This window comes from Lampetra planeri, chromosome 12 (genome assembly GCF_965212315.1).
Source record: "Lampetra planeri chromosome 12, kcLamPlan1.2.h2, whole genome shotgun sequence".
NCBI lineage: Eukaryota > Metazoa > Chordata > Hyperoartia > Petromyzontiformes > Petromyzontidae > Lampetra > Lampetra planeri.
This window is the reverse complement of record NC_136118.1, coordinates 10,616,246-10,688,334: the sequence shown is the minus strand read 5'-3', so window position 1 is coordinate 10,688,334 and position 72,089 is coordinate 10,616,246. Positions and strand designations below refer to the sequence as shown.

At 43.2% G+C, this 72,089-nt stretch overlaps 1 protein-coding gene and 1 long non-coding RNA gene across 5 annotated transcripts; one reads left to right on the top strand and one right to left on the bottom strand.

The window, feature by feature from the left end:
- The first annotated feature begins 31,118 nt into the window (after positions 1-31,118).
- On the top strand, positions 31,119-46,606 carry LOC144721677 (uncharacterized). 3 transcript variants are annotated; one of them, XR_013585949.1, is made up of 4 exons: positions 31,119-31,235; positions 33,470-33,567; positions 39,874-40,034; positions 41,322-46,606. It is a non-coding gene; the product is annotated as an uncharacterized LOC144721677 (long non-coding RNA). The 3 variants fall into 3 exon arrangements; XR_013585948.1 differs by lacking the exon at positions 31,119-31,235 and adding an exon at positions 31,452-33,020; XR_013585947.1 differs by lacking the exon at positions 31,119-31,235 and having other exon boundaries at positions 33,027-33,567.
- Positions 46,607-48,131: 1,525 nt separating this feature from the next.
- Positions 48,132-71,319, bottom strand: MAN2B2 (mannosidase alpha class 2B member 2). 2 transcript variants are annotated; one of them, XM_078599510.1, is made up of 19 exons: positions 70,939-71,319; positions 68,845-68,991; positions 67,037-67,142; positions 65,441-65,620; positions 64,532-64,647; positions 64,258-64,435; positions 62,786-62,984; positions 61,606-61,796; positions 60,878-61,064; positions 60,272-60,405; positions 57,236-57,546; positions 56,129-56,320; positions 55,313-55,577; positions 54,427-54,546; positions 53,844-54,030; positions 53,321-53,497; positions 52,830-52,918; positions 49,655-49,772; positions 48,132-48,435 (listed from the first exon to the last, which is right to left on the bottom strand). In XM_078599510.1, the coding sequence occupies exons 4-19, from the start codon at positions 65,474-65,476 to the stop codon at positions 48,335-48,337; spliced, it is 2,601 nt and encodes an 866-aa protein (XP_078455636.1). In that variant the 5' UTR covers positions 65,477-65,620; positions 67,037-67,142; positions 68,845-68,991; positions 70,939-71,319; the 3' UTR covers positions 48,132-48,334. The 2 variants fall into 2 exon arrangements, with proteins under 2 accessions (XP_078455636.1, XP_078455635.1); XM_078599509.1 differs by having other exon boundaries at positions 65,448-65,620.
- Positions 71,320-72,089: the final 770 nt, after the last annotated feature.

The following is a 72,089-nucleotide window of genomic DNA, read 5'->3' as shown; positions in this document are numbered from 1 at the left end:
AGGGAGCACACTGCCATAAGCTGATATACGAGAAGATTGAGAAATAAGAATAGGTTTTTACCCTTCCTGGCAAGAAAATAGGTGTTAAGATGTTATTGGGTCTTTCGGTAAAGTCACGTAGATAGGTTCAAAGAAAATAACTAAAATAACAAATCAAATTTTCTCTTGAACCTATCTACGTGACTTAACCGAAAGACCCAATAATATGAATTCTTGCAAGCTTTAAGTCAAGGTGTTGGGATGTTCAAACACCAAATGGATACCTTTTGGAAGGAATCTGGCTAGATAATCAGTTACTCCCGTGGGTTGTCAACACATCTACGCCTCTATATAAGGAACGAAACGGTTAAACTTCTCCACAATTCTGGTTGTCACCTGATGAAGCTAGTTGTAATTACTGGCGAAACGTCGTACTCAGTTTGTAAATGTTGTGGCTTGGCTCTCCAACACACCGGTGTGGTGTACTCGTGACGAATTGGCCACGTTCTGTTTACGTGACAACCCTTACTAGTTGGCTGTGACGGGTGGTGGTGGGTTTCAACCCCACATTTATATATTTACGCGATCTAACTCAAAAAAACCTCTTATGGATGAAATGTTTTGTTTAACTTACAAATAAGAATGATGATGGTCATGATGATGGTGATGTTAGTGGGGGTGATGGAGGGCGCCTACGTGTGGAGTGAGACCGCATGAGCGTTTTGGGGAGAAGATTGCGACGAGATATTCATACGCAGTACAACTATTTTGTTATACTCTTTGTTTTTTTCGGTAAAGTCACGTAGGCAAAAAAATAAAATAAAACAAATGAAAACAACTAAATTAAATCACGACGTTTCGGGCGCAACACAAGCGTCCTTCTTCAGGTGGGGAGAACGTAGCGAAAGCACACCTGCACCTAAGCACACCTGCATAAGCGGTGTGCTTTCGCTACGTTGTCCCCACCTGAAGAAGGACGCTTGTGTTGCGCCCGAAACGTCGATTTAATTGAGTTTTCATCTATTTAATTTAATTTTCTACCAACTTGACTTTACCGAAAAAACCAAAGAGTATGAATCCTTGCAAGTCACGAAAGCTTCAAATCTAGAACTATTTTGTTATATATTTGTTTTTAAAAGGTAAGGCCCACTGAGCTATATCGCTCTTTTCAGAAGCGACCTGGCCGCACATGACAGCTCAACGAGTTGGCTTCTGACGTGGAAATTTACAGCAGCCAAATTGCTCTAAACGCACGTTTCTAAATGTAGAGGGAAAAACCGGAGGACCCGGAGAAAAATCCACGAGACCACGAGGAGAGAGACGCGCAAACTCCAAATATACAGCAGCAGCAGGCGTCAGGGTCGTGATCGAACCCACGACTTCTTGTGTACCAGGCGAGGGAGTTAACATCTCTTAGCCACCGCGGCGCCCCACCAGAAGCAAACCGCACACTCCTTGTCGACGCGAAGGTTAGAATCTTAGCAGCGTCAAACCACGTACAGCCGAAACATCACCCCCGTGATCCGGAAAACGTACCTCTAAGTCAATTGTGTCTAGCCGAAACACGCGTTCTATAAAACAGCGTTGGGCAAGGTATGATCAGATTATACATTGCCAGCAGTTTTGTCAATTCGTGTCTAGATAAATGTCTCCCCCATGCGGTGTCAGCCATGGGGGTTGTTTTGGCCAAACTTCACCACGCTAGTTCGTGGGTGAAGGGTATACTCGGGGATGGTTCAGATATCAATTTTCGCTGGTGTTATTTGAATCAAATATAGGTAATTGAGTTCGTAGCGCCGCGTTATAACCGGTGTAATACTGTATCCAATGTAAGGTTTTGTTCAATTAAAAAAATATGCCTGCCATTGTAGCTTACACATTCAAGATTGATTTAGCAACGCAATTGAACTTCAACTGAAGACAAATCAAAGTGTCATCGTGTTAGATCGAGAGTTCGGTGTAATATATATTGTAGGTTTGGCATTAATTTGTAATCATCACACAATCTACCGAAATATAACCTCTGGCTACGGCTGTGTGATTTGCACGGCTGAACAAGATTGCGACTCCCCTGGGACACGCCGAAGGAGATGGGTACACTTCCTGCATTGCAATTATAATCTAGAGCAGTGCCAGATTAAGCTAGTGCGGGGCCTGTAGCATATGTTAAAAAGGGGCCCTAAATAAAATAAAAAAAAACATAAATATTAAAACACAAAATTTTAACTTGCAAATTAAAGTTATTGTATTTTTTCATTCGCTATTCAGCCAGATAATACGACAAATCGCTAACCTTAAACACCCAGTCGTTCCTAAAAGTTGAAGGCAGTACTATAGTAATAGAGTAAGTGCAGTTTCATTGAGCTGGAATTGATAGCTTGAAAGCATTTAGCGCGGGGCCCTTGAATGTGTGGGCGCGTAGCATTTGTAGCTACTTTTGCTACTCGGATAATCCGGCACTGATCTAGAGGCATTATTACAGTTCACATTGCTTAGATTTGTCCTCATTCTTTAAATCACAAAGTATTATTAATGTCAAATGAGGGCGGTGAGGCGGTGGGGGTGTTTCAATTGAAATAATCATATGTCTAGAAGTTAGTCCTTAAACATGTTTACATATTATTATTGCATAATTTCGTGTTGTCCATGCACAGATTTTCTATGAGGTAGCGCATTTGTACATGCATATATGTAACGGCCAGTTTGTCAATCCACTGCTGGATGAGTGGCTTGCCATGCCACGTGAGCCGTGTGGGTTGTTGGACCACACATCACCAGGCTGATCAGTGCAGGTTGGCTGAAGGACAGATTTGTACCCTGTTGTAATGTTTGCTTTTGCCAAAGATGCAACTTGTGTTTTTGAAAATATGGGCATTGGCAGAAAGTAACAGAAATTTGGCCAATTTTCATGGGAAATATAACGCCTTTGCGTCAACGTGTAAAAGTCGGTGTCTCAGTGAACCCTCGCCTGGATGTACAGTGAGAGATGGTAGTGTAGTGACCAGCAGAGGTGGGACAAAGTCATTGTTATGCAAGTCCAAGTCGAGTCGCAAGTCATCAAATTCATGACTCGAGTCTGACTCGAGTCCAAGTCACATGACTCGAGTCCACACCTCTGGTGACCAGCGCCCTGCACTCCAAATCCGGCAATTCAAGTGTGATTCCCACTCATGGCCAACATCATTGGCGAATATCTAAACTTGTCCTTGACTTCCCCGACGTTCTCTTAGGTTTTTTCGGTCACCTACGTGACTTTACCGATTCATACTCTTGGTTTTTTTTTACCGAAAAAACCTAAGAGTATGAATCCTTGCAGTCACGAAAGCTTCAAATCTAGAATTCCCTACGTTGGCTCAGCTTTTCAACGAATAGCTGCTGCGGTGTGAACATGTCAGCTCCTGGGGAGACATCAGACGGTTGGGCGTAGTTCTGGCCACGCCACCGCCTCGTGCTCGCTAACGATACTTTTCCCCAACAGCCACGATAAGGGGCCATCCATTGAGTAGGCACGCAAAGATCTGTCAACTTGACCACTACCCGCCTCCCTGTATGCACGCGGACTTTTTACACCCCCCCCCCCCACCTGCGTACGTACGCCTGACGCACCGCCCCCCCCCCCCCCGAATCATATAGAACGTCCGATATTTAATCCACGCAGAAACGATCAAGGATTAACAATATTCACGTGTTTAAGCAAACAGATAGTTCACCGCCGGCTGCATTAAACAATTAAGTTGGGTACCTTGGCCACTTATTTTGCTGGGCTGCGTGATAGCTGCACACAAGTGACACCTCTCCCACAGTCCCACTTCTCCCGGCAGGACTTGTTGTCTGACAGCTGAAGACACTGAACTGTGGCTCATTTGAAGGCCAATGTAGACAAATTATTATCGAGGCTTCACCCCCCTCCCCCCGTTTCCTATGCTTACATACATTGCCAGTAGACCCCCCCCCATACGCAAGCTACGCATTTGGGTTACCCCCCCCATCCCCCCTCCATGCGCACGTACTAAATATATGGCCCCTTGAGGCTATTAAAATTGAGAGGGGGGGATCTTTGTCTGTCACGTGGCTATCAACGATGGGGGGGGGGGGGGACCACGCGCGCATGAGTGCTGGGTTGAATGGCTGTCAGTGCGGCACGCGTATAGTGTTCATCTTTCTCTTGGTTCTTTCGGTAAAGTCACGTAGAAGGGAAGTAATAAAATAATAAAAATAAAACGTAATAAAATAATTCTCACGACGTTTCGGCCACAACGCAAGCAGCCGTCCTCAGGTGAAAAAACCAGGTCTGTCGAGGCGACAGCGTCTGAATGAAACAGCAGATGAATCCCTGCAGTCACGAAAAGCTTTAAATCGAAATTTAGCGTATAGTGTTGTTACTCGTGCCCCGCCAGCAGAGCCGCGGGACGCTTGCCGTGTTGCGGCTGGAGCTGCAGGCCGGACTCGAGGCGTCCGCGGGGTTTGGTGCACAGGAAGAGGTAGCCCAGCACGCAGACGCTCACGACGAACGCCAGGAAGACGAGCGCCGCGAAGCCAAGTCCGACCAGCGCTCCCACGCTGCACAAGGGACAAGGGCATTCATAGGTTCAAGTTTCATTGATTAGGTATAGCCCTGTGAGCCATTCGGCTCTTGAATCGGGTGCGACCGCAACAAACAAAAGACATGAACAAAAAACATCTTAAAGTGAATATGTGACCAAGTGCAAACAGAAAATCCAAGAAAAGACGGCAAAATATTGCAGAAAAAAATCACCGTACACCAACGCTGTCTGCAACAATCCCAGTGGGATGCAAGTCAAACAACCAACAACAACCACAAGACAACTTAGACTAAGGCCATCAGTCTAACTCTGTACTACAACAAACAAACATGGCTAAACCAATACACTTTTCGAAATCACCAAAATAAAGCCATGAAAGCAATGAAACAGTGATCATATGAACTGTGACGGAATTGCACGCACACACACACAGGGCAACAGCATTCAAGCGCCTGGCCAGGATTACCATCCGTTTTAAAGCTTTCGTGACTGCAGGGATTCATCTTCTTGGTTCTTTCGGTAAAGTCACGTAGAAGGAAAATAATAAAATAATAAAAATAAAACATAATAAAATCATTCTCACGACGTTTCGGCCACAACGCAAGCAGCCGTCTTCAGGTGGAGAACATATCTGTCAAGTAGACAGAGTCTGGGGCGTGCCATTCAGACTCTGTCTACTTGACAGACCTGTTCTCCACCTGAAGACGGCTGCTTGCGTTGTGGCCGAAACGTCGTGAGAATGATTTTATTATGTTTTATTTTTATTATTTTATTATTTTCCTTCTACGTGACTTTACCGAAAGAACCAAGAAGATGACCATCCGTGTTATAGTTTGTCATGGTGCAACCCAGTGCTGGATGAAGTACTCCCCAAGCTGCCGACATCTAACATAATGCAGTCACATAATCATCTACCCCCAGCGATGCCTGCACACAAAGCTGAGTTGATCGCTCCATCTCCCTGGTGAATGGCCTCGCGTGCGTTTCATTGCTCGGCTACCACTTCGTCACTATTTGTGGCCATTAACTTAATGTGTTCAAAATATTGAGATACTTAAGTGAAAGCTAAATATGCCTACACACAGGTCTATAAAGTCATTGATGTCAATATATTAAGAGATATGTGTGCGTTCTAAAACCTGTTATATTTAACGCGAGGGCATTTGAACGCAAGCTCACACACTTTTCCAGAGACAGTCGAGTATATACTCGATATGTTTACTGTTATTGACATATCGGTGGAAATTATCACATTTCCAGTGCAGGGGATAAAATAGAAAGGCTAACACCAATCCGCACTGACCAGCGTAGTGAAGTATGGTAGAAAAAAATCCCCATGATGGACGAGGTATGAGGAGGTCCATTTGTAAATAATCGATTGACAAATAACTGAAAATAACGATTAAACAGAAATCAGGTGATATTGCCTCAATGCGATACTTTTAAAATGTCAATAATGAATTTTACCTTAGGAGACCTCTCTGATTTTCAAGGCTCATAAGGGTCTTGCTACATTGGGATATTTGGGGAAATACCAAGAATGAGTGATTGACTTCTTCTGGGAGGAGACCGGAAAACCCGGAGAAAACCCACCATGCACAGCAAGGGGTGCCGCCCAAAGCTCCACACACAGCGGTTTAAGAATCCATTGGTGCACTTTCATCCCGTGGTCACCTCACAGCCAGCCCCAACCCTACAACTCCCAATATTCCCAAGAGGTCACCCGTTCAAGGACCAACCAGGCTCAACCCTGGCAGCTTAAAATCAAAATCTCTATCTGGGAGTGGTGGAAAAATGTATCCCCCCCACCCACCCACAGGAATGATAATTGAAAATGCAGTGCAGGCAATAGAAAAGCAGAGCCAGTGATCGGTCCACCCACCACCCCGCTGCAAATTACAACCTAATTGACATTTCATATAAATTATACATTAAGAAAGATATGAGAGATTAAATCTCTGTTAGAGAAGAACAAAACTGGATATATAAATGGCATTGAACACGACTTTAATACATTTCTTCCATAGAGAGAATGAGCTATTACTAATAGAACTAATCGAATTGCCACTTTTTTACACTTACAAAACATAAGCTCTATAGAGTCCTTTATTTATAATGGTTTTTAAAGTCAGATATTCACACTACAGATGTATCAATACACTGTCATATTTAAACAAATACAGTACAATTATTTTCAATGTAGATAGAATATTTTTAAAGATGTTTTAAATACAATTAATTGGTGGAACTCCTCATATCTCAATGCCCATTCTAATAAAAATTCGTGAATAAGATATTTTCTGATATCTGTGTGAGGGGTAGGGTTGGTGGTTTGGGTGCTATCATCTTTCAATCAAGCCAAGATGTGTAACACGTGCCATATTGAGCAAGCGTCAGAGACAGAAGCATGCATTGCACTGATACAAATTAAACTAAACTTCAGGAGCAGAAGAGAATACAAGTGTTTTACGTCTGATCTCAAAAGCACCGATTATATATAATCAATTCTGACCGGACTTCAGTTGGCAGAGACTAACTTCGATACCATGGCAGCACCGTTCATTTATCGCCAAGACCCTCCTACATGTCCCAGTTTAGACTGCAATGGCAAGTGCTGCTCGTCACCACCCATTATCCTGGAAGCATAATTACACTGGTAATGTTACAAAAGAATGAGTTCCAGGTCATCATGTCTTTCAAGAGCTGGAGTTGAATGCACCGCATCAGGCACTAGTGCTGGATTGCATTCTTAAAGCACACAGGCATGCATCAGGATAATGAGGTTTTGTTCTTTACGAAACTCAGCCACCAATACATGAGCATAATATTCCCTTTTCTCAACAACAAATAACACAAGTATGTAGGCAACATCACAAAAAAAAACCAATGAAACAAAACAATCCTTACTCTTTGGTTCTTTCGGTAAAGTCACGTATAATTTTTTTTTAAATAATATAATACGACGTTTCGATTGCAACACAAGCAGTCGTCATCAGGTAGAACTAAATTTGAGAGAGACAAAACACAGACACGGAGACACACAGACAGACACACCAGCAGAGAGAGACAACACAGAGAGACACAACAGACACACACAACATAGACACACTATGTGTTGCAATCAAAACGTCGTATTCTATTTAATTTATTTTATTTCTACGTGACTTTACCGAAAGAACCAAGAAGATGAATCCCTGCAGTCACGAAAGCTTCAAATCAAAACAATCCTTGCCTCATAGACGCAATTAGAGAAATTCAATTACAAATTACATTTCCAGGCCCAAAGCCAAAACCGCTTTCCAAATGTGTATTTGAAGGGTCACATGTAGATGGCAAAGGTCCATTTGAAATCGCTGCCACCAATTTTGCAAGGGCTGTTAGGCGCCACTTGATTGAGGTCCGTTTTTCTGTAAGCCATCGAGTGCTAAATAGCCTGCCAGGTGCTCATTTTAAGATGTGTCAGTGTCAGCATGACGCTACACACTGAGTCTCTAGAAATGGATGGATGCAGCAGCTTCTTTACATGAATCGAAATGTTCTTTTCGCCATGCCATGAACACGAAAACAAACTCATGACTGCGTTTGCAGTGAATCCGGTGAAATTTCCTGTTGCTGAAATGTGCTCATTTAAGCCACCGTTTACATGCAGTGCACTTTATTTCACTGTGAGCACTTGTATTCACGTGCAAAATAAATATAGTACAGCAAAAGAGATTGATACATCGGTTTGGTTGGGTAGTTTTATTTATTGGCCTCTAAGGGCAACATTTATAAAGTTGAAGGCGACTCAGTTTCAGTTATTAAGTGTTGCAGAAGCACCATTTATAACAATTGGAGAGAAACACGAACCTTTTTCACTCTGATTGTGGGGTAAATCACGGGTAAGAAATGCTGCAGCCTTAGGAACCTGAAAATTCGGAGCACTTATGGAGCCAGGTTTGTGATTTATAATCAATAAGCTTGAAAAGCAAATCAACATTAGTTTCTGTTCATGACAAAACAGCAAAAACTACCGCGTCATTTTTCGATTTAAAGCTTTCGTGACTGCAGGGATTTATCTTCTTGGTTCTTTCGGTAAAGTCACGTAGAAGGCAAATAAAAAAAAAACATAATAATTAATCTATTATTTAATTATTGTATTATGTTTTATTTTTATTATTTTATTACTTCCCTTCTACGTGACTTTATCGAAAGAACCAAGAAGATGTACCGCGTCATTCCCTACATTTACTGGGGTTTCAATTCATGTTTAATCAAAGAAGTGCTCGTGATTAAATGTTGTCATTTGTTTGGAAAATGAATAGAAGAAATAAAAATGAATACGTCCCTTCAAAAAGTTCGCAAACAATAACAAAAAATGTATATATCCTTCATACTGTGATGAATACATGTTATGAATTCCATTCAGTTACACACTTCTAATAGGACACTACGGTAAGAGGAAACATAAATCAATGACATCATTAGACGCCAGTAGTTTCTGCAAAAATAGAAAACACGTGTTTTTCAAAATGGTCAAGTTACTGGACTTGAACACGGTTTTCCTGTAATTTCTCTCACTTGATACAGCTATCGTGCTGTGACTGTTCCACCTGAAGATGGAAGCTTGTGTTGCTTCCGAAACGTCGTGATTTTTATTTTATTTTTTATTTTACTTTTATTAATTTAAATGTTTTACCTACGTGACTTTACCAAAACAACCTAATAATGTATATCAATGTAATCAATGTAACCAGGTGTCTGGACACGCCCACCGAGTTGAGACGGCTAAGAGGCACCCACAAAGTTAGGGAGGGGGGAAAATCACAATCTTGTTGAGCCTGTATTTTGCTTCTTTCAACAAGGTGATAAATAAATGTTCATTACGCTGATGACGGAAACCCATGAATGCACAGTAGGCACTGTACTGAGTCACAAATTATATCTGGAACTGAACCAATGACCACCAGTCGAGCACCCCAAACTAAAATGCGCCTAAAGCAATGCTGGACATGACTGAGGGCTCCATGGAATGCCCCACGACGCCACGTGGCATCATTGGAGAAACTGAAAGCACTCTACATGCCCTCTGTTGGCATGTCAGTGCACAGCAACCCGGCTCTCAGCCAATGCCACAAGAGGCTGGGAGAGTGTAACTATCATTTGATGCAAAAAGCTACGTGGAATTGAACCCATATGTTACATGGTTCCTGGTCCAGTATTCAAACATGACACTGCAGTGTTTTATATGCCACTGTAAATAATGCACAAATAGCAAGAGTACTACAATGCAATACCATGTGCAATATTTTTGTCAAAAGTTATATAGTGGTTTGATATAGACATAAAAACTGTATGTAGTAGCTGAAACAAATTCCATGTTAACAGGGCTGATGATTAATTTGACGGCCAAGTACATGTATTCAGAAAAATAAATCTCGTTGCTGGTGTATATAATACACTTTAGAATGTTCCTGTTATTACAGGCAGCTCAACCAACATAACTATTTGTCAAAGCAATGCCCTTATTTTATTCATGCTCCATTCAATACAACATAAAAAAAAATCAGCTTGTCTGTGCATTTGGCCCAGACCTACTGTTTAATGTATTTCCAAAAAGTGTTTTTTTTTTGTTTCCGTTAAAATCGAACGAAAGAGCTGCTGTACGAAGCCCCATCTGGTGAATGTAGGGGCATTTTTCGATTTCCTTGCATGATTTATAATGCGAAGTAAATATTTAGCGGGGAGCAAAAGAACCATTTGATGTACTTATTGTACAGACTGTGCAACTTGAAACATATAAAGAAGTAAAAAAATTTCCCCCGTTATTACCCCATTTAACCACAGTCCTGTATCAACAGTACAATGAATTAAATGATTGTAAATATTTGTCCTCCAAGTTCCATGTGCCCTGACATTTGTCAAAAGCTTAACCAGTCATAAAAAATGGATGTACCTGAAGCCTGTCATGCATACCAATAATTTAACACGCTGCTCATTCCCTTCTTAGAGCACTGACTTTATGTCTAGGACCTTTAATGGGAGATACTAGTTATACGTATTGAATATCGAGGCGATGTTAGGAATATGTTCTACGCAGCGTAATATCAAGAAAGACTGGAGCCTCGATCATACCATCATTTAAAGATAACAAGGTACTGTTGCAACACTGAAATAGTATATTCTACTGCGTCTTGCTTCTTTCAACAATTAACGTAAATAAATGTTCATTACACTGATGATGGAAGCCTTGAAAGCACAGTAGGCACTGCACCACGGTGGTGAGATGTTAACTACCTTGCCTGGTATACAGGAGGTCGTGGAGTTCGATCCCGACCCTGACGCCTATATATTTGGAGTTTGCATGTTCTCCCCGTGGTCGTGTGGCTTTCTCTCTGGGTCCTCCGGATTTCCCCTCCACATTTCCAATCGTGCGTCTGTTGAGCAATCATTTGTGGCCGGGTCGCTTCTGAAAAAGAGCTATGTTGCTCAGTGGGCCATATCTGGTAAAAACATTTTTTAAATATAGTTTAGTATATACTTCTCTGTATTTGATTGCTATATTTTGTTCCTGAAAGGCTCAAGCTCAGCTCCTCTCGGATGGAGGCTAGAGGCAGTGGATCTTTTGTTTTGGGGAGGCCACCAACAGCAGTGATTCACACAGCTAAGGAGAGTGAATTTAGGTTGGCCCAAGGGACATTTGGTGGTGCAGGCCACCACCACAGCACTCGCCTAGCACCGGCCCTGAATAGGCTCCTAATACTGCGCTGAGATTTTGTTTCTGTAAGGAAACCTTTCATTCAGGCTGCTGGCTATCCTGAATAAAATTAACCCGTAAAAACAAAGTTTTTCACTATAAATCCTTTATATGCGTGGCATCGGTTTTATTTTATTATTCATTTCAGTTTTTCTTGAGTAAGAGTTTCATTTTTATCACATTGGTATTTTAAATTAAATATGAAATTGTTTTTTTCATAAAAAGTGGAACATTTTGGAAAACATTTTCACGAAAATAAATTGTCACGCACAACGAGTCTGTGTGCAGAATGTCAGCTCGATTGGATCACGGGAAGTGGGTTAAAAAACGATCGAAATATTTGCACGGTCGTAAGCACGCAAGCAAGCAAGAAAGTGAACTTAATATAAAGGATTTAAAAAATAACCCTTAAAAAGTTTTTCACTATAAATCCTTTATATGCGTAGCATCGGTTTTGACCCGTTTTACCACTTTCAAGAACCTGGCGGCTTCAATTTAAATGCTCTATAAATAGTCTCCATTGTACAGCGTGGGGGCAGGGATTTCATGCCATGTGGTTAGTCAACATTTGCGTCATCATGAAACGGGCGGCTAGAGTCCTCTCGTCCTCTGGCTTGAGATGGTTGCCACCTATGGGTCAGATGATTGTCTGGCACCATTAAGCAATTGGTAATTAAATATTTAAAAAAATTTCCCTAAACAGTGTAAAATTTTCGAATTTTTTTTTCACGAAAATTAATTGTCACGCACAACGAGTCTGTGTGCAACATGTCAGCTCGATTGGATCACGGGAAGTGGGTTAAAAAACGACCGAAAAGATTTGCACGGTCGTAAGCAAGCAAGCAAGCAACCAAGTGAACTTAATATAAAGAATTTAAAAAAGGCAAACGAGCCTAACATTTCCCGACAAGGATTGCGGCCTGCAGAAAGGTAGACGGTAGCTTGTGATGTAAGTAGCTTAAATCAATCAAGATTGATCTATTTCTCTTTGTAAGTTAATTTACACAAATGTGTTTCCCTTGCAAATTTCTTTACATCATTCCACCCCCAGGACAATGGCATCGCAGTGCTGTGAAAGGGCACAAGCTGTGAAGAAGAAAATAAACTCTCCCACCGCCTTTTCGTCTTTTATAGCCTTGCTTTTCTGTTGTCAAAAGATGCCAAATAATTTAATAATGCTATGACTTTATGTCAGCGAGACCTGCAAATCACAGGGCAGTGCTAGATGTCACTACACGGCTACTGAGTATTGAGCTACAAGATGACATTTTCCCAGGAAAGCATGCCCTTTTGACAACAATAATTTCGCCAATGTTTATTCACGATTCTTGTTATTGGCACCTCATCTGGTATTTTTTGTGGGAAATAAAAGGTATTTTTGGTTTTCTATCTCATTCGATAATAGAGGGTTTTTTTGGGTTATATCGCGTAAATATAAATGTGTTGTTAAACCCGCCATCACCCGACAGCCTACGTGTTAAACAATCTATCTAAATGATTACCAGGTGTACCATTATGTTTTATTTTTATATATTCAATAAACGAGCATTGTAAATCTTGTTATAGACAATACAGTACAATACATGCACCAAGACTAACCCCCTTTACTGACATTTGCTCCATTTAAATTGTGCACTAGACTTAATAGATAAAGATTGGTTCAGCCTTTGCCCTTTTCAATATATGCTCACTGTGCTCTTTATATAACCGAGTCACAACCTGACATTTATTTAAAGCCTCCATATCGAGCTGCACAGCATAATGCAGCCCAAATGCTTGCTTGAAATAGGTAAAAGAGATAAATTATAATTCCCATTTTATTTGAGCATTTTGAATAAAAATAAACATTTTTAGCAACAACAAAAAACAAGGACTTGCCGCACAGTTAGTAAACTCCGCGCTTGCCAGTGGCATGACAGGGATCTATCAAACGTACCTTTCACCTGCTAACACTGATATTGATACTTATTCTTCGGTTTTTTCGGTAAAGTCACGTAGGTGAAAGCATTAAAAAAGTAAAATAAAATAAAATAAAAATCACGACGTTTCGGAGGCAACACAAGCTTCCGTCTTCAGGTGGTGTGTTGCCTCCGAAACGTCGTGATTTTTATTTTATTTTACTTTTTTTAATGTTTTTACCTACGTGACTTTACCGAAAAAACCTACGAATATGAATCATTGCAGTCACGAAAGCTTCAAATCTAGAAAGATATTGATACTGTTAATAATTAATAATTTGTTATTCACGCCGTTCTTCGCGCGTTAAGGCTATTACGAAGGTGCCATACATCTTGTAAGGTCTACCACTAGGGGGCTACGTTGCTTAAGCGGTTTTACCAAGTGAAGCAATTTGTGGGGTAATTTTTTTTATTTGTTGATTTTTTTGTATTCATGTTCACCACAAGTATATGTGATTTAATGCAGACGTGATTCCTTGCAAAATGTTTCAGTTTGGTGTTTTAACATCTTAACACCTGTTTTAATCACCAAAAAGGGTTAAACCTTTTCTAATATTCTTTCACACACCTCTCTTTTTTAATCTGGCAAAACTCTTCATCCTTTTGTTGCTGGCGGCTTAAAATTACAGGCAAAAAGGGCCTTGAGTTATTAAAATGTGAATGTTTAAATGTCCACATTGAATTTCAGGGGGTGCGTGCACTCCATGTTAAGAACCGCTGTCCTAAAGAGTTCATAACGGAAGTCTGAAACTACATATGGCCCTGAGAAAGGTTATGAGCAATGCCCCATTTAGACGTTGATCATGGTATGTTTGAGAGGGTGCGTGGTGGCACAGCGGTTCCCACTCTGTGCTACGAACCCGGCGACACAGGTTCGATTCCGGCTCACGGCCAACACCAGTGTCAATTAATTTTCAGAACCATTTTTCGGCCTCCCCTAGTTTACCTCAAATGGGTATCTGGTGCGGTGTTTAGGTATCGCTACTGGGGAGACAAAGACGGTCGGACGTGGTGCTGGCCACCCACCCCACCGTGTACCTTTCCGGCCTTAATAGGTGCTCGCTAACAGCACTTGCCTGAAGAGTCTGTTAAAGGCGATATGGGTGATCCTTGTCTTTGATGGCTCAACATTCTGGAAATGATGAATGATGTAGAAGACCATACGATATACCATATGTATATATGCGGTATAGACGATATATATACAGAGCCCATACCATGGAGAAATGGTTAGAACACTGGACTTAAATAGGCAGAGGTCACGGGTTCGATTTGATCTCGAAAGCAGCAGTTGACGCAACGGGGCAAGTTCTTAAATCCCCCAAACTCCATTCGCCGAGTAGTGCAAAGGGGTTCAACAGAGTCAGTCTATCGGCAGGTCTCGTGTGGTGGGATGAAGTGTGGAGTCCTCTGACCTCTACCAAGACACCCAAATCAGCATAGGCGAGTAAGGCAAATAACGAGTTAGAGGCACATTCTCTCTCGAGCTTTTATCGAGTGGAGGAGGCCTTTCTTGCTGTCAGCAGTGGCGAGAACAAGACCATCGCATGACCGCGCCTCTGTTCTTCATCACGAGGGCGTAAACACGTGTTTGAATGCAAAGCGTTGCGGGATGCAGCAGCAGCAGCAGTCTATGCTACAGACCTACCTCAGGGCCCACATGTAGCTGTGTGAGTAAGGGAAGAAGTGATCAGGTTCTTCACAGCAGTATTTGAGGTCAGCAAAGCCGCAGCAGTAGGTCGCTGAGCTCGAGTCGTCTGGCCCCGGGCACATGAACGCCAGCACGGACACATGCTCAGCATTCGTGTAGCCACTGCACAGGGCAGTTGAATCTATAACACACGGCAAATCATTGCAGGGATACAAACGTATGCTAAAAATACACTATGTAAATGCAACTTATCTTCTTCAACGCGCTTGTATTTAAGTCCATTTTTTTTCCGCCATTTATAATCACCCTGATGTCACAGGGCCACGTTTAAATGGATTCCCAGTAACAAAGTAAATTGCCTTCTTTGCACAGTCACTAATATACGAAACTGAGTTTCTCAACGAGAGAATTACGCCGCTAACAGGAGGCCAGCGAAGATTAACACTGGTAAAGAAGCATCGACAGAAGTATGTTCTTTTTAATCATAGCTTCGTGCATGTCCATGTCAAAATGTTTAAGGCACTGCTGTGCATCACATTCTGCTCATGTTTATTACGTCAATTTCAGATCATAAGTACGATCAACGTTATTTAATGTATGACTCGGTCATGCATAAAATATTTTTTTGCATTTTGGGTTCGTATTGCATGAAGGTTATTTGAACGCATTTTGCGTAATGTACATTCTCGTGAATGTAACATCGACTTCAACATTCCATGAACACATTTCTGCAGCGAAATATTAAATTAAGTTTTCATGTGATGAATGCACAATGAATATATAATGCACGAACATGAATATGTAGATACGCGTGCGCATTCCAAACTCTATTTTTGCTGACAAGTGCAAATAGAGTCCTGCAGTTGCTCCGATCTCCTTCCTGGGAGCTTTGCCTCCCGCCTCTGTGTATAATTGTTAGCAGGCACACGTGTCGATAAAGCACATTTAGATGTTTCTGTTAATCCTCGATGATGATTTCAGCAACCGAACGTGTCTTGCGATGCGATGCAGGTGAAGGTCTCAGCTCATTGTTGCTGCTGCAGTTTGACGTGCTTGTAACGAGCACCCTGTAGGAACATCCAGTGCCAAACACGAGAAAACTTTCTGCCCTACAGTCACTTGCTGTAGGGCACTGGTCGATGTTGAGTGTCAATGCCACTTTGAAGATCGTCCTCGGCAAAAAGTTGTACTTCCAGTCATAATTCATTCTATTGTCCTGATACATATTGACAAAAATCATGGTTCTTTCTCCTGGAGGACAAGTGCCGTTTTCTATGTACCTCGTGTCAAGGGATCACTGATGAGGGACATTAATCTCCAATCGCCAGCCTCGACCCTGTTTCTCAAGAGCATACTTTTGGTTCCTTTCATTTTTCACTGCTATAGCTATAGCAGCACCAGACGGGGAAGTTATTCGATGTACAACGGCCAATCTGTTGATACAATTAATACAAATTCTTACAAATTAAGATCGATTTATAACACACACATCAAATGTAATAATAATGTATTATCTATGGTATATGTAAATAATTTTCAAATTATATTCTACTGTTACATTGAGGCTGAAGCAGGGAGCAACGTGTTAAACAACAATACTAATTACTGAATTCTAAAAACAACAAAATAAGAGAATATGGCCCCTAATTATGACAATTTATTTTAACCTCTGGATGTATTGTTGCATGCCGAGTTGCTATGTGAGCCGGGTGGTATAGAGGTAGGGTTCGTTTTTTAGTTCATTGCTCGCTGGTTGTTGAAATGCCTGGTAAATATAAATGTGTCGTTAAACCCACCACCACCCGACACAGCCAATTAGTAAGGTTTATCACGTAAACAAAACATGCCAATGAACGTGACAGACCTTACTAAATGGCTGTTGGGTGGTGGCGATTTTAACAACACATTTATATTCACGCGATCTCACCCAAAAACCTATTGTGAATAATATTGGCCGTGAATGCCTACGTGTGAGACTGAATGCCTCTGGGGTGTTGGCCAAGTCAGTGTATTGGTCTCATTCCATTGCAGTCTCTTCTCGGGAGAGTTGACTGAGACGCAATTGGCCTACACCTTGGAGTAAGGCCTAGTACAGAATTACATTTTTGACCTCAGATATTTTCAGAATGTGTGTGCACACGGACCCTACACAATTCCTTAATCCGCTGATGCACTGAATAACACTTATGATCCCACTCAACTTCAGCCTCCTCATACATACGGTGTAGTATCTGTATTATTCATGGACGCCTCAACTTTAGAGATTTCGACAATAACACGGACTGCTCCTTCCAAAGTGTGGGAAAGTTGTACTATTGCAAGACCCATAGAGTGGGAATCCACCATGTGTGGCCACTACAGTACACGGACAACATTCTTGAGATCTCATCAAAATAAGTTTCAGGAAAGTTCTCATTATGCGTGCTGTCCTCAGATATAAAAAATGGCATTGCCTCGATTTCATAGTCAACAGCTTTACGATGACCATTAAGAGCAATTGCTAAATATACATTGCGACACCATAATGAGCACTTGTTAAAATGTCTCCATCATATATTTTCTGAATAAAAATGGTAAACATGCCTTATTTAACTAAGTAAATTAGTATGCAAAACGCAAGTGCATATTTATAGGACGTTTTCACTGACCAAGCACTGCAGCTATAAACAATTATTTAGCTCTTTTAACAACAAAATAAACAAACAGAATTGATTATTACGGATTCTTAGTTTTTGGCACGTAATAGATTGCTTGTATGTCTGGATAATGAGGCAATTTAAATATGGAAGTATTGACATCTGCCATGTTTTATGAAGATGCTGCAGACCCATAACTGAGCACTTGAACATTTAAATGTACACCATATTTGGTTTGGTTCGGCCTAATACAATAACAATCAACGCCTACATGAATACTTGATTATTCTGCTATGTTTCTACAATATGTGTCAGTCATTATCACAACGTATTTTTCTCAAGGATAAATAACAGAAAGTAATTCAGTAGGTGTACAAAGAAAGACGGTTGTGGAACATTGCAGAATGGTTGCATCTCTTACAAGGCCAAGTGGCAACAGCATGCAGTTGGAGATTCCTGGCACACGGAGTCGTTTTGTTTTTTAAGCCCGAACAAATGACGATGCATGCATCACATGTACACCACGTTCATATTGTGTATGCGCATGTAAAAATATGTAGTCTAAACAAATAGCTTGAGCAATCTACGTATGCAATATATATTGTATGTAGACATCATTTTGTGGATTGGATTCAGGTGACCTCATCTATTATTAATACATTTTATCCCAACGCTACGGAATTGCAAGATATTTATCCATGATTTTCACCCAGTCCATGATATCCAGAAGGTGGTGGAAAGCCATTCGGAAACCCACAATCTAGTGCAAGCATGGTGTATACTTTGGTTTTCTTGTTAGGGTGAACCTCGTGTGAATAATCGCATTCAACCCAGACACATTTATAGCGGGCGCATCAATGAGTTTTAAGTACAATTAAGGCAAAGAGATGCATTGTACTGGCAACCACAACTTTTAAACTGCATATTGGTTTTTAGGGAGCAGCTATTATTGCACACAATGTATCGGATGTAAAATACCCTGTGTCTCAGTGCAATGTCTTGCACTCATAATGAGTGAGTTTTCAATAATTGCAGCAACATGAATATAACGTTCAAGGTACCTCTTCGTTTAAATTGGTTTTCAAACGTTCAAGCGGCGACCAGTTTACTTGCTCAAGGTGCATTACTGAAGCCTATTGTAGGTTTTTAACTTTTTAAGTCGCAAGACCTTGCCGCTCAACAAAGGGGGTAATTGTATAATTCACAAGGTGGAACCTTCCTATGCGTGAATAAACAACAGTGTCACTTAAAGAAAGCTCTTGCTGTAATCGACAACAACTCCTCACATGTCACATGCATCATTAGTAATCATTAACACGGCGCTTGACGTCCCTACCGTTCTTTTATTTCGTCATCCTAAACGTGTTGGTATATATAATGGGGGTGGAACGGTGCAACCACTTTTCAATTAAACATTGTAACTGATTCAAGAGAGGTTTTTTTGGGGGGGGGTTAAATCGCGTAAACCCCAAAAAACCCTCTATTATGGATGATATTGGTCGCGAAAGCCTACGTGTTAAACATTGTAACTGATTATACGTGCACGGAATAAATGATAGCCAACCAGAATATATATGTTGTGCTCGTCTCCCGCTTCCTGCTTGCGTACATCACGAAAACCCTTCTCGCGTGCTTAGGAAGAAGTGTCAACAAAATGCATGGCCGCTAAAGTGCATGTGGCCTATACTATTTGGTTCTTTCGGTAAAGTCACGTAGGTAGAAAACAATAAAAAAGAAATATCACGACGTTTCGATCACAACGCAAGCGGTCGTCCTCAGCGGAAACGTGATATGTGATTTTTTTGTTTAAGCATGTTTTTTTCTACCCACGTGACTTCACCGAAAGAACCAAAGAGTATGGATTCCTGCAGTCACGAAAGCTTCAAATCAAGATTTTTGTTATTTCTTGTTATTTTCTTTGAACCTATCTACGTGACTTTACCGAAAGACCCAAAGAATATGTACGTGATTCGTTTGTTCAATATAAAACTTTTGGAAACAATATATAATGTGATTATTGCTTTTCACGTTTTTAAGAATGTACTGTTATTCTAAGTTTGATTCGTTTAGTTGAATATTTTCAGTCTCCAATGCTTACATGTGCTGCCTCTGATATTGCTCCTGTGTCTCTTGCTGTTTTATATTGTAGTCTCGTTAAACTTGTCACTTGTTCTTTTTGTTATTCACAATAATTTTCTCATTAATTTACAGTTTGGATATTTATTTAATTTACTCTAAATTCAAATTATATTCATTGTATTATCTTCCTCTCCCAGGTATATTCTGCACTGACGACGTTTGCTCTTATTGCTCACTGCTCTCTGTTAAAAGTTCTGTCTTTAATAATAATAATTAAATTTTATAGAGCGTCATTCATGCAATTCCATCCTACAACGCTGCACATCAATTAGCAATTCCCTTACTCAGGTGATACAAAAACAAAACCCTACTACTTAGCAAATATTTTTTTTTAAAGATGAATACATGCACATAACAAGAAAATGTTCATCACAGACTAAATAAATCAATCCGTTTGGTCTCCATACCCCAGACCATAATACCAACATTTCGCCGGATTTAGGAAAACCTTCACAGGAGTGTTTGTGGAGTGGCCAAAAAATTATTTATTTTAACTCGATTTAAATGTTCTGAATGTTTTTTTAAATTATGCATTCATTATTTAAAATCGAATTACCATGTAATTGCATTTTAACTGTTATGTTAGTTTGATTACTTTAGTCTGAGAAATCACGCGGCAGCCTGCTAACATTGCTGTGCTGGGCTTGCAAGTAGTGGTTGCCTGGGTCAGTCAGTGCTCTTGCGTGCTTGGTGACCTGCCAGCATGTGACGTTAACACGGCATCGCTCTGCCTACATGGTGCTGCTGATTGCGTCTGGGTGCTAGCGGTGCTGACGTCATCAACTTTTCCTCCACTATCTCTGGGGTGTCCACCCTGCCTCTGGCTTCACCGACTTTGCTGTTCATCAGCAACGCTGTTTGTCACCGACTGCCAGAGTTGCCATCAATTTGGCTCTGCCATTGTTCGCCTTCACTGCCACTGCTGTTGAGCGCCGGGTGCCTGCAGTGACCTACCAACATCATCTACAAAATTTCGATTTAAAGCTTTCGTGACTGCAGGGATTCATATTCTTGGTTCTTTCGGTAAAGTCACGTAGAAGGGAAATAATAAAATGATAAAAATGAAACAATAAAATTATCACGACGTTTCGATTGCAACACAAGCAATCACTATCAGGTGTGAAAACCACAGCAAGAAAATTTGAAAAAAGTGGCGGTTAAGAAAAAAACGCCACTTTTTTCAAATTTTCTCGTGATAATGAATTTTTTAATTTTTATTATTTTATTATTTCCCTTCTACGTGACTTTACCGAAAAAAACAAGAATATCATCTACAAACAGGAGTCATCCTGTGCAGCCTGTCCACTACAGTTAGATACATTACTCAGTGGCTAATGCTGCCTTTTCTACTCATACTGTGTCCCTTGCTTTAAAATTATCCACCGTCACCACCATACTTAGGAAATGTCACCTCGACCCTGACATTCTTTAACACTTTCACCCCATCTAAAGAATCTCCAATTTCTCGGGAAGGCTCTGAAAAATAAAATAAAAAATATCGCGATATATCTAATGAGCTTGCAATCTATGGTTTCTAAGATCCAGTGCAGTCTGGTTTTGGACAAGGCCATTTTACAGAGACGGTTCTTTTATGTATGGCCAATGACCTCCTAGTCTCTGCCCACTGTGCATCTCTTATGCTTCTGGTTCTCCTTGATGTCACGTCTCTGTTCCACAACTTAAAGACCACCACATTATTCTCCAGTGCCTTGCGAAATACATAGGCACATCAAGAACTTTCATCTCTTTGTTTTGTTCTTATCTATCAATTTGTGCTTCTAATGTCACATTCCAGGGTAAATCTTCCTCTCTAAAAGCATAATATTATGGGGTGCCTTAGGGATCCTCACTCCACTGCTTTTTCAATTTACCTGCTTCCACTGAGTAGAATAATATAATTTAAAGGTAGAATATAATACGTGTTTATGTTTTCCTGTCAACCACCCGCAGTGTTCACTCTTGAAGTCTACCTTGAAGAAATTTCCGACTGATTTAGCTCTTTTTTTCATTTCAATATCCTAATATGAGAGGTCCTAAAGTTTTGAAGTCAAATATGCATCTCCTAGACCCGAATATTAAGTTGGCAAAAATTGGTGCACAACGTTTGGGATCCTGAGCTTTGATTCACACACCACATATCCCACGTCTGTGAGACCTCCTCCCTGCAAATGCAACATTTTTTACCTACGTGACTTTACCGAAAAAACCCAAGAATATGAATCCTTGCAGTCACGAAAACTTCAGATCTAGAATTAATATCCTCTACGGGGAGTAATTCCACCTATCTGTTAGAGTTTTTAACAGACAACGAGACAAGAAGTCACAGCTTCTCGAGACGCTGGCCTTCACTTGATACAGCAAGCGTGCTGTGACGGTTCCACCTGAAGACGGAAGCTTGTGTTGCCTCCGAATCGTTGTTATTTTTTTATTTTATTTTTATTTTACTTTTATTAATTTTTATTTTTTACCTACGTGACTTTACCGAAAAACCCAAGAATATGCAAAGCATTGCCCACACATAAAATGTTATGGATCCACCGCCTGGACTGCTGCAACTCGCTCTGCCATGGTCTCCCAAATGCCCTTATTTTAAAGCTACAGATGAGGATCCTCACCTGTACAAGAAAACAAGATCGTATCAGCCCAGTACTACATTATCTCCACTGACTTCCTGCCAAGTCTCAGATTCATTTTAAGATTGTAGTGATTGTTGTTTTTTTGTTTCGTCTTCATGGTCCTGCCCCTGTCCACCTCTACTCTCTCGTCTCACTTCACTCTCCTCCTGACAAAGTCCACAGTGATCCTTTGTTCCATAACGTCGCTCCTTCTCAGCTTCTGCTCCTGCTGCCTGGAATTCTCTTTCACTTTGAATTTCGTGCAGTTGAGAGTCTACCCTTGTTCAAGTCAAGACTTGAGACCCATTTGTTCATGTTGAAGAGGTAAAATGTACCCCCCCTCCCACTCCTCCTCTGGAAGCGTCTGGAGATGTGGTTTCATTTTGATGTGATATAGCTGTATATTGTATTGTATTTTTTACGAGTGGAGGAAAATAATAAGTGTAGTCCCATTGTGTTAGGCAATGTAAACTAGCTTTAAAAGAGAAAACAAATCAGAACAACTCAAAAGTCCATCATTAAAACTGCCTTACAACAGAAAACGATATACTGTTGTAGGCTAACGTTTCAGGTAATGGCCCTTCCAAGAGTGCAGGTATTGAATGACATAGTTGGAGATCACAACTGTTAGGCAGTCGCCCCGTCCCTTTTCTACCTTGATTAAGGGTCACTGGCCAGAATCGCTCGCCAATGTCTGCTTCTATTGTAAGGTAGCATAAATAACGTGGTCAGTCTATGTGTTTATAAATTGCTGCTACAACCAACGCAGTTCCTTAATTAATATATAAATACACACACTTTTTTTTCGATAACGACAAACATCAAAAAAGTCAAAGACGCACATAAACCCAACAGGTTCCGAACCCAGACAAATACATTCCCGATTTCGCGCGGTGCATAAAGTAGCGCATTACGAGCAAACAGACCCACGCACGCAATTCTCGCGGACGGCCGTTAAATCACGACAAGTACAGCGCCAAGCCGCGAACGTTCATTTCTCTTTGGTGGCGACGTTTCTCTCAAAGCCACGTACCCACGGTTTCGTTGCTGGGCGCCTGCTCTGGACTGCACGGGATCATCTTGACTCTGCTCTGCGTTCGCTTCGATGGTGAAGCGGCGAGCGCGCGCGCTCGTTCAGCAACCATGGACAGCTCCCACCCCCGCCGGCACGGAGGTGGGGGCCACCACCGCCATACTCCACGCCGACTCAACACATCACCATTAGACCCACCTCGTCACCCCCCCCCCGCCCCCCCAACACAATAAAAGGCTTGCGGTGATGTGCGATTTTAACTCTGACATATACGTGGTTCTGCTGCTGCCGGCGTAGTGTTTTACCCAAAGCATATTTACGACGACTATCTAGTGACATCGATGGTCATGCCAGCGCATTCGCGATCTTCTCTAATGAAGAGCTCCGTTCAACTTCTCACGTTGTCCCACCAACGGATAAATGTTCTTCCTCTTTCACTCTTCCCTTTCTGTATCATCGAAGTAATATTTCCAGCTGGCCCTCTTGGGATGTGCCCTGCATTACACAATCTTCATTCTTATCAGACGTCTCTAAATCCATGCTTATAGCCACGGCCGTATTATTCAATAGGCACAGTAGGCACTGTGCCTAGGGCCTACGAAAGAAAATGTTGACCATGTTTTTGTTTATTTGTATGATAACAAAAAAATGTCACCAAGATCTCTTCTCGAATACATATATTTACATAGGAAGGATGGGCACAGTGTTTAAAATTGAATCTGCGTATCTGCGGCACACAGCGTGCTCCCATCGAATTAGGGCACAGACTAAATAATGAACGTATCAGTTAACACAAATCTGTCCGGCGTGAAAATAAGTGAGTGACAGCGGCGGCTGAAGTAAGAACATGGGGCAGCAGCAGCAGCAGTTTCAACTGTGTAAAGTTATCACTAAATGCATACAAAACAGAAGTGCCTCCAAGAATCTTAATCTGGTCCTGCTTACTGCTGTTCTCTCTCCGTACAGCTTCATTCTTTTATTAAACCCACCAGCCCACTCTTATCCGAGCTGCAACAGGAAGCTATCCATATTGCCTGATGTATTGATCTGCCTCTGCCTTATAAGCCAGAAACAAACCCAACAAAAAAAACACTCAGCACGTTCATCAATATAATTGTGGGCTGATACGGAGACAGATATATTAGGTGACATTTCAGGCAATGGTCCTTCTGTACAGCACACCTAAATAGTGGATAAGAGTTGCATGGCATCTGCACTACTGTATACACCGTGGGGCCTGATAAGAATAACATTTTCAAGGGTTTTTTTCATCCTGATTACGTTTATAAATGTGCATATGCAGAGCTGCCTAACATGCGAACATTGTTGCTTATCATTAACCCATCCAAAATGGAATCCTTGAAAAAAGAACGTTCACCTTCATAAATGTATCCCAAAACTTCAAGAATTTCATACCAACCTGTTCATAACGCCTTAACAATCCCACCTGCGACGCAATGGTTCAATGAACCTCAAGAAGAGCCAGATCCGTAATTTTGTGTATTTGTTTGTGGGGGCGCAGAAGGCTAAGTACCCCCCCCCCCCATCCATATAAATTATTCACAACATATGTTTAAAACCATTCAACGGTTTCTTCAGCCTCTCCACTCGTATAATGCGGCGTGAAAGCTGGAGACGAACTCACGCCAGACCAAAGCGCGTGGCGTTTTCAGTGAAGCATTCGAGGGCCCGCCAAGAGTAATGCTTTTAGTGCAAACTGTTATAATTGAACACATTTTGTCTGCAAAAGACGGGTTCTGGCTGGCGTTCAAGGACCCCAGTTGAACTCGTAATTAGGCCAAATGGAAACGGTTGTGTTGTGCAGTCGCGAAAAAAAAGTAAAAGCATTTGAAATAGTTACCATCGTGAATTGTCAAAAATTCAGATAGGTGTGCACTTAATGTTTGACTGCGTTTAATGCAACGTTGTGAATCTCTTCTGTGACCAAATCAAGCGATCCATTCATATCTCGGAAGCTAAGGTGAGTTGAGCCTGGATAATACTTGCATGGGCGACCATCACGCACAACAACTGTTGTACTCTATTACGTCTATGCCACCTCCTCCCCACCTAAAACCCGCATTCATCCTCGTGGTCATGTACCATACTGGTCAAGTGTGGTTAAACTAACTGCCACGACCCAGCACTGCATGGGGAGGCTTTCCTAAATTCGTAGATTGAGCAAAAAGCGTTGTATGTATATGTGCACGTGCATCTTACACGCGTGTACTTTAACCGTAATGACGAACGACGTGCAATGATTGCGCGCAAACTGTAGACGCCAACTAAAGACGCTTGCGAAGAGAGCAACCCTTGTTCATTGTCCGCATGCCCCTTGTTCACTACTGCCATCTGCTGTGGATTTTGCAGGTGCAGCACGGTCGGCGTTGATGCGGCATTGGGAGCTAAGGTGACAGACACGATAGCTTAAATGTATTACATGTCCCCCGGCTAAGTGTCTCAGCGAAAAAAATCCTGATAAAAGTCATTTCATGCAGCATTGTGCGTGACATTTTGGATTAATATCGATTTATTTTGGAAGCTAATTATGAACTCCATATAAAATTTCAGGAGTGTAAAGTCGTGTACAAGAATACAGTACCAATTATTAAATTATCGTTGAAGTTATTTGCTATCGAAGGCTAAATTAGCACATTTCATGTTTATCTCTCTGTTATACACTAATTGTATATACTCACAGATATACCATACTGCATTTATATACGAATACAAACCTGGAACGACCACATTTCCAAATGTATACCTTATACAGTTTTTTTTTTAAACTAATAATTGCAGAGGTGTGTTCGTGGTTTTGTTTTGTCCTATAAAGAGATAATACAGTGGGGCATGTTAATGTGTAATGTATATATGGGTGAATAGCAGGGGTGGTACAAGACAGAATGTCTCGTGTGCCTAACAGCTGCGCTCGACGCGTGAACCCAACGGCTCGAGACAGTGATGTCACAAGCCAAATCAGGTAAAACAGTGGGGAGCAAAGCCGCACTACGCTACTCGTTTGCCTTGTTAAAATCTGTGGAATACTTTGGCCACTGTGGGGAAAAAGCAGGAGTTTTACATTTGGATCTGTGTGGTGAACGTATGAGGCAAGAGCAACACGAAATGGATGTGAAAATGGTGATAAAAGTCATTTTCCCTACATCGTGACTGTGGCATAATTTTGTCATTCGGGTCACTTAGAGTGTGAATGTCTAAGGTGGTGGAGTTAATGTTCCTTAGTAAAGATAATTGAACGGGAGTGGTGGAGAGCCAGTTTAGAGATGAGCTAGCAATAGAGGTCAGATTTTTGTAGTTGGTCAATGAGATTATTTGTTGGTCAATGGACGTGAATGGAAAAGAATGAGTATTTGGAGCTCAAAAATATACCACGCTAATGAGGTGTATGGGATAGTAGATCCATGTGAAAGTAACGATAAAAATGGAAGTTCCCATCATATCTGAGTTTTATTGTCGTACGTGGGGTAAAAGGCACACAAACATTTTATGGGCTCCAAATAATTATTGTTGCGTGGGTTTTCTCCAGGTAATCCCGTTTCCTCCCACATGTAAACACTCATTAATTGGCCGATAACACCTGAATATATAGTGGACTGCAGAGCTTGGGAATTTTTTGGCGCTGGATCACGGTGGGGCTGCCTTCCTGCTCATCCGCGGTTCAGCGTGTCTCCGAGTCATTCTCTCTCGTCGAGAAATTTAAGCATTATTGTATGAACAATTAATCCACAGTAAAACAAATAACTGCACAAGGAACGTGTACTAACTCATCATGAACGGCATTTAACTTGATCATCCTCACTGGTTTTGACTCAAATGACAGCACAGTCAGATCACAGAGATTCTGCCGGTGACAAGCTTCAAAGTAAGGAAGGAACACTCACAAGAATACAATGTGATTGGCAGTGTTAGAATCAAGTGATCAAGAGAGATCAACTTGCCATATGTCTCCGTGATCCACCTTTTACCGCATACAAGTAAACCTGATTAATTAATTTATTTTGATAGACTGGAGCGTGGGGGGGGGACTTATACAACTGATTGGAGAAACTGCTTGAATTGGGACACAATTTTACGTGCCCTCTATAGAAGGATTGCAACCTATGGGTTTAAAAATAATTTTGAGAAACTAAACGATCAGTGGGCATGAAGAGTGGCAAAATCATTTCAGAAAATCTAATTCTGAGAGCATTCATCATCAAATACAACACTTCAAAAGAAAATGTTGTTTTACAGCAAGGTTCTGATTGGGTAAAATTAAATGCTGTCTGCTGTTTTTTCAACTGATACAAAATGATTGTAATGTTTCCTAATTTGTTACGCTCTCAAGTTTGAAAACACTTTAAGTGGAGATTATTGTTTGCAATGTTCACCCGTAGTGAATATATCCAGTTTAATCCTCCGCACCTATTACTGATATCAGAAACAACATCATTGAACAAACTGAGTGCTTCAAAACGTACATTACAATCCCACATTGATCATATCTCTAAGAAAATAAAAAAATAAAGGATTTTTTAAAAATATTTTTTTAAAATATAGAAACATTGTTTTCACATTCTATTACGCATGCAAATTGTTAAAGCTATCATTCTACCAGTGTTTGACGATGGTGTTGCTGCTTACGAATCAGCTCCTAATTAATCGATAAACAGACCCACGTGATTATTCTGCTCTTCGATTTGCACCGTTTTTTTTTAGATTTGAAGCTTTCGTGACTGCAATGATTCATATTCTTGGGTTTTTTCGGTAAAGTCACGTAGGTAAAAACACGCACCTTTACATCAGCCGCACCTAGTTTACACAACAAAGGCTAATTCCTAACAGTGTGCTTCAGCCGCACCGAACCTCACAAAAAATAATATTCAGGGCCTACCTTGGCTCCTCCCACCCTCAACCAGTATATATACAAGGACTGTTTTCTTGGAATTTCTCTTACTTGATACAGCTATCGTGCTGTGACGGTTCCACCTGAAGACGGAAGCTTGTGTTGCCTCCGAAACGTCGTGATTTTTATTTTATTTTTTATTTTACTTTTATTAATTTTATTTTTTATTTTTTACCTACGTGACTTTACACCGTATATACCATAACACCCGGGTCGTTTAGCAGCTTGTTTCGCGCGAGCACCCTTCCCCCAAGAGGGCTCCTGCTGTGAGCTGCTCGCCCGCTGCTCATCACTCACTCTCCAAAACCCATCAAACGTATTCGCACACCTCTTAGCTTCTCACAACTCTCAAACAACTTCTCGCAGTCCTTGACTCTGCAAGCGACTCAAAAACATCAGGGTAAATGTAGACTAAAACTTTCAGCGCTACTCCAGAGTCTTTCAGCGCCGAACTCAACACTTGGCAACACTCGATTTGATTTGAAGCTTTCGTGACTGCAGGAATCCATACTCTTTGGTTCTTTCGGTAAAGCCACGTAGGTATCAACTAAAATAGATCACGACGTTTCGGGCGCTACAAAAGCGTCCGTCATCAGATGTTGCGCCCGAAACGTCGTGATCTATTTTATTTGATACCTACGTGACTTTACCGAAAGAACTTGGCAACACATTTTGACCACAAGTATTGTGGTTAATGCAGACATGATTCCTTGTAAAAAGTTTCAGTTTGGTGTTTTAACAACTTAACACCTGCTTTGTTGCCAGATAAAAGGGGAAAACCCTATTCTCATATTTTAGTACTGGCAAAGGAGGTCCCATGATGATGGTGAGCGAAGTTGTCTGTTTGATGTGGAGTGAGAGTTTATTCCAATGGAGGGGAGCCAGGAGGTAAAAGGAGTGGCACGTGACTGAGCACGTGGGGGGTGGTGGGGGGTGTAATGAGTATAGATTGTGAACGCAGGGGCCTATATGGGATGTAATGAGGAATAAGAAAAGCAAGATAGGGTGGGGTAGTCAGGTGTTGTGTTCCCACAAGTGTGTAATGAATAACAAATGTGCACAAAGGCTCTTTGTCAGAAACCATGGAACTCACCCTCACCCACTGCCCCAATAGAATGTTGAACGGGGGAATGGAGGAGATACACATAGCATCCACAAACACAATCAATTGGCTCAAAAACTGAACCTAAATATCTATATACTGTAATGCTTTTTTTACGTTCAACCATGCGTGAAAAGGTGTTTAAACTCAGCATATGATTGTGAAAAACCCATCCTAACATAATCGGCAAGAAACTGTAACACAGAAACGTGATCAAATGTATTGTTGTTGGCATTAGCCAAGCTAATGGGCCCCATAGTGTGGAAGTGAACGCTCCACATATATAGTTTCCATTGCTCATTTGAGTAAGACATTCATTATAAACTATTGTCTTTTTTGCCTCTTCTTGGTTGCCGAGTAATATTTTTCCCCCTGTTCCTTACTGAGCATTGCATCTACAGGGCACTTGTGATGAAATTGACGTCCATGTCAAAACCTTTCTTATCTTCTCATGCCTTGGGTTACTGTCAAAAGCCATCTTCTTTAAATGTCATGTCATTTGAGGCTTGACGAAAACCCGCTATTGTACGCCAGCCAAGGACATGAATGAAACCACTGAAATTGACTGTATATCTTCTTGCTAATTTATTTAGGAAAATAGTGCAGTGTCGGTTGCATAGGCAAATGTCTAAACATTTGGGGAAAGGCGGTCGACTGATATCACAAATTCAAGTAATTCACTTGCAACCTGGACCTAGAGGGAAAGTAGAATAGCATTAGAACTGAAGTTACAATTTATAAAAGGCAATGTATGCAGCAGTGAAACCGAACTGAAATGTCTTATATAGGTTCCTGCCCAGTCTAGAAAGATCCCATCTTTATTCAAGTGTTCAGCATGTGACATATTTCCCTATAGCTTTTAATATAGAGTACATCATTTACAATACGATTGCCTTTTGCAGCAGTTCCTCAGGCTTTGCCACACCACGTCGATTATAAGAGTTGTTTGACCATACTTCGCCACGCTGGTCAGTGCAGGTTTCCAATTCAAACTAAACATGCGCTAATAATAAAGCTTCTACTATGCTTATTTCAAAATATTTCATCAGAAGATATTACACCATTGCAATAGCAGTCTGACGATGCGTGACAGCTTTTACATTGCAGTATGTAGTATGCTGGCGACAGCGGGTAACACTGCAGTTGTCAGTTGAGATTTGCGGAGGCAGCAGTGCTTGAACAAAATTAGAAATAACAAATATATTTTTTAAATACAGTATAAAGCGAAATGCCTCTTCTCTGTGGCTCCGAATAGATCCAGAATAACTCGTGCTATCCGCAGGTCTAATCTTCTTACAATCGTAAAATGTTAACGGCAAAAGAGTCACTGAGAAGCGATGGTGGCGAGTGTAATGTCCATTGTATCATCCACATTTATTGTCGATTCATCTCACGGAGCACACCTCATATCTGCATCATTTGTTATAGCCACGAATAATGACCCCCCCCACTTCCCACTGCAATGAAGAATCCCTGAGTTCCACTGTCCAGGGCTGTCTCGTTTTGGGACGCATAGTAGGAACTGGCGCCCCTGGCGGTAAGCGGAGCACGCATTGCCAAAGGCAGTAAGCAAATTGCATCAGAATTAGTTTCCTGTGACATCTAACATTAACGTTGAATTGGTAATCTTACAATTCATAAAGGTGGACATAGTCTCCATCAGAGGATTCCAGAACACTGGCGCTGAAGGAATACCAACGCACGTTACAGAGAGCAATTTTGGAGAAAAATAATTGTGTTTACCGCTTCTGCCAAAATTATTGCAAAGTTCTCCCTCCCCCTACCCAGTTCCCCCACACCCCGATCCAGCGCACCGATGCCATGTCGCCCTCCGACCACCCCCACGACACACTCCACGACGCCCCACGCGTCGACCAGCGCACGTTCCGATTGCTCGCAGAGAGCCCATGCAGCCAGCAGCCAGCGAGCGTGCCGAGAGGTAGGGAGAGACGTGGGTGGTGGGGAGGTACGCGGATGATGGGAGGGAGGGGGTACTCTGTGGTATTAATTAGTGGGGTCCTTTGTGGGAACTGTGTGGTACATTAGTGGGATTCAGTGTGACAATCGGGCCTTTGCGGAACGCTGCAGTATAAACTCTGGGGTAATTGCGGTACTTTGTGGGAGAGGCGGGGTGTGGAGGGGGCTAAAGAAGGGTGAGCGAAAGGGGGGCTGCAGGCCAGAGGTGCCCTTTGTCGTACTTTGGTGTATTAGAACCAAAACATTTGCGGTACTTTGTGCTAACTAGGAGAATCCGTGGATGTGTACTCGTCAAAACCGTACATGTAGAGGGTGGTCCAGATATCTTGTGACCCCGAATTAATTGACCACTCGAACATTTTCATTTGCATATTCATGTCCGTTTTAAATTAATTTTACATGCAAATTTTTTTAAGTTTTAGAGAATTAAATGGGGGTCACAAGACATCTGGACCACTGTACTACTGTTTACACCTCATCACAGCTAAAAGCGCCACACTTGCCTTGTCTTTAGTACTGTACATGTTAGACAAATATCACCCAAGCATATTTTTAAGTGCGAGAATATTAGCATACTTTTGAGAATGTGTGTGCAATATTTGAGATAACTGTGCTACGATTCATAAACATTTTTCAAGAACTGAAAAGTGATTGTTGGGGGGGGCGGACCATTTCAGTGCCAACATAAACACGTCCTCACAAGTGTAAATAATTATGAAATCTGTGTTAATGTCCACAAATGCCACTTTCAAATGCGTTTTTCTTGATGCCCTTTATATGCTCGGGATCGTTTAGTACTGCACGAGGGCTCTGGTTAAACATTAATGAAACGAAGTCACAGATTCTGATTTGTTTGAAATGAAACGTGCGAGGAGGCATTCTACTCTTAAAAAACACATTACAACTGCATCACGTTTCGTATGCATACCTGTGAACCCCTTATCAGTGTCATACCTTATCACAGACCAATTCAGACCTTATTGTCCACCCCGTGCCCTTATAGATCTCAACGTTCATTCTACAAAGTTCTATCTCAAGCAGAGAAACACAAACAAATAGACACTTTTTTTGCCTTCTTGGTTCTTTCGGTAAAGTCACGTAGAATGGAAATAATAAAATAATAAAAATAAAACATAATAATTCAGATTGTCTTCTCGACAGACCTGTTCTTCACCTGAGGACGGCTGCTTGCGTTGTGGCCGAAACGTCGTGAGAATTATTTTGTTTTATTTTTATTATTTTATTATTTCCATTCTACGTGACTTTACCGAAAGAACCAAGAAGATGAATCCCTGCAGTCACGAAAGCTTTAAATCGACTTTTTTTTGCCCCTATTGAAACGGCCCCACGCCGTATGGACGCGAAATCTCAATTCCCCTGTACAACAATACGGGGTACACCGTATGGGGTAGACACGGTGTGCGTATGTTGAACCACTTTAGCACCGGCACGTAGCCAACCCTGCGCTGAATTCGTGGCGAAACAAGCGGATGCGTTGCTGCCCACAAGCAGCTCCCACCAGCCTTGCAATAAAACCACTTCTCCTTGCCACGCAGTATCTTATATAATTCCACATCAGGTTTGGTGTTTTGTATTAGCAACGGGGACATGTCGCCCCACGGCATTGATTGCAGCAAATAAAGACCACGACATATCCGTCCGCGCTGATCGTTAATTGACGTACGGTCACAACATTTCCGCCTCGTGTTGTTACAATTGCCCCACAGTGTGGCGGTGGCATAAACATGTAAGTACTCCTCTCTCTCTCTCTGTGTGTACGGAGTTTGTGATGCTGTCATCGGACAATTATTTAATACGCGCGCGTGTGTATCGCTTGCTACGCTGCATCTCCACCCATGCCCTGCCCCACCGCTGTTTCAACACGCGCGTTGGCAGAACTCCATCCGTAAGTGTCTTGCGAATTGCGCACAACTTGTAGCGACGGCGTTGAGTTTATGCTTCCGATAGCTTGCGGCGTGGCCATTCGTGAAAGCGCGTCGTTTTACAAATGCCTTGTTCGAAGTTCGTGCGTGTCTGCTGTTCACAGGGGCACGCGTGCCCCTTGATGGCATCGGCGTTCTTGTTGGAATGATTTCCAGGGCTTGCTAATGTGCACGCCGCGTTAAATGATTCACGATCCACTCTGCGGGACGGCGAGATCATTTACAATTCGTCCTGTACTGTATCAATGATTAGACTTCTCGACAACGACAAAGGAGACGACGGATATTTTTTTGCGGCGTACGAGTGGAATGCGATCTTCCTCCAAGGTGTTCGCTGCCCGGTGTCTCCAGGTACGATTCATTGGCCGCTCTTGAAAAAAATATTTCTCCTTTCGCACCACCAAATGCCCTCTCGTTCTTGTACAACATCAGCTGAAGGCCCGATGTGTTTTCTTCGCCGCTACGACCTGAGTTCACATCCCTAAGGGAATCGGAGTGGCGTGGTGTGAGTGGGGAGCGGTGGTGCAGCGGTTAGCCCGCTGCACTACACCCGAGTTCGATTCCCGTTCACGGCCACCTCCCCTAGGTCGACTCAGCATCGAAGGAGTACCCGGTGTAGCGGTGTGTAGTAAACGTCGCCACCGGAGGAGGCAAAGGCGGCCGGGCGTGGTGTTGGCCACCCACACCTCCTCTCCTGTGCCGGCCTGCATAGGTGTTGCTGGCTAACAGCACTTGCCTCAACAGTCAGTGGCAGGCTACACGGGGGATCTTTGTCTTTGGGGGGTGGGGGGCTGTGTGAGTGGGGAGGGGTGGGGTAGCGGCTAGCGCGCTGCGAGTTCGATTCCGGCTCACGGCCACCAACACCAGCGGTGACGATTATCCAAAACCGGTACAGGGCCACCCCTAGGTCGAGCCAGCCTCAAATTAGTACTTGGTGGGGTGTGTAAAACCCTCGCCACTGATAAGACAAAGGCGGCCGGGGCGTGGTGTTGGCCACCCACCCACACGTGTTCCGCGCCCCAACAATCTGTTGAGGCTATACGGGGGGTCTTTGTGTGTGGGTTTGCGTGGTAAAGTCACGTATAAAGATAAAATAATAAATTAAATACTAGAATACGACGTCTCGATTGCAACACAAGCAATCATCATCAGGTATAAATGAAATAGAAACACAAATCTAGTATACTTAGAAATGTAATGTAATACAACAGAGAGTCGGATAACATAATAGTCAACACCCCGCCTAGTTGGTTACGTTCTTCCTGAGAATGCTAAATTTGAGAGAGAGACAAAACACAGAACCAGAGACACACAGACAGACATATAAGCAGACAGATATCACAGAGATACATAGAGAGAGAACAAACATAAGCACACAGACGTGACTTTACGTCAACCAAAGATAATTATTTCCTGCAGTCACGAAAGCTCCAAATTAAGTTTATGCGTGGTAACTTTGTGGTAATTGGGGGGGACCAATCAGCTCCTCTTTCGATGCGCCATGGTCTACTGGGGGGGGGGGGGGGGGGGTTAACAGATTATAATTTAGATGGCCGCAAAGAGAAAATGTAAACGAATGAAAATGTATGTGGAAGTATTTAACTCGCTAGTACTGATTTCTCAGTGCTGTTCAAAAAGAGCAACTACTGTTTATCACCAGTCCAGGCCAGACTGAAACATGTCTGAACAATTATCATGTGTGAACTTGATTGTATGTGTCGCTATAAAGGATAATTTATTTTTGGGGGTTCGACAATTTTTGGAAACCTGTTGGATCAGCTTTTTATCCCCTGGATCAACTTTTTATTCCCACATCTGGGGGGGGTCCACTTTCTATAACTTTTTGATTCAGGTCTTCTAAAAGGCTCTTATAATTTAGTTGACGGACAATAGCAAAACGCCCTTGAGCGCCAAGTAGGGATGGGGAGTCAATCCAAGATAAATCTATTCCGTGGATGTTAATTTTCGAAATTGATTCTAACCTTCATACGAAATGTCCACTACCAACCGTACAATGGGTTCTCAAACCTGGAATTGAAATGACACGATGTGTGTTTATTCGGATACAAATGACTAATTAAGTCATGAGGTCAAAATTACTCTCTTTTATGTCCTGCAATATGTAGTTGGAGACTGTGCGGTGGTCAGTGCCAAAATAGTTACCGTGTGTATTGGTTAGGTTTAAAAAAAAATAGGTGTTGTGATTCATTGTTGAGTTTAAGTTATTTCTGTGTTAATTGTGGTTATTATTTTAATGTGTTACCTTTTCAATGTAGGCAGCCTCAAGCAGCGGTCCTCAATCTTTTTGTTGGGTGCGAACCCCTTTTCAACCCAACATTTCACGGACCACCACGTGCTACTTAGTCATTTGAAATTCTACATTTCCTTGGTGGTGATGATGTTATATTCAATTTTTTCACTCACTACCACTGGTTGGGAACCGCTGACCCAAAGTATTCGAGTTAACATTCTCAGGTAGCTCATCGCTCACTCTGTGACAAGATGTAATACTCAACACCGACTGAATTAACCTGTGGGAGAGAAGCTCGTATACGCTGAAATTCATCTCCGTTGTGGATATTTGTAATGTATTTTCCCTTTCTTCCATTCCTTCCACTGGCGAAGCACCAAAAAATACTACCCGTCTTGATGATATGAATAAAGTGTTCATTTATTTTCCAGCAAACCTTGAATCCAGCACTCACCTCGTGGCACATTGTCCACGCATTTATTTGCATTAATACCACAATTTGCCCATTACTCATCCTATGAACTCGCCACACTGACTCATACACCACCACACACGTTAGTTTCAACGTCATCCAACAGGACTGTAATATCTTAATTTTTAGAACTTTATTATTTAATTTAATTTATTATTTCATCTTTAGACGTGACTTAACCGAAAGAAACAAATAATAAGGACTGTAATATATCTAGACTCAAAAGAACACGGTGGTAGTTTGCAGAGGTGTGGACTCGAGTCATGTGACTTGGACTCGAGTCAGACTCGAGTCATGAATTTGATGACTTGCGACTCGACTTGGACTTGCATAACAATGACTTTGTCCCACCTCTGAGATGTGGACTCGAGTCATGTGACTTGGACTCGAGTCAGACTCGAGTCATGAATTTGATGACTTGCGACTCGACTTGGACTTGCATAACAATGACTTTGTCCCACCTCTGGTAGTTTGACACCAAAACCACGGTGCCCAGGCGTTAGCTAGATAAGAAATAACTCCCTCAGCTGGTATGCAAATATCTGCACTATGGGTGTATATTTGTAGTTTTCGCGTCTCTATCGCTCTCTCCACATGGTCGCGTGGATTTATTTTTTATTTTTATTCGGGTCCTACGGTTTTATTCGGGTCCTGCGGTATTGGTTTAGCCATGTTTGTTTGTTGTACTACAGAGTTAGACTGATGGCCTTAATCTAAGTGGTCTTGTGGTTGTTGTTGTTTGACTTGCAACCCACTGGAATTTTTGCACACAGCGTTGGTGTACGGTGTTTATTCAGCAATATTTTGCTGTATTTTCTTGGATTTTCTGTTTGCACTTAGTCACATATTCACTTTAAGATGTTTTTTGTTCATGTTTTTGTTTTTTGTTTGTTGCGGTTGCACCCGATTCAAGAGCCGAATGGCTCACAGGGCTACACCTAATACATGAACTTGAACTTCGCATTTCGGAATCGGCATCACGCGATTTAAGAGTAATTTTGCTGCTGTTAATTTCCACACGATAAGCCACTGTCGTTGCTTCTGACAAAAAAAATAGAGCTATATAGCTCAGCGAGCCTTACCTGGTAAGGAATAAAACAAAATAGTTCAGAGTTTTAATTTTATTTAAAGCCACCGCCTTTAACTGTCCCCGCTCTTAGCAAATCGTCCACGCCGCCTGCAACTACAGTGGCCTTCGTTGGTCAAACGCGATTTGTTAATAACCAATGTAAACATGCTACACGTGTGTGTATATACAGTTTTAATAATTCGTTTTTTTCCTTCCCCCGTAACGTAATTATTTTAATTGTTCACGCTGTTATTCGTCTAGCAATAAGACACTCGGAATATTAAAGGTGGTTATAACAAAAAAATGTTGGAGGGGGTATTTAAAGAGAATCGGAATCGAGTCTCGTAATTGTTAGGACGAGGAATCGATTTAAAAATCATGGAATTGGTGGCAACATCTCTGCCCCCCTTTACATTCGGGGAATTCTCATTGCCATACATATTTTTTGATACTATAACAACAAAAATCCAACTCTTCAAGCCCTGAGAATCAGCCTCTTGGCATCACAATGGGCCTGTCCATCGCTCCACCCCTACGCTTGTGGTAAGTGTTCACTGGTGATACAACACCACGGGTTAAAAACCATCTCTGGTCACCAATTACAGAATTCACGAATATGCAGAAATCGTGTTGAACTGGAAACACAAAACAATGCGATTACGTTCCTGGTACGAGTGAACGTAGGAGTAGGGGGGCTGCGGGGGAGATGGTAAATGTGTAATAACAATTCATTATACTACAATAAATTATAAAGAACAATGCGTGATTCGTAATCGTCGAGATTATGAATTGACAACTACGGAGGTCGGTGGTGATGGTGAAGAATTCAGGAGGATGATTCCTCGGGAGATGGAATGAGAGGCAAGTCACAGACGCATCGGACGCTTTGAGACCTATCATTAAGGGGGGGCAATTAACAAGCAAGTATAACATTAATGTGGACAATAGCGAAGTTCAGAGGATCTGCAAGGGTAGTAAGTATACCCCTATTCGTGGTACACGGGATTATACTGCGGACAAAGATCTGGTCTCGTGAATACGCGAATAGATGAACACATTTCTGCGGAGGGAGCTGGTAGGAACGTTGGGTTGCTCGGTCAATGGCCAGGGTCAACGGCGGCGTGGTGTATTCCGCAAATATGCCCGACTGTGAGGGCGGGCACAAGCCGGCGTGAGTAGGTTAAACGTTGAGTTTTATAAGGGCACCACGGGGTGACCAGCCCCTCCCCACCCAGCACCTTCCCACCCCCCACCCAGCCCCTCCCCACCTTCCCCACCCAGCCCCACCCCTCCAACCCCCCACCAAGCCCCACCCAGCCCCTCCCCACCCTCCCCACCCAGCCCCTTTCCTCCCTGCCCTCTCCATCCAGCCCCACCCCTTCCATTTTTGGATGCACGACGGACGGACGGACACAATAATCCCTTGTGGGCTGGTGGAACCAGGTGGTTCCTACCAGTATTAGCATTAATTTAGTAACTCGCAAATACTATACCAAAACTCGCGAATCCAGAATTCGTGAATAGCGAGGGATTACTGCACAGTACACTTGATTTTTTTTATTGTTATAAAACATTTGATATGAGATTGTAATTGCTGTGATTTTCTTAGTACATTAAATACATGTGGGTTTAACACGTAGGCATTCGCGACCAATATCCATAAGAGGTTTTTTTTTGGGTTAGATCGCGTAAATATATAAATTTGTCGTTAAAACCCGTCACCACCCGACACAGCCAACTAGTAAGTGTTGTCATGTAAACAGAGCGTGCCAATTTGTCACTAGTACAGCACGCCGGTGTGTTGGAGAACCAAGCCACAACATTTACAAACTGAGTACGACGTTTCGCCAGTAATCACAACTAGCTTCATCAGGCGACAGCCAGATTTGTGAAGTCTTACTGTTTCGTTACTCATATCGAGGCGTAGATGTGGTGACCACACTTCTGTGCTCTTGCGCAAAGTGGGGGGTGTGGTTTACTGAGTCAACGTACATGATGCAAGCGCATTATGCGAGCCCTTTGATCTCGTCATTCCTGTCTATTGTGTATTAAAATAACCAGTAGTACAACTGTCAGTAGCAGAACACTCGTGCCAACAAGGATATTCAATGGATTTTGATAATGTTGATGATCCGTGCAAAACTAGCTACTACTGGCCATGACTAATTAGAGAATCGAAATTGAAATTTGTATTTTAACCGTTCGGATAGCTACCGCCTTAGTGCTGCTTGGAAGCGAATCATCAAATAATACATTATTTAAATGACTGCCTATAAAGGGCAGCATACTTCAATAGGGATTACCGTTGGTACGGCTTATTTTAATACACAATAGACAGGAAGGACAAGATCAAAGGGCTCGCATAATGCACATGCATCATGTACGTTGACTCAGTAATCCCCACCCCCCACTTTGCACAAGAGCGCAGAAGCGTGGTCATCACATCTACGCCTCTATATAAGGAACGAAACAGTAAGACTTTACAAATCTGGCTGTCGCCTGATGAAGCTAGTGGTAATTACTGGCGAAACGTCGTACTCAGATTGTAAATGTGACTTGGTTCTCCAACACACCGGTGTGCTGTACTAGTACACTACACTATACACTACACTATACACTAGTGCTGTACTAGTATACTACACTATACACTACACACGAGTGCTGCACTAGTGACGAATTGTCACGTTCCGTTTACGTGACAACCCTTACTTGTTGGCTGTGTCGGGTGGTGGCGGGTTTTAACGACACATTTATATATTTACGCGATATAACCCAAAACAAACCTCTTTTATGGATAAATACATGTGGTAGGTGTTAAATACACGTATACGCAATGTAATGTTATAATTCCGCATTATTTTACAGGAAGCCGGAAAGGCTCTTTGCCATCTCTCTCCCCCCCCCCCCCCAAGTTGTCCAGCTTCAAGAGGTTTCCATGCCATTCAGAACATGAACAACAATGAGATGATTGCAGACATATGCAAATAAGAACAAAGAACTTGTAAAACAGACCTCGTCAAGAACTGGTAAGATTGCCGTCCACACTCTATTTGAAGGAAAGTTAAAACTCACAGAGATGACATGAATAAATAACCAAAGTTCATATGAATAGGGAAATCAGATGAGGTGACACAATTTTTGCCACGTCATTCACAGAGACAAGACACACACGAGCTAATCGAAGGTCGTGCACAGCAAATTTGTAGAACAATTGAAGATGTCTGTCAAGACAAAAACAAAACAGAATTTGTATACAGGATGACTGTTATCCACAGCCCTATTGTGGAAGCTGTAGGCTCTGCGAAAACCATTAAATGCTGCCCTATTTCTGTCCGCGGTTATCCACTATTTTACCCGTAATGCATAGTGAAGTGGTTTCCTAATACTTGCGGGTTTTAGGTGGATAAGATAAATTGCACGGCAAATGACACCAAATAGCCGCAGTTATCTGCAAGTAAAAAAAACCAATGATCATAGCAAGTGCACGGATTATAGTGGTATGGATGTTACATTACTGCTGTTCACATTCTTGCAGATAAGAGCCATGAACTAAATTTTTCCTATTTGTCAATTTTTACCCAGTGGATAAGAGGAGTAAAATCGCCGATAACGCTACAGTTTACAAGGATCCTCGATATTGGTCCCCCTTATCACCGTGGATATTTTGTACCTTGAACAGTTTTTTAAGGCAGATTTGTATCAAAGTGCTGACATAACCATGTGGAACAGAACGAGTTTGAGTGCTTTTGCAAATCATATTAATGTGCCTAAAGAAGCAATTGTGTGTAGCTAATGCATATTACCTGCTGTAACATGATTCAGAAAAATATAGAAACTAAATTTAAGAGAGATGCATGCTTTCAATTACATTGAGTGACATATGGAGGTTTGTGATGTAATTTTGACTGTTTAAAGAGTGGGCTTGGGCAGGACACATCACTGGAAGGGATTGACCGGTGGACGATAATAACGGTGACATAGTCAAGGGAAGGAACGTGCCGAAGAGCATGTCTGCAAAGGAGATGGAAAGATTAATTCATATCGTGTGCAGGAGCTAGGTGGATTGTTTATTCTGAAGACCATAAGAGATGGCAATGGCTTGCAGAGGCCCTCATCCAGCGTGCTGATTATGGCTGATGATGTGGGTCTCATGGGGGTATGAATTGACTTGGTTTATGCACTTGAGGACAAACTGACTTAAAACATACAGCCTTGTCCATTTCATACACTTATATAAGCCTTTTAGGGGTAATGTCTGTGGTCAAAATAAGGAATTTTGTTAACTATGTCCATTTCTGTTTCTGTAAATGCAGGCCAGAGTTAATCTCACTGACTGGAGACTTCATTACAAGACCATGGGGTTTCCATTGTACAGAACGACAGCATTTCCGCTCTCCAAGAAAAACACATTTTTGTTCATATTGCTCTTAGTATTCTGCATATTCATTGCCACAAAACAAGTATTACAGATGTTTAACAAGTCACTAAATACGAGACCAAATCCACCGTGGGACATTGGTAGAAATCATGTTTTCCACCCTGTGGGAGGCACCCATGCACTTGCCTTCTCGGCATATTTTGACACCAGCACTGAGGACCACGTGTTTGTCCGTGTCTTTGCACTTGCTCCAAGGGACAAAAGCTACATCCACATATCCTGTAAACTGTTCTATCGAGGCCTACCCACTATTGTCCAGATTTCCTCAAAAGTGGAAATGCTGAACAGTCACTTTGGCTTCATGTACACCGTGTATAATTTTATTTGTGATGCTCCAAAACACCTTCCCTCCCCGAGTCACGTGACCCTTGTTGATGAATCATCACATCTCGGAGAGAATTTCCTCATCCCTGTCTACGCTCCGAGTAATTCATCACACAAGCACACTTTTGGGGTATGCCTCCCCACCTTATTTGGAGAGTTCAACAACTCCCTTCTGTTCATCCAGAGCGTGGAAATGTACCGCATTCTCGGAGTCGGCATCGTTACCGTGTACAACACGAGTGTAAGCCCAAGCATGGAGAAGGTGCTCAAGCATTATGCCCAAACTGGGTTTATTAACATTGTGCAGTGGCCCATAGAGCATCACCTCAACCCATCCAAAGGTTGGATTCCAACAATTAGTCCAGGAGACATTCATTACTATGGACAAATGGCTACAATAAATGACTGCTTGTACAGGAACATGTATAGAGTAAAATACCTTGCCGTGAATGACATTGATGAGATCATCCTACCAAGGCATTGGTCAAATTGGGCAAGCATGATGGAAGTGCTGGAAGAAGACAAGGTTGCAGCATACTACTTTAAGATGCACACATTCCCAGTTAATGAAACATACACGTGGAACCTGGGTCCTGGAATGGAACTAAGGGGCACGGATATACTTAAGCAAACTGTGAAGCTGGTGCCACCCATCCATTCTGCCGATACACCTACCAAGGTTTTGTTGTGCCCAACAAGGGTCGTCTTCCACGCCGTCCATGGTGTTCTGACCTTTCACTCTGGTTTCACGAGAAAAGATGTGCCAGACTCAGACGCCACAGTGCAGCACTACAAAGCGTGGGACAAAAAATGGCAATTTCCCAAAAGTTCAGAGCTCGAATATGACAACAGCACCTTGAAGTATTCCCAATTACTTGGAGAAAGAGTTTCCATGATAGGGAATTCAATACAAGGATTGTTGTAAATACATATTCTAATTCTGAATGTATTTGCAACGTTTTGAATGTCAATGCAGTTATCACATTTAAGACAAGATGTATTACTTTCAGGTCATGTTGGCTGCCACGTGTCGAGGGTGTTGTGTGAATTGTGATTGAACTACAGAATAATATGGCTAAATGGACAATCCAACAATATATCCACATAAAGCCAAGTATTTATTAAGCAACTCATAGGACAAAAGGCGTTTTGAGAGTGCATGATGTCGGCAGCATTGATTCAGTGCAAGATAACTTTTGACTTATCAACATATCGTCTCTCATCAGTCGTCAGGCTTGGTTGTGTAATAATCCTTCTTGAGACGGCTTCGGAATCAGTCCTTTTTATTTCCACTTCCACAAATACACTTTACTCACTCACTCTCCGTTGCTGGCAGACAATGGAGAGAGGACAGACTTCACACTAAGTCCCCCCCGCGCACGTGGCATCCAGAGCCCCCGTCCGCGCGTGACCCTGCTCTTGTCGTTCCCCAGTCTGCTCTCGATCGTTCTCTCTCACTCTCTCTTAATCCCTTCGTCACGTGGTCCCCCCAGCCAATCCTCCATGGACAGCCTTGACCATTCTCGATGGTTCCCTGTCAATCCCGGGACCACGCCTCTCATCCGGCTCCCCATTAGCTGGGGCCCCGAATGGCTAGGCCAATCACTCCTGATGACATGCCGTGATCACGCCGGGGCCATGCTCCCTATCTCAACCCTTATTGGCTACAAAGCAGGACCGGCAAGCCAATCCCCACGTGAACCCTCTATGGCTGTTATTACAGTTGCATCAATGCTGCTGAACTATATTATGTTGTAGGCAAGGAGCCTGTCTTCATAAGATGGGTCCTAGTTCAACATAAAGATTATATAGCGCAGAACACAATATTATTGAGTGTTGTGGATAACATAAACAAAAATAGGTCAGCAGATCATGTCTTTCCTGTATCTGATGCTCGATGTAAACAAATATTCCTTACACATAGTACAAAGCAAAAACCTCGCCGAACACGGGGGTTACGTTCCTGGAAAATGCTGTGTTGGGTAAAACTGAGGCATAGTAACAGACCTTAGGGGGAAAAATAGGAATGTGTTCCTGGGTCCGTAATTATTACCCATTTTTTAACCAACGCTGCATGATTTCCGCTTCCTGTTATTGGTAAGAAATAATGCCGAGTCGCTCTCCATTTCTTGTTTGGTTTTGTGTACACTTTAACACGTAAGCTTTACCAATATTCATAACGGTTTTTTTTTAGATCTCGTAAATATAAATGTGTCTTCTTGGTTCTTTCGGTAAAGTCACGTAGAATGGAAATAATAAAGTAATAAAAATAAAACATAAACATTTTATTTTTATTATTTCACGTAGAATGGAAATAATAAAATAATAAAACTAAAACATTTTTATTATTTCCACTCTACGTGACTTTACCGAAAGAACCAAGAAGATGAATCCCTGCAGTCACGAAAGCTTTAAATCGAAATATAAATGTGTCGTTAACTCGCCACCACCGGACACAGCCAATTCGTAAGGTTTGTGAAGTAAACAAAACGTGGCAATTAGCTACTACGTCAGCCCACCCGGTGTGTTGGAGAGTAAATCCACAACGTTTACAATTTGAGTACTGTGACGTTTCTCTGGTAATTGCATCCAGCATCATTGGGCGTTTTTTGCTAGAATTCCGGTCTTTATTTTTTCCAAGTATCACTTTAACCTCTCCCACCCATCATTACCCTTCCTGCACCGTGACACTCACGCCCAACGTTTATCCCTGGCCACTGAATTGCCAGCCCGATGTTCACTGCCGGAAGTGTCACTTGACCGTTAAATGAGTCGCCATTCAGCGTCCCCAAACGAGTGGAGATGGGGCTTGGACGCGCGTGAACATTGTGCGCTCTATTTCGATTTAAAGCTTTCGTGACTGCAGGGATTCATCTTCTTGGTTCTTTCGGTAAAGTCACGTAGAAGGGAAATAATAAAAATACAACTTGTGAGAATTGTATTTTATTATGTTTTATTTTTATTCTTTTATTATTTCCCTTCTATGTGACTTTACCGAAAGAACCAAGAAGATTGTGCACTCTGTGAGCGTGTTTCGAGTGTTCCAATGCAGCACTCGACTCTTCGCAACCCTCTCCGTGTGGAGTGACATTGCCGAAACTGCTGTCCAGCAGCGGAAACTGCGGTGGACAGCGCACACGCCATTGAGCGTACACACGGGTGTGCCGGCACGGCGAAGGAACTGGGGCAAGGGTCATGGAAGACCTCATTGGGAAGTTCCTGGAACCCGCTAGTGCAGGGGTCTGCAACCTTTAAGACATAAAGAGCCACTTGGACCCGTTTCCGAAGGAAAAAATAAACTGGGAGCCGCAAAACCATTGCAACTATTAAAACAAATATAACACTGCATATATTGTTTCTTACCTTATTGCTATATACAGGATCGTGCAGTCAGCTGTCAATCTGAATAAAAAAAGGACTTTTTCACTTAACAATGTAAAATATATTTTTGCAAATTAATAGCTAAATTACCTGGTTAATGGGATTTTTGCTCCTGAACCTCAGTGCACAGTGTCTGCACATCAGGGCTGTAAGACGTCACCTTCATTTTCACACAGGCTTGCAAGCTGTCATCTGTGAGGCGTGATCGATGTTTGTTTTTAATATAGTTCATGTTAGAGAAGACCTGCTCACATACATATGTGGAGCCGAAGATCGACAGGACTCCAAATGCATACTTTTTCATGTTTATATAAGTGTTGGGGATGGCATTCCATGTTTCGAATACAAGTTTGTCCTGTTTGGGAAGGTTTTCAATATCACTCCATTTATGATTCTGAGCCAGAATGGCCTTCTGACGGGCAACATCCTCAAGAGTAGCGGTCAAGCATTTGAACTTGGACACCCATATATCTTTGTCGGCTATATCGGCCAGTTCCATCTCAAGATCAGGTTGACTTACACCTGCAAATGCAGTCATATTCAATAGGGATGGATCGATCGCCAGGGGAGTGACAGGGAAGGATAATGTCGTTTTTTCCTCTCTGAACTCACAGAATCGTTTCCCAAACGAACTTTGCATTGTGGTGATTGCAGACTTGAAATATTCCAAATTTATCGTATCATGACTTTGTTTGAACTCTCTCAAAGAGGGAAAGTGAGACAGTGTACCTCTCTGTAAATCTTTGACAAACACTGTCAACTTGCGCTCGAATGCCAAAACCTCTTCCAGCATGTGCAGGGCTGTGCCTCCTTTCCCCTGAAGGGTTGTATTTAGCGTGTTTAGATGTGCTGTCATGTCTACCATAAAATGTAATTTTTCCAGCCACTCTGGCTGTTCCAGCTCAGCAAAGGTGAGCTCTTTGCTGCCCAGGAAGGTTTTTACTTCTTCCAAACATGTGACAAAGCAACGGCAACGTTATTGCCTGTCACCGGGCGGGCAGTGTGGAGCGGAGCGGCGACCTGTCAGCAGCGGCAACGCCAGAGCAGGTGTCACAGTGCGCCTCCTCCCCTCGCTAGCATCCGCCCCGGAGCCGCGGTCAAGGTTCAAAAGAGCCGCATGCGGCTCCGGAGCCGCAGGTTGCCGACCCCTGCGCTAGTGGGTTCGAGAAGGGAGGCACGGCCAGGGCGGAGCCAGTCCACGCCGAGTAGGATAAAAGCAGCGGAGAGCGAGAGCTTCGGGCTGTCGGTTCTGGGAGTGAGTGGACTCTTGTCGCCGTCGTCTTCGCCACCATCACTCGATAATTGCGCGGCCGGGCAGTTGTTGGCTGTCTCGGTCGACGTCGTCAGTTTAACGCGGTTAGAGTTGTGTCTAAGCTGGGCTGTACGGCATCAAGGAGGGAGGAGGTGCACCTGTGTGAACCGAAAGTCTTACAATAAAGGTGCCTCTTGCAACCACCTCGTCTCCGACTTGTGCTACACTACACGTGCATACGCTATCTCAGCCATACTATTTGCAACGTGAGTTTCCGCCAAGTTTTCCCGTGTACAGTGTTACTCATGTTGCAAATTCATCTCGTTAAAGGGATGATTGGTAGAAAATAAACACTTGAGGTTGTCAGCATGTTTCGTGACATGGGCACAAAAAGCCCTCTGTGAGTCAATATGGAGTACAGTACATGGATTGAGTTGGCTTCCTGCATGATTTTTATGTAAAGAGTTCTTGTTTTAACAAATAAACACGGGCTGTCGACCCACCTCTGGTATAAGTGTTGACTCCCACGTCCGATTCGCATGGTTGGCCACGTACGGTGCGAAAGAAGTTTAGCATACGTTATAACGTAGGGGGCGAGTCGGCAAGTTTACACCAATGCCACCCCGACACTATCCATTCCCTTCACCACTAACACTTTCCACAGCCCACGTGCTTATGCCCCTTTTATACCCGTGGCCAAGTAATTTCTCCACACTCCACGTTTCTTCACACAAACACAATCAGAAACACGCAGATACTATCGGAGATGGACAAACAGGCATAACCAGAGATACACACACACAGACGCACAATTGCACGTGCACTCATTCGGACATATTAGTCTGGGTTCAAATAGTGGCTTTTTTTCAGGACAAATTGCAACGGAATTGAAATCAGTTACATTTAAGTTGGAAGGCCCATGGTGGGAAACTGATAGCCATGCTTCATGTTTATCGGTTATATTAATGCAGTTTGTGAAAGGTAAATGGGACAGCACATTGTATGGTACATCATTGGAAAGCTCATTTAATCTTTCCAATGCATTTCATATTTTGTTCGTAGAATTCCAATTGTCACAGTTATAACTTTTTTTATAGTAATACGCGATAAAAATAGATCTGATTGCTTTGTTGTTTTTCACTCTTATTTTTATTATTTACTATTGATTGCATATGATATATGTACATTTGGCTTCATTATTTCCCTTCAGGACAATAGTAACAAATCAGCCAAGCTATAATAGAAAATTGTTTAGTCTGTAGTGATCAATTGGGATATGAAAACTCCATTGCAACTTTTAAGTGAAAAGGCTTGTGCTCGCACACATTAGGCCAGTGTAGCAAGAGGAGACACTATTCCAGTAACATCAAGCGAGGGTGTACACACGGCATAGCATTGCCGCTACCATCCCTTGTCAAATCGCTTTTGAAACACCCTCGCCAAATCCACGCAAGTGACATGACGCATGTCTGTGTGTGTGTGAGACGTGCAAATTGCGCGAGGTGTTTGGGAACAACTTGCATGTGTCGGATGCACAATGTATGAGACACGACAATGCTGGTTTCTCCAAACATAAAAAACAGGCCAAAACAACGCAGTTTTTCTTGCCCAGGTTCTTGCAAGGCAATGCGGTAGGTTGACAAGGTCCTATGGTGCTCGCTTAACATACTTTCCAAAGGTATCTTTTCACACGGGCAACCGCTATCACACCACTCGTAGCGCACAATATTGTGTTGCAATACTGTACATTTAATGATTCCTGACAGAAATACGGCGTTTGACATAGATTTAAACAAATTGTACTTGTGCAAACATTTAGAAGTTAATTTGACATTCATTTACAAATGTCTACAGTATTAGAAATCATAGAAAATATATTGAGTTTTTGAAAGGTTGCAGCAATTTTAGATATTAAATCTTCACAAAGAGTGTTAAATAATACTTTCAAAGTGGACAAAGAAGGTGCGAATTTCTTTGGGGAAAATAGTAATAATGAAATCGTCGTGGACCATTCTCTCTTCGTGAGCAGCCTCTGCAAATAAAATACCGTGCGTTAGTAAACGCAACGCTGATAGAACTACATCGGTTACATGTTGACAATGCATCGGTACATTAAGGAGAGAGGAGAATAAACCCCCACTGTGATTCGAAGACGAATTGCACTCACCGCCTGCACTGAACAAGGGGCTTCCGTGTGTCGCGAATGGTGGTAAAACGTGCACTGAAAACAAACCCTTCGTGTCACATGGGGACAGGGTGGACGGAAACGTGCTCTAGTGAAGCTTTTACGATTCAACTCACACTTAGATTAAATGGTGAACATTTGATGAGACGGTGAAAAACGAAATAATTCTACCGATGTAAGAAATTGTATTTTGTAATCTTAAAAACGATATATCCGTGATAATGTGGTCATTTCGTTTGCGATATGCATTTTCAGTTTAACAACGATGGTAAATTAAAATGGTTATTTTAAACAGTTATAAATATGCCCATGGATACAGGTAAATCAACTGAAGCCATTCCATCATCAGGGTAATCCAGAGTGAACGAACCTCTGCCTTATTTTGTGAACTAGAACCCATGCTACCTCATGGGCAATTGAGGCGTTTTAACAATTTGGTGGCTGTGTAAGGTCAAGGAAAAATTAACATTGTTGGCCTTACCCATGGCAAGTTTATACATTAAAAAAAACACTCCAAAAAATTATTCCGACTTCATATATGCCCACAAAGGTGGTCCCTACAAATATCTGCCAGTTAAATGTTTAAATCAAAACCACGTTACATCATGGGACCTCTTTTGCCAGTACCAAAATATACTAATAGGGGTTTTCCCCTTTTTTCTGGCAACAAAACTGACACTTTTTGCAAGGAATCATGTTTACATTAACCACAATACTTGCATTCAAATGCAAACAATAAACAATACTCTGATAATATATGCATTGTCTTTGAAACTGATTGGTCCACACCAGAGACAGCTTTCTTTGGAGCCTCGTCTCATATGGTGTTCGACCAGATGACGCCAACACCATATGAGACGAGGCTCCAAAGAAAGCTGTCTCTGGTGTGGACCAATCAGTTTCAAAGACAATGCATACATTACCAGAGTATTGTTTATTGTTTGCATTTGACTGCAAGTATTGCGGTTAATGTAAACATGATTCCTTGCAAAAGGTGTCAGTTTTGTTGCCAGAAAAAAGGGGGAAAACCCCTATTAATACAAAACCACGTTGTTGACAGTTTTACCTGCGCTCGCTTGTGCTGTCACATTCCACTGCCAGCGGTGGAGCTGAGCGACGTCCCACGTGCCTGTGAGTGATCGCTCCTCCACATGTCTCACTATGCCCAGTGAGGCCAAGAGGATCTGAAATAAAAACCATGACATTTTCTGCCTTATTCCTTAAGTATCAAAAGTGAAGCCTGTAAAAACTAAAACGATTTCCCCATAGACATAACTCAACGATACAAAGGGTTTGAGATATACAGCATCTATCATTCTGTTCAGCTCCTCCTCGGAACTAAATGGTGCATGTTTTAATGCTCCATGGAATGAATGCCAGACAACCGCATAGCAACATAAATGCGTTTTTTTTTACACGAAATGGAAATAGTAGATTTTAATAATTCATCATAATATTAAATGGAAAACAACGCCACTGCATTTCAAAGATAAATTGCATCTCACAATATTCTGAGGGATAAAAACCCCACAGCATTCAGCCCAGTGTCTGAAATATCCACGGAGACTGGACACATCAGAATTGACCTTTACAACATAAAAGCATTAAAGTAATAGACAAAATACAGTGTGGGTAAATAATAATAAAAAATACAGCCCCTTTGACAATCCGCTGTGGAATAAGGGCCTCCCTGTACCACGTTGGTAATGAGGGTTGTTTAACCATAATTCAGCACACTGGTCAGTTATTAAAAATTGCAGATTATAAAATCTCAACGAGCTTTATATCAAGGGCTGGGAGGGGAATTGGGTAAGAAGCGGCAAAGTTAAAACAGGAAATTCTTTCTGAAAGGTAAATCATTTTTTTGACGGGACTTGAATATCCCATCCGAACCAGACTCCCCGACAGCCTTAGGCAGAACATTCCACAATCCAAGTGCAACAGAAGCGAAGGCTCCATCGCCCAGGGACTTCAGCTTCCTTCTGAAGATGCAGAGGAGATCTAAGTCAGCTGACCTCAACAGTTCTTGTTGGAACTCAGGGGTCGCATCAACTCCCCAATATTTGGAGGTGCAAGATTATTCAGGGCCTCGAATGTGAGGATGACCTTGAATTGAATGTGGAAATTAACCGGCAACCTGTGAAGTGATGCACAAAGAGGAGTGATGTTGCCGCAGCTGTTTCCATTTCTGTAGTTCCAGTCGATGTTGTTGCCGCAGCCCTAACTGTTGCTGTAGTTGCTGGTGTCACTGCAGTTGTTGCTGTATTATATGTTGTTGTAGCTGTTTCCGTAGTTGCTGTTGTTGTGGTTGTTTTCGCTGTTGTCGCTGTTTCCATTTCTGTAGTTGCTGTCGATTTTGTTGCTGTAGCTGGAGTTAGTGTCATTGCTCTATTGTTGCTGCTGTCGGGGTAGTTGCTCTACCATTGCTGTAGTCGTTGTTGTTGACACTGTGGTACTTTCCAGGATGGCCAGACGAGCAAGGCCGCGATAAAAGTTACTGAAAAAAACTATTTATGGAAGTAAAAACACTCTAAAAGAGCTATGATTAAAATGGTTTTGATACAAAAAAAGCGCTACTCCAACACTAAAAAAAGGAAATACAAAGAATTACGTTAAACACACTGGAGCGGCAGTAAGACATGCCTATGTCCCCAGGCGTTTCGAGCGAGAGACGTGCGTGGTATCCCAGGACGAGCTCTGACGACATGACTTCTCAATGGATGGCCAGGAAATATATGCTGCAAAACCAGGCTTACACATTTCAGTAATTAGGGTTCACAGGAGGCAATAATGGACTGTTTATGTTCAAGCCCAAAAATATTTTTAGACATGTGCATGAAAAAAATGTTGTCCACCACAGCTAAGAGGTAACCGTAAACAAAACCACCCAGTGAACAATATATTTGGCATCGAAAGGCTTATTAGTCTCATTATTGAGTTAGTGCACCGTAAACATTGGAGACAGTATTCAGGAGGGTGACAGAGGACGAGCATCAGTGGCTATTTACGTTTGGCATGGTTCATTTAATAAATAATCAAACTCTTCGGACAAGGTAGGGGAGCCCACACTCCAGAGTCCATTTAAAATATAGGCCCTAAATGCGTCCATTAGTGAAATACGGTAATTGAGATCACACGTCAAGGTTATACAATGAAAGGCACAGTCTACTCACATTCGCATTGTGCACTTGTTTAAGATTCACAGACGTAACATGGTTTGAGGCCACCCTGGAATATGTGATTTTTAAAAAAACTGCATGAAAATTATGAACTGAAAGGCACCCTTTTAAGAAAAGCACAAAACAAAGACAACGTTCAGTGCCGAAAAGTTACGTTTACGTACAGTATTTAGACTCTAAACCAGTGTTGTTCACTAATTTTCAGAGAGGGGCCACTTTTGCCGATAAGACATCACTTGTAAGGGGTGCATTCAATTTGTGTATTGTCGGGGGGCCGTACGTCAGGGGCCGCACTAAAGGCCATCAGGGGCCGCCAGTGGCCCGCGGGCCTTGCGATGAAAAACGCTGCTCTAAGCTACATGGAGGAGCAAATAGCACGATGAATCCGTTTATCCGTTTACAATATAGGCTCTGAATGCCACCGATGTTGGCGAGTGACAAATGAACTGAATCAAGCACATTCTTCGCATAAAACGCAACTGACCAGCGTGGTGAAGTATGGTCAACCAACACCCAATGACAGCAGTGGATTGAAAAAAGTCTGTAAATTGTGGTTTTTCTATGTGAAAAGGTTGGATTTTGTGAACATCTACAGAACATGACAGCTACACCAGGCACACACTCTGGTGAGGGCAGATATGTGATGGACGTATCAGAATAAAAAAATGTATTTATACCGGAGGAATCCGATGATCTATAAAGCTCTTTTCACAGATATCTAGTTGGAGCACGGGGTCAGAACGTTATCAACAAACATGACAGAAACACGATAGGCGTGCAAAGTATCGGAAAGGTAAACAAATCACTTAAAAAAAATACAAATAAAACAAAACTATGTTTTACCTTATATGTACCGTATATAAGTAAGTTCGAGCGTCTTCTTGGTTCTTTCGGTAATGTCACGTAGAAGGGAAATAATAAAATAATAAAAATAAAACATAATAAAATACAATTCTCACGATGTTTCGGCCACAACGCAAGCAGCTTTAAATCGAAATTTAAGTTCGAGCGCTTTGGCCAAGTGAGACTCTGTGCTTTGCCTTGGCCCAAGCTTAGGGTTACCTTCAGGTCGATGGTGGCTGTCTGCGAGAGCACAGGATCTTCTCCCTCCTCGTACAGGTGCTGCAGCCTCAGCAGCACTCGTCCCAGGTCTGCGACAGCCACGGACAAACGCAAACCAGGTCTGTAAAACTAAAACTATATACGTGTAGATAAAAAAAATATTTTACCAGGTAAGGCCCACCGAATTATATAGCTCTTTTTAGAAGCGACCTGGCCACAAATGATAGCTTATCGAAGTGGCTTATCACGTGCAAATTTATAGCAGCCAAAATACTCTAAACACACGTTTCTAAATGTGGGGGGTAGAAACCGGAGGACCCGGAGAAAAATCCACGCGACTGACGGGGAAGCACGTGCAAACTCCAAATATACAGCAGCAGGCGTCAGGGTCGGGATCGAACCCACGACCTCCTGCATACCAGGAGAGGCAATTAACATCTCGCCACAGGCATCGTGCCCCGGGAAACGTGGGACAACCGTGCTCGACTCACTTGGACCGTGCGCCGTCGAGTTGGCCGCACCCTCGGCCTTGTGTCGGCGCAGTCGCTTGAGGTGCTTCTGGTGGTCGGAGCTGTAGCTCCAGCCAGGCAGCTGCAGGCTCAGCAGGTGCACGTTGGGTGGGAGAGTCGGAAGGGCCGTGGCCCGGCCAACGGGTACCACGCCCAACTCTGAAAACCGAGCAGCAGCATCGGCATACACACGCGGGGGTAGATGTATATGACTGTCTCTAAGAAATGCATCCTCTAAAATAACAGAGACAATACCACCTAGGGTTTGGATTAATAGGTAAAAGAGGCAGATGTCTCGTGACGAGTGCTCACAGATGCACCACCCAGGAGTTGGGAGTGAAAAGTGGCTGTGACATGGATGTATGTCGAACTTCTTTCGCACCGTATGTAGCCAACCGTGCTAATCGGAGGTGCGGGGAAGGGCAACAAACTAAACACGAAAAATGGGTTCTAAGGAAATGAGACGAAAGGAAGCCGTGGTGAGTTCTGCAATCGCAGGAGGGACCTGGAGTCTCTCCCACAAGCACTAGGGGACGATTCTCCAGCTGCAGCCCCATGCGCTGATAGAGCAACACGCCGTCGCTCTTCCTGGCCAGCACAAGCCAAAAGAGCGGTCGCACGAGCGAGGTGTCATTCAGCGTCAGGTTGTAGTCGTGGTTCTCGTTGTTCCACATCCTGCGGTGCACCATCACCTGTGGGGAGGATGAGTGGTCAGCTGCTGCTCCGTCATCGTCAGCTGTTGGCAAATGCCACCCCCATGGCGAATTGGAAGTTCCACATTTAATTTCCCCTACGTGAAGCAGAGCTAACTCCAGCTCATCCGCTTCAACTTGACACAGTTCACTTGCGCCAAGCTGAAGCTAACCTTCATTGAAATGGACATTTTACGTGCAATTAAACAAGCTGGCAGTCATTCTAGATTTGAAGCTTTCGTGACTGCAAGTATTCATATTCTTAGGTTTTTTTAGGTAAAGTCACGTAGGTAAAAAATTAAAATTAATAAAAGTAAAATAAAAATAAAAATCACGACGTTTCGGAGGCAACACAAGCTGGCAGTCGTAAAAAAATAGATAAAAGGATGCGTTTACCTCCATTTCTCCGTCGTGTAGACTCGCCACACCGTGGCTCCGCTCAGAGTGAACGGTGAGCCTCATTCCGTGCTCCATCACCTCCTCAATGAAGGCTGTCCGAACCAGTGGGTAGTAGTTCTTTAACGCAAAGAAAATCGTGCTCATTTATACGAGTACTCATACGAATATCCAGTCACTTATATATTTAAGGAATTGGTCAAAACATGCCAAGAACAATGGTCCCGACAAAGCATACAGCTCTTTCCGAGCAATCGATGGATGCGTTACGGTACTGCATTAAGCCGTGTGCGCGCATTACAGAATGTTGCCACATGCTGCCCCCACACAGACCCTGAGAAAAAGAGTTCCCCCTGCAGTCGCAGAGCAGGACAATGAAACACGAAGTCACCTGCTGCCCAACAAAACCACTCAACGGCGGCACCAAAGCACCCAAATCAACGTAACAACCAATGCTGCTGAATGGCCAACGAACCTCGACATCAATTTATAAGCCACTTTGTTGAGCTATCATTTGTGGCCAGGTCGCTTCTGAAAAAGCAAGTAGCTCAGTGGGCTTTACCTGGTAAAATAAAAACTAAAGTTGATTTTTGTTTTCGTAGTGATTTACTTACTTTTCCGTTACTTAGCACTCCCTGTCGTGTTTTTGTATTTCTTGTTGTTGAGACTTTCTCAACCCGCCCCTACTGCACATCTGTAAAAAAATCGCTTTACAGCTCACGGGATTCCTTCACGATGAATAAAGATTCTGAAAACATACGCTGCTGTTCCAGATACAGTCGCTTGCTTGCAATATATGTACGTCGGACTTTTTTCGCACAATACGCAACCAAACCGTGCAAATCGGAGGTTGCGCAGAAACACGCAGCATAAAAGCAGAACCGACCCTGGGCAGTTCGTTTTTGGGGAACTTGCGGTACAGCCGCCGCTGCATCTGGAAGCCGTTGTTGTCGGTGTGGAGGACGCGGCCGGTGCGCAGGCCCGTGCTGGTCCGCAGGACGGCCTCGCGGTCCATCGCCAGCGGCCCCACCCACAGCTCCTGCTCGAGCCGACGGCAGCTCAGATCGCCGGCCCCTGCCGAGCCGCCGGGGGCGTCATGCAGGCGCGTCAGCACCGCGTGGCGGTGAGAGCCGGGGGGTGAAGAGTCCTCGCTGGAAAACAAAGCAGCAGCAGCAGCAGGAGCAAATCAAATAATGGTGAACTTAAGAGGGGTAATGAAAGACGCAAAAGGTAAGTAAAAAAAAACTTAAAAAAATACGTGACCACAGGATCGGAGTTCCCGTTTGCACATCACGTGACATCTCCACACTGCACGTATATTGCACAACAAAGCCTTTTTTTATACAATCAAATCGAGAATGAATGTAGTAGTCATTATTTTAGCCAGCTGCAGGATAATGAAACAAATGTACATTGGTTTTATTAAATTGATACATTGTTTTAGTGAACTTTACATTTAAGTGCAAAATTATAATATTTTAAAAACATTGACATTATAGATGCATCTGCCGCAGATGCATTTATAAAAGGTGAAGGCACAGCCCTGTAATTGCCTGCTCAGGCCACTGCTGGTGGAAGCGAACTCCACTGGAGGCAGCCCTAGAGAGTCCCTCCAGAGGCATCTATAATAAACGTTTACGTTTTATTTGTAACCATGAGTCATGCAAAAAAAATCACGGTTGAAGCTGCATTGTTCACTCACCCGTAAAAGTACTGCCTGACCTCGGTGAGCAGAGGCCCTCTGACCACCTCCATGGACACAAATCGAGACACGTCCGTGGCTGGGCCCAGGGGAGAGAAGATGTAGTTGTCTGAAGGCTGCCCCACCGTCACGTTCGTCTGGCTACGGTACTCCAGAAAGCGCTGGGTCACCAGTACAGTCTGCGTAGAGACCCTGCATGAAGCCAGACACGCGTGTGCTGCATTACAACTGCAAGCCATGGGCTGCAGAGCAAAGCTGTTTTAATATTTCAATGTGAAAATATCACGTGTGCAAGGTAGAGTGGAGTGACTCTAGATGTGAGTAACTTCAAAATAAATGTATTTTAAGCCTATACATTTTATGAATTACCATTTACATGGATTGTGAAAAAAAATATTTATGAATGGCTTTCAGGAGCATGTCCTATAGCTTTTCCTTCATACGTATTTGTGAAAAAAATCACTTATTTATATTACACTTACATGCTTTCTACATGAACAAGTCATACTTGGAAAGACAAATGATATTCCCTTGAAATATAGTGAGAAGATGACTTGTCGCAGGTCACTTAAACCTGCAATTTACTCTTGATGGAACTTAACAATTATACATTGAGAAACCATAACAATTGGGTCCAGCAGTAGCTTAGTGGTGCGCGGAGTGTACTATGAACCCCAGTGACCTTCATTTAATTCAACGGCCAGCGGCGAGCAATATCTGAACCGGTTCTGGGTGTCCCATTCACGAACCTGCACTGACAAGCACGGCGAAAAATGACCGACACGGTGTGGGAAAGTCTTTATCTAACAGTGGATTGATGAAAGATATGTAAATGATTATAATTATTGATATAATAAATATATAATAACTGAATTACAGCTTTATTATTATTCTTGGTTCTTTCGGTAAAGTCATGTAGAAGGGAAATAATAAAATAATACAAATATAAAAAATAAAAATTCTCACGACGGTTCGACTGCAACACAAGCAATCGTCATCAGGTGTGAAATCCACAGCAAGAAAATTATTTAAATCAAAATTTACAGCTTTATTATTATTATATACACACATGAGGTTTGCACAGCTCCCACAAGTGTTTCTTCTTACTTGTCCGTGACGGAGTGCAGCAGGTTTGTGTCCTTGTCGAACATGAGCACGTAGCACTTATTTTCCACAGCAATGAGGTTGGGCCGTTCTGCGAGCCGCACTTCACCCGGGTGCGACCTCCTGGGGAACGACAGCGGTGCCGTCACGGAGGTGGGAAAACCAGCGGGAGCGTTCGGGCCGACCGCAGCCCGGCCTGTGCTCTTCAGAGAAGCGGATGACACCTGCACTCGGAAGCTGGAGATGCCCAGTGGGTCGAGACGCACGGGAAAATAGACGGAGAAGTCCTTGTCTGACGCTGCTGATGGGTAGACCTGGCAGAAGCGATGGAGACACACGCCCGTCGGGTCCACAGTTTTTGATTTTAAGTTTAAGGCTTGGAATTTGGGTTTGTGCATATTAGTGTGGTTCCACATTAGCAAATGTAAAAATATATGTGCTGTTTAAATTTGAATCCATTTGAATATATTTATAAAGGCTGATATATGTTTTAAATATATACCTTAGGATGTGCCTATAATACAAATGGTGTTATTTTATTTAAGGTATGCCATTAGCGAGGCCTCGAGTGAAATGTACAATTGTAAAGTCATTAATTTTAAGTGAATAACTCGCCACATACATACAATTTCTTAACAATGCACGGCCAAACATTTTTAATTACACTCATCGGTCTGTACATAATTATATTCTATTCCAACGATTAACTTGAATTACCCACAATTACTGATCATACCAGGCATGAGCATTTTTAAATACTAACTAGATCTTTATCTATACATTCATTATCCACAAGCAACCACGAAAGCGAAAAATGTTTAATTAGTTTTCCACAATTTAGATATTGATGTACAGGCCCCACAGTCTTTGCGGACAGCTTGCCTATTGCCAACGGAAAGCTCTTGCTGTTGCATTTGCTTACGAAGCCTGACTGCTTATGGTTTGCATTTCTTAAATACTGCTGAAGAAACACTGATCCATAAGGCTAACAGGATGATGGAATGAAATAGTATTAATTGTGTATATGTGGCGAGCCCAACAAAGTTATTAACAAAGCAGCAAAATGGCAGACACAGAGAAGTGTAAAGATCAGTTTAACACGTAGGCTTTCGCGACCAATATTGTTCATAATCAACGATTTTTGGGTTTAGATCGCGTTATTTATAAATGTGTCGTAACCCTCCACCACCCGACACGGCCAATCAGTAAAAAAGTGTCACGTTGACCAAAGACAAATAGTTCACTGCTTTAGCCCACCGGTGTGTTTAAGCGTGAAACCACAACATTTACAATTTGAGTACGACGTTTCGCTGGTAATTGCATCCAGCATCATCGGGCAATTCGCCAGAATGGTGAGGCTCTGCTGTGTCTCCCGTTCTTATATAGAGCAGCAGCAGGGTGACGTCATCATTAACTCATTAACTCATCAGGTGCAAAAATTCTTTAAACAAAGGGAGGGAGCAGCAATGGGCTCTCCTTTATCTCCTGCTATAGCAAATTTGTACATGGAAAACTTTGAAACCAGAGCACTTGCCTCGAGCACATTAAAACCATCCTTTTGGTTTAGATATGTGGATGACACTTTGGTTGTCTGGCCACATGGTAAAGATACACTTAACGATTTTCTAAATCATCTCAATGCACAAAACCCGGCCATTCAATTCACCATGGAAATGGAGGTGAATAACACACTCCCGTTCCTGGATATTTTACTTGGGCATGGCCTAAATGGTAAAATAACACACAGCGTTTACAGAAAGCAAACGCACACTGATGCCTATCTGAATGCAGATTCACATCATCACCCAGCTCAGAAATCCTCTCTTATTAAGACGCTCATACATCGGGCTAAAACAGTGTCAGATGATGAAAGTCTAGTGAGAGAGATTAAACATGTTAAAGAAGCACTAAGACAGAATGGCTACAATAATGCTCAAATTAACAGAGCACTAAATGCCAAATCACGATCGCAAAGCAACACTGCTGAAAGCGATCAGATTATTAAAACAATAAAAATACCATTTATCTCAGGAGTAACTGACAAATTAGCCCGTGTTTTGCAAAAGCAAAACATTACAGTAAGATTTGGTACAGTACACAAAATTCAACAACTAGTAACGTGCACTAAAGACGAACTACCTAAATTATCAACAGAAGGTGTATATCGGATTAATTGTGTATGTGGCAGATGCTATATTGGACAGACAGGGCGTAACGTTAGTGTAAGACTAAAAGAACACCAGAGAAATATTAAACTATCGCAAACACAACTGTCGGCAGTGGCTGAACATGCTTGCCAACAGGGACACTCAATTGATTTTGACAACGTTGAAGTGTTGTGTAAAACTAGTTACTACTGGCAAAGACTAATTAGAGAATCCATTGAGATTGAGAGGAACAGAAATAACTTTAATCGCTCGGACAGCTACAGGCTTAGTGCGTCCTGGAAGCGTATTATTAAATAAGATGCATTACAATTCCTTATAAGGGAAACAAGCACTAACTGATTATTAATGTAGCATAATCACAATAGAACACAATCCAAATGATTACTAATCTACAACTCGCATCGTAACAACAGCCGTATTACTAATCAAGTATATAATTACAATAACCCCCCCTCAAATCTTTGCACCTGATGAGTTAATGAGTTAATGATGACGTCACCCTGCTGCTGCTCTATATAAGAACGGGAGACACAGCAGAGCCTCACCATTCTGGCGAATTGCCTGATGATGCTGGATGCAATTACCAGCGAAACGTCGTACTCAAATTGTAAATGTTGTGGTTTCACGCTTCAACACACCGGTGGGCTAAAGCAGTGAACTATTTGTCTTTGGTCAACGTGACACTTTTTTACTGATTGGCCGTGTCGGGTGGTGGAGGGTTACGACACATTTATAAATAACGCGATCTAAACCCAAAAATCGTTGATTATGAAGTGTAAAGATGCCTGCAAGGGGCTACCAGTGAACGAAACGGTCATGCCCCAGCGACCTAACGCGCCAAGGGACGGCGAGAATAATAGGGCATCGTTACCTGGGTAGGAACAGGTCGGCCGTGCTGGTCCCACACGGCCACCTTTGGGCTGGACACCGTCAGGTTGATGAAGGAGACCACCTCCCAGCCCAGGGGGTTGTAGACAACCACTGTGCTGCCCTTCCGCAGCACGGCTGTTGGAGCAGCAAGGGACTTCAATGACAAATAATGGCGTGCTTCTCAACAAATGCTTACACACAGAAGGGCCTCTGACGAGTCTACGTAACCCACGACGAGCATTGCGCAGGGAGCAGTGTTTTTAACACATTCTTCTTGTAGCGATGCTGCTATACATCACGAAGACACACCAAACTTATTAAGCACATGTGCTGGGGACAACTCGAAAAATAGCAGGAAGAAGGCACATTTAAATTTCGATTTAAAGCTTTCGTGACTGCAGGGATTAATCTTCTTGGTTCTTTCGGTAAAATCACGTAGAAGGGAAATAATGTTTTATGTTTTATTATTTTATTATTTCCCTTCCACGTGACTTTACCGAAAGTACCAAGAAGAAGGCACATTTGTTTTGCAAACAACCGAAGGTTGCTCGATTGACCGACTGATCGGGCAGCAGACCGGTGAAAACATACGGGCGTGCATCCGTGCCTGCGCGGAGCTGCAGGATGGGCGAGAGGAGGCGCATGCCGGAGGGGGGCGGCAGGCCGGGCACGAGCGTGCTCAGCATGCTCGCCAGCGCCGGCGTGACGCCCGCCACCCCGTCCGCCAGGTCGCGCGCGTACATGTCGCGCACGGGCGGCGACTCCGTGCCCGTCACCGCGTCGTGGTGCTGCACCTAGAGAGACGAGGGTCACTCGCCGGGTTTGCTACTAGCAAGTCGGAGAGATCAAACTCGGAAGACGTTTGTCGTCAAGTGAGAGAAACGGAGCATTTGCGAGCTGAATATGGGCGTGAACCAGGTTATGATGTGGTATATGCAGGGTCGTTCAAAGGGATTTAGAGGGCCGAGGTAAAGTGCCAGATGAGGCCCCTTCTGAGACCTCTTCAAACCTTTCTAATGGACCCAGGGCCTGGGGTAAATCGCCGAATCTATCGTCCCTCTCTATAGCCCTGAGATTATCCATGGTTAGTTTGTTGTCATTCTCCCGCACCTCCGATTAGCACTGTTGGCTACGTACGGTGCGAAAGCAGTTCAACATACACACGTACAATTCACAGGTTCATAGCACAGTGCAATCACCCGTGTTCCGATCCGTGAACGCGCGTCTGTGGACGCGTGAACTTGAGCGAGCGTTTTGCGCACGTGGCGACGTACGTCTGGAAGTGTGAGCGTGTTTGCGCGTGCGACGAGCATGTGCGTGTATTCGCCACCGGACCTGAGCCGAGGCCCAGCGCAGCCGCCGCAGCTGCTCGAGCACGAGCAGCTCGTCCTGCGAGGAGGCAAGGCCCGAGCGCACGTAGAGCGTGAAGAGCGTCTCGGCCGCGTGCAGCACGGCCTGCGCCCCCCGCGCCAGCCCCTTCAAGGTGTTGCGGCTGGCGTAGAAGCCGGTCCATGCTGACTGCCAGTCTGAGTTAAACGCGGTGATGGTTCGAGGCATGGGAAGGCATCAAACCGTAAATAAGCACGTTGCTAAATTATTTTTGTTCCATTCGATTTCACATTCTGCCTGAAACGTGTAATGATAACCTACAAACAACTGCATTTTTAGAATTGTATAATACTTTAAAAAATCACTACAGTACAGTTTAGTCTGAGTATCACCAAGAGACAGAGGTGAAAGGCGGAGTCTCACCGGCTATACATGTTTACGATCATTTTACTTTGGTTTGTTTGTTCAGTTAGTTTGAAGTGCTATGAGCTAAATATCACAGGGCACCAATGACTCTACAGGCAGGGTTGGAAACCACAGAGCGGTCCGCACTGGGTTTGATGGTTTACCCGAGTCCACCCACGTGGTTGGCTACGTACGATGCGAAGAAGTTCAACAAATACAGTAATCCCTCGCCACTTCACGGTTCAAGTTTCGCGGCCTCAGTGCATCACGGATTTTTCGAACTGATTTAAAGGTCTCATTATACCTGTGCAGTAACACCATCATCATCATCATTCATCATCACATTCATCGAACTGCACAGGTCTGTCATCGTCGTCATTGTCATCGTCATTGTCATCGTCGTCGTCGTCATTACTGGAGTCAAGTCTCAAGATACTACTGTCATTGGTGAGTGTAGAACACCATAATACATATCGTATGAGAGAGAAAGTGAATGTATAATATTAAGGTTTTATAATTAAATAGATTTAAGTAAAATATATATATAAAGTATAAATATACATATTTTAAACATTCTGGTACCCACACACACATATACGGAAATTCCTAGGGGGCCAATCCTACTTCGCGGATTTTCACCTATCGGGAGGGGTTCCGGTCCCCATTAACCGCGATAAACGAGGGATCACTGTACGTACGTACTCTACTCGCACATCCCCCCCCCAATCCCCACCCGAGTCTCACGCAGCGCTCGGATGAAACCGCTCGCTCCCCATCATACCCGAGGAGTACGGCAGAAAGTCTCGCTCATCCCGCACGTCCCAGCGAAGCCCCGCCGCCTGGACGCTGCTGAAGAACTCGCCGAGCGTGGCGTAGCGAAGACGAACGCCGTGCTCCTGGCTGTGCGCGTTCACGTGGGCCATGAGCGGGTCCATGTTGTCGAACTGCACGGACGCGTTGAAGAACTGCTTGTCGCAGCCCTGCAACAAAAAACAATCGGAGCACGCGCCCAACGGGGAGTCACTTCGTAACCGACGACAGCATCTGAACCGAACGAGGAGAGAGGCAGTGCGCCGAGAGCCATCGAGCGATTCGCAAATTTGTGATCAGCCTATATACTTGCTCTACGTGCACATTTTTTCTTCTTATTGTTATTTTTCGATGAACAGCATTTGTATCCACATTCTGGTATTTACTCTTCTTTTTCCATGCATGTATTGTTCATCATCATGAATGATAAATCCGCTGCTGGGCGAAGGCTGTCACCATCTCTGAGGGTCCTGTGCTGTAACAATCTATCGAGCCATGACGGATTGTTGTCCTTCCCCCGCACCTCCGATTAGCACAGTTGGCTACGTACGTTGCTAAATAAGATCAACATCCATAATCCTTTTTACCAATGTATCCTGACCAAGACCACTTTTTCTGAACGGTCAATACGAGGATTACAACTTCTGTGTTTACTCCATTCCATGTGTTCCTTTTTCTGTCAGTGAATTCCCAGCAAGAGGATGTCCTCTGGTCTAACAGCGTTTTGAAATGAGGCTCAAAAGAAAGCTGTCTCTGGCGTGGACCAATCAGTTTCAAAGACAATGCATATATTATCAGAGTACGTTGTTTGTTTGCATTCGGACCACAAGCATTGCGGTTAATGCAGACATGATTCCTTGTAAAAGGTTTCAGTTTGGTGTTTGAATATCTTAACACCTGTTTTGTTGCCAGAAAAAAAGGGGAAAACCTATTCTCATATCTTGGTACTGGCAAAGGAGGTCCCATGATGCAGCTATCAATACTTCTCTCCGCACTGTTCTGCTTTCGTTCCATTTCATTTGCACAACTTTAATCACATCATGCTGCAGCCATTTTAAACTGAGCAACATGAATCACATCAGAAAATTAACCATTTAATATCAGCTTTACGATTGTGACTACTTAACTGAGTACCAGCCTGATCGTTTTGTTTCATCCATGCTACAATCAACTACCAAACTACTCAAAGGCTTGCTCTGCGCAATTTCATAACTTCATCCATTATCTCTCTTCCCATACTCTCAAAACCCTTATCAATTCATGTGACATATTATCTCTCATCTACCACACCTTCAATAGTGGTGTTTGTTTCTGGCCGCCCTGTTGTTTTGGATTTTTGGGCCTCTGCTCAGCATTTTTCTCATCAACCGAGGTGATAAAAAAAACTAAGATGGCTTAAACCACGTGTGCGTTTGGAAGCACGTGTGGTGCGTTGCCGCGTACCCAGGGCCAGAGCAGTGTGTTGGTGCGGAACCACGCGGCTCGCTGACGGATGTTTGCCACCATGGTGTCGGCGTAAGGCTTCACGGTGTCCGCTGTAACTGGCAGACTCATGTTGGGGTAGATACCATCAGCCGGCGGGTCTGGGAACAGGGCTACGCCATTCCAATAAAATCCACTCCTGGGAAAGAAACAACAAAGAACAAAACATTGTGGCATTCAGATGAACGCTAATTTAGTTAGTCTCACCCACCCCCCACCTAGAGGCAGCCCAAACCTGTTTGAGAAGGGAAGGGCCGAGGGGGTGCAGTAGCTGTACTCGTCCATGACATGAGTGAAGATCTCCTGTCGTGCCCCGAGTGAGCGGGAGCCCCTCCACACGAACTGCAGCTTCTGGAGGATGACGGCACACGGGTTAGGGCTGTGTGTAGCTTGCCGAGCCGCCCACACTGGGCAGCCGTGAAAAAAGAGCTTCACGGCCCATCGGATTTTCCTCCAGTCGAAATAGAGGTTGTGATACTTCACCTCATGTTTGACCCGTGTCAAGTTGCAGGCTATAGGGTTACATCGTTCTGTTATCACAAACGAAACTCGCGACGTGTGATTGCAAGTTCGGCATTCCATCAATCACACAATGACGGTGGCTGAGAAGCCAGCGGTAGGTGCTGCATATGAACAGTTTTCAATTTACATTCCGCGAGGGCAAAAGCCAACCTTTTTGGGAAATAATAAGTATCACGTCACTGTATATCTAAATATAAATGTAGGAAATTGGCCTGGAATTTAAAGGTGTAAATGCGAAAGACAAAATGCTCGACTATAATTTGTGATGACCAACAATGGTCTAATTATTTTAAGCATATGGACAAGGGTGGTAACCGTGAAAGGCGATAACACTGCAAAGTTAAAATGACAATAATTAAGCATCTAACGATGCATTGATTCATCCGTTAAAATGATTACGCCCAAGCGTCGAACAGCACATTTAGCAAATGACATGGAACGGGTTTACAGGAAGGACTGATTCAGTCACTGTAAGGCTATTTGGCACTACAATCACTGCCATTTATAAAAATAAATATATATCATTGAATCAACACGTGACCTTAAGCCCTGACACTTCATAAAATTGCGAGGTGGGAGGGCTACGTTGCATGCCTGCTATAACAATGGTAATGGCTATTACCAATGACCTGCGACTGTTGCATGGCGTCCTTGGCATCGTAGTCGATACGAGAGATGAGGTGGGCGTTGAATCCGGCCATCGCGAAGAGGCTGGGGGTGGCGGCCGAGGCGCCAAATGGGTCCACGTGCCAAGAAAACGTCGGCCTCACACCGAACGTCTCATACAGGAACCCATGACCCTCTGCCGGCAAATGGACGAAACAAACGGCAACGGTTGTGTACAAAGGTGCGGGAGAGCACGTATGCTCACTTTTATTATTCTTGTTGTTGTTGAGGCAGCCAGGTGTCTAATGGCGAGTGACCTTGCCTTTAAATCATGAGAGCTTCATCGGTGGCAATTCAACTCCATTACCCGCAATGGTAATATGCAGGGGTGTCATTACAGAATTGTAAAAAAAATTTAAGTGACCGGGCTACGCTGATATTGGTTCTCAAGCACAAATGTAAAAAAAAATAAACTCGCCACATCCATTATTAGCAAAGCCTTCTTCACAAGAATCGTCACTGTGCAACATGTCAGCCAAGTATACATTCGTCTGCTTTAAGGCAGTTACTAATGATTGTGGAGAGCTTTTTGACATATGCTTGTAGTTTATTTAAAAATCCTTTATATTAAGTTCGCTTGCTTGCTTACGACCGTGCAAATCTTTCGGTCGTTTTTTAACCCACTTCCCGTGATCCAATCGAGCTGACATTTTCCACACAGACTCATTGTGCGTGACAATTAATGTTCGTCAAATTTTTTTTCCAAAATTTTACACTTTTTAGGACCAAAATATTATATGTAATCACCAATTGCATAATGGTGCAATGCAATCATCTGACCCATAGGTGGCAGCCATCTCAAGCCAGAGATCGATAGGACTCTAGCTGCCACGCATATAAAGGATTTATAGTGAAAAACTTTGTTTTTACGGGTTATACTTGTTGTGTATGGTCGATAGGAAAATATGTCATTGTATTTAAATAAAGAGGTTTCCTCTGGGCGAAGTTTGGCAAATGCAAAACCCTGCATACCTACACAGGTAGTCCTCTACTTACGATGAAGATACGTTACGACGACCTCATCGTCAGTCAAAAATATCGTAAGTCGAAGATGGCCTCGCCTACCCAGGAGTCTTAAAGAATGGTGATAATTTAGCAAAACAGAGCAATTTACAGTACCGTACTGTATAAACTATATACTGTGTGTATCTATTAATTACAATGCTGTATTGCCCAGTAAAATGTAGAGTTAAAAAAACAAGGTAAATTCCTAGCCTATCTATATGAACCGCAATTTAATAGAAGTTTTTTTCAGGAAACAATCCTATCTGCTATAAAAACTTTCAACATGCATTGAACGTATCGTATCGTGGTAATCCTAAAATGAAACCGCTAAAGCTACCTATCATGCATGCATTGAACGTATCGTAACGTATCATATTGTACTGTACTCACCAAGATTCGTACCTTGGTATGCTGCTGCGTTTTGCCTGCCGCGCGAAATTTTAAATATTTAACAATTTTGTCGTATCGCTATCACCATCGTAAGATCGAAATATCGTAAGTCGGACCGTCGTAACTCGGGGACTATCTGCAGTGACGTTATTGTTACCCGTGAGCTGCAGGATCTGGGCACTTAGCTCAGTGACGGCCTCGTCATGCATCACTTGGCCCCCAATTATGAACTCCAGTCGACCTTGCTTCACCAACTCATGCACCTGGGCAGAAGCAGTAATGAGAGATGCGTGCATTTTAAAAGTAAAACAACAAGCGCTGTTTTAATTGCCAAGATGTTTTACGTTTCGAACAACTTTAATAGACGTTGCCAAATGTCTGCTTCGATGGGCTGAAACATTTACAAAGTTATTTACGAATACTAACGTTAGTTTTCTTGTATACTGTCACTGAAAGGAACATTTTGACAGTTCAACCACCTGGCCTTCTGAATTTCCTGTCCTTCATTACTCTTCGTTTATTGAATACACCCAGTCCCTTCTGTCAAGATTTGTCTTTCTTCTGAGTGACAGAATTATAAAAAATACTGTTATTAATTTCATTTCACCTATTAACACTGTCATCACCAACATTCGTATTGTAACGTGGTTTTGTATAAACAGTGGAACATGAGCCTCAACCTTGTTAGGTAATGGGCCTCCATCTTAATACAACCGTGAATTATTTACTCATGTACACAGCAGTGAACTGGTTTCCTGCTGCGTTGACAAAGTTGTGAGTTAGGGAAAATTGCCCGAGGTTTGGAACTCCTTCATCAGCAATTATGAACAGTACTTAAAACGTAAAAACGAACATCTACTCTTGTAACTGATTCACGTTAAGACACCATGTGACACATGCAAGTCCAGCCTTAAAAAAAACAACTGCATGTGCACACAGACCACATCTTCCCACAGTAAAAAAGTTAAATATATTTACATCTAATAAAAAGGCATTTCTCTATTTAAAAATGCTGCTCATACTCGCAAACGTAGTCACATCGATGTCACTAACTAATGCTGCTGATTAACAGGAAAGCATCCCGAGTACATACGTTATACATGCACTGCAAATAATCCACCTGCCCAAGCCATGTATGTTACATTTTTACAGCTGATGGAGATTCTCAGGATCTGGAGAGCATGACAAATACAAAATTTGGGTTCCTACACCACATGTAGACAGACCACTGGCTAGTTGGAGAACCACAACAGTGGTGGGCTGTGGATTGCCCAATATCTCCCGTAGCTCTCCACAGCTTTGAAAGATACTACAAAATAAGTATAACCCGTAAAAACAAAGTTTTTCACTATAAATCCTTTATATGCGTGGCAGCGAACTTAATATAAAGGATTTAAAAATATATTCGCCTGTGGAGTACGCAGGGATCGATCCCGCGACCTTTGGCATGGGAAGCGAGGGCGCTACCAACTGCGCTACTCCGCCACGGCCTGTGGAGGGGTTACGCTCTGGGCTCTTACACTGTGCGTTCTATTTGAATATATGTGAAATAAATATTTTTTGCCTAAAAAGTGTAAAATTTTGGGAATTTTTTTTCACGAACATTAATTGTCTCGCACAACGTGTCTGTGTGGAAAATGTCAGCTCGATTGGATCACGGGAAGTGGGTTAAAAAACGACCGAAAGATTTGCACGGTCGTAAGCAAGCAAGCACGCAAGCAAGCAAGCGAACTTAATATAAAGGATTTAAAAATGGGAGACCGTGAAAAAAATCATCCCGTGGAGCGCAACAAAAAGCTTCTCTTGAAGTCGTTGGCATCAATTGTGTTGGACGCGTAAAATTGTATCTCCGGAGCGAAAGACCGCGGGTTTCCACGTAAAGTGGAGGACGAAGAGAGCAAAGGGTCACGTTAGCGGAAAGACCCAGCTGGGCCCACCGATGCCGTTGCACTCCGGGGGCCACACCTGCTGTTTCTGCTCGGCCGAGGCCACGCCGTCCCACCAGAGGCGGAAGAATTCCTGCTCCACAGCGATGAAGCGCCGCTCCGGTGCCTTGAGCAGCTCCTGCACCACCGTGCTGTACACGTTGGCTGCGTAGGCGTGCATGCTCTCCTGCAGGATGTACGCGGTGTTAACATGGGACGATCGTTTTTAATGGAAAAAAAAATTAACCCGTAAAAATAAAGTTTTTCACTATAAATCCTTTATATGCGTGGCGGCTAGAGTCCTCTCGTCCTTTGGCTTGAGATGGCTGCCACCTATGGGTCAGATGATTGCCTGCCACCATTAAGCAATTGGTAATTAAATATAATTTATTTTTTCCTAAAAAGTGTAAAATTTTGGGGGGGAAATTTCACGAAAATAAATTGTCACGCACAACGAGTCTGTGTGCAAAATGTCAGATCGATTGGATCACGGGAAGTGGGTTAAAAAACGACCGAAAGATTTGCACGGTCGTAAGCGCGCAAGCAAGCAAGCAAGTGAACTTAATATAAAGGATTTAAGAATGGATCATACACTGGGACATGATAACAAATGTATGTTAGTAGCTTCAAAAAGTCAAAAAGTCTCCACTCACATCATGGGACCTCCTTTGCCAGTACCAAAATATGAGAATAGGTTTTTCCCTTTTTTTCTGGCAACAAAACAGGTGTTAAGTTTTTCAAACACCAAACTGAAACCTTTTACAACAGACATGATTCCTTGTAAAAGGTTTTAGTTTGGTGTTTTAACAACTTAACACCTGTTTTGTTGACAGATAAAAGGGGGAAAAACCTATTCTCAGTCTCCACTTAATCACCATCATTGTCAACACGTGGCCTGGAATCTTCTCCAGGTGGTCTCCAGAGCCCGGAAGCACATTTCGTTGTGGTATTGTTGCAAATTCTCAGAAGTGTTAAACATTGTTTTAAGTAGCCTGTATACAGAACGATAGGCCACAGTTGTGCGGCCTGAGTTCGATTCCCGCTCACGACCAACACCGGTGATGCACGCATGTTTGCTTTAAGGCAGTGCTATAAACAAATGCGTTCCGATTGTTGCGTTAACATCAATATGCAGCACTGTGATTAACGATTTTTTTTTAAGTTGCACAATTACAATGACTATATTCAGCTGAAAATATAACTTGTACATTTCTTCATCCATTAAACACACGTTGATCATATTTATTCACGAATCCCAGTACTCTAAATGGATTCGCATGGGTTGATTAATTATTGGTCAATTTGCACCCGAGTATGTTGAGGCATATCATGAATCCGTTCACCATTCAATCTCATGCTGAAATTTCATTTGGGCAAGGGCCCAACATGGCCCTTAAATCAATACAATGGCCCATGAAGTGTCTCTTCACGCCGTGTGGTTTGTGTTGGTGGGCGCGGGGTATTATTTGACTCTGCGGTACCCCAGAGGTCGCAATCGGGTACCCGATACCCGGCTACCGGTACCCGGCCGGGTACGGGTACCCGTTTGCGACCCTGGTGCGGCCGGGTACGGGTAGGCCGTGAGTCACTGGTGAGTAACCGTTTGTCACTCATTTTGGGTAGGGTACGACCCTGGTGCGGCCGGGTACGGGTACGGGTAAGGAATCAAAACCCGTTTGCGACCTCTGCGGTACCGTCACTCGCCACGCTGGATCTGTGGGCGTTACGTGAAGGCGGGGAGCGTGGACTGAGACGCACCGCAGGGTATAAATGATATTTGTTGTACGGCTGGTGAACTTCTTTCGCACCGTCCGTAGGCATCCGTGCTAATCGGAGGTGCACTGCCCTCTGCTGACCACATCGGAGCCAGGCATTTGCTGTGATTTTCGCCGTCTTCGTCTTTCGTCAACTTAGACGCACTGTCATTAATTCTCACAAGGCGGATCGATCTCTCGCATCTATTACCCTGCTGCCTCCGATTCGCACGGTCGGCTACGTACGGCGCGAAAGAAGTTCAACATACACACTTCAATACTTGCAAACGGTTACGAGAACGCGATTCGAGCCCGCACATCTTCACTTGCCACTCGCTACCCTATCTCAGCCTTACCCCCCCCCCTTCCTTGTAACTCACCTGCACCGTGTACACCCAGCCCACGTCCATATGACTATGGGGGACCACGAACACTTCTAGCTCCGCTTCGACGGAATGAACCAGCAGGCACGCTGTGCACAGGACGAGCAGCCTGGTCCATGGCCAGGCCGCGAAAGGAGAGCCGGGGAACATGGGGGGTTGCGGAGGCGATGATGGGATAGAGGCGAGACGGGCGATGTATATTCCGTACTATCGATTTAACACGGCACTCGCAAATGGGAGTTCGGTCGGAGTTGGCTTAAAAGAGTCTCATCGACAATACCGCAGCACGTAGGCCTAAACAAATGCAAACGCCACTGGAGTGGACGAGGAACTGAGCCCGGGGTAGGAAGTGTTTCAGCTGTTAAATAATGAAATCTGACGGCGCGCGGATCAGCTGATCGGAAGCGCACGTGGTTCCGAGTCTGTGCGCCGGGCAGCTGACCGGGAGAGACGCACGCGGCAAAGGAGACTTTTAACTTTTAAACAACTTTTATTGCCGCCAGCAGCAACATCACTGGAGGCGATTCCGATATGAAATACACAAAGTCACCAGCAACACAAATAAACGCTATAAATCCACGCGCTGTGGCGCTAAATACAGTGCGCACAACACAAAAGCTAAGTCACATGGTGGTGGTGGTCATCGCGCACGCCACGGTGACGAGCGAGCGCTTCAGAAGGTGAACACCACGAGGGTGTCGTCCACGCTAGTACAGAGAGAGGCTTGTCCGGCTCCCCAGCGTTCGAAGAAGACGCGCACATCACCGGCATATTGTATGATACATGGCGTGCTCCAGCCGGAGCCGCGCCTTAAGCAGACCCCTGAACACTGGAAGCACGGTGGAGTTCCAATAAAATACGATCGATGAATACGATTAGCAGGTGCAGACTTGCTGCACGCTGCTCGTTCTTGCAGGACAGTAGCCCCGTGTGAGGTCGAGTGATAATTTCAATGATAAGCATCTTGATTGTGTGTGGTGTGTCTGTTGTCGGGGGAGCGGTAGTGTAGCGGTTAGCGCGCTGCGCTACGAACCTGGCGACCCGGGTTCGATTCCCCGCTCACGGCCAACACCAGTGGCGATTATCTGAACCGGTCCTGGGCCTCCCCTAGGTCGACGCAGCCTCAAATAATTACCTGGTGCGATGTG

Bases quoted from the DNA above. Each gene is read 5' to 3' on its own strand.
- MAN2B2 (XM_078599509.1), bottom strand. From the start codon at position 71,091: ATGTTCCCCGGCTCTCCTTTCGCGGCCTGGCCATGGACCAGGCTGCTC. The intron at 67,143-68,844 runs GTGTGGCCCCCG...GCTTCTGCCCAG, and splicing joins CGGCCGAGCAGAAACAGCAG to GTGCATGAGTTGGTGAAGCA. The intron at 57,547-60,271 runs GTAACGATGCCC...CGCTTCTGCCAG, and splicing joins GCCGACCTGTTCCTACCCAG to GTCTACCCATCAGCAGCGTC.